Raw genomic sequence first — 65,000 nt, forward strand, 5'->3', positions numbered from 1 at the left:
ACACACCTATATAACCGTTATGGGGGGGGGGTAAATCACCACCAGCACACACCTGTATAACCGTCATAGGGGGGGGGGGGTAAATAACCACCAGCACACACCTATATAACCGTTATGGGGGGGGGGGGTAAATCACCACCAGCACACACCTGTATAACCGTCATACGGGGGGGGGGGGTAAATAACCACCAGCACACACCTATATAACCGTTATGGGGGGGGGGGTAAATCACCACCAGCACACACCTGTATAACCGTCATACGGGGGGGGGGGGTAAATAACCACCAGCACACACCTATATAACCGTTATGGGGGGGGGGGTAAATCACCACCAGCACACACCTGTATAACCGTCATACGGGGGGGGGGGTAAATCACCACCAGCACACACCTATATAACCGTTATGGGGGGGGTGGTAAATCACCACCAGCACACACCTATATAACCGTTATGGGGGGGGGGTGGTAAATCACCACCAGCACACACCTAGGGTCAGGGGTTAGGGTCAGGGTTGAACTGCCCACTTTACTCTGGGGGGGAGTCAGTTAAAGAGCACCCCCCCCCAGAGTAAAGAGGGTAGTTGAGCCAGCCGAGACACCGGTGGACAGCGGGAGACGCGTTCTGATGCTCATCTGCAGGAGAAGACATCCCATAATAATAACAATGGATCAGAGCATTCAGCTCAGAGACGCTTCACAGGAGGTCATTCACTGCTCACGCATCATTGTCATCATCACATCCGGGACAGACCGTAACCCCCCCCACCCCCCCACGAGGAACCAGCTGATCCACAGAGTTTCTGGGGGGGGCGGGGTCTGTTGGACCGTCACTGATCAACATGGAACGCAGATCTGGTCCAAGAGCAGATCCAACAGTCTGTGTGTGTGTGTGTGTGTGTCTGTGTGCGTGCGCGTGTGTGTGTGTGCGTCTGTGCGTCTGCGTCTGTGTGTGTGCGCGTGCGTCTGTGCGTGTGCGTCTGTGTGTGTGCGTCTGTGCGTGTGCGTCTGTGCGTGTGCGTCTGTGTGTGTGCGTCTGTGCGTGTGCGTCTGTGTGTGTGTGTCTGTGTGTGTGCGTCTGTGTGCGTGCGCGTGTCTGTGCGTGTGTGTGTGTGTGTCTGTGTGTGTGCGTCTGTGTGTGCGTGTGCGCGTCTGTGCGTGCGTCTGTGTGTGTGTGTGTCTGTGTGTCTGTGTGTGTGCGTCTGTGTGTGTGCGTCTGTGTGTGTGCGTCTGTGTGTGTGTGTGTGTGTGTCTGTGTGTGTGCGTCTGTGTGTGTGTGTGTGTGCGTCTGTGTGTGCGTGTGGGTGTGCGTGTGCGCGTCTGTGCGTGCGTCTGTGTGTGTGTGTGTCTGTGTGTCTGTGTGTGTGCGTCTCTGTGTGTGCGTCTGTGTGTGTGTGTCTGTGTGTGTGCGTCTGTGTGTGTGTGTGTGTGCGTCTGTGTGTGCGTGTGGGTGTGCGTGTGCGCGTCTGTGCGTGCGTCTGTGTGTGTGCGTGTCTGTGCGTCTGTGTGTGTGCGTCTGTGTGTGTGCGTCTGTGTGTGTGCGTCTGTGTGTGTGCGTCTGTGTGTGTGCGTCTGTGTGCGTGCGCATGTCTGTGCGTGCGTCTGTGTGTGTGTGTGTGTGCGTCTGTGTGTGCGTGTGGGTGTGCATGTGCGCGTGCGTCTGTGTGTGTGTGTGTGTCTGTGTGTGTGCGTCTGTGTGTGTGTGTGTGTGCGCGTGTGTGTGTGCGTCTGTGTGTGTGCGTCTGTGTGTGTGTGCGTCTGTGTGTGCGTGTGTGTGTGCGTCTGTGTGTGCGTCTGTGTGTGCGTCTGTGTGTGTGTGTCTGTGCGCGCGTCTGTGTGTGCGTCTGTGTGTGTGCGTCTGTGTGCGTGCGCGTGTCTGTGCGTGTGTCTGTGTGTGTGCGCGTGTGCGTCTGTGTGTCTGTGTGCGCGTCTGTGTGTGTCAAGTTTCACCATGAAAAGCTACTGCACACATACGGAAACACACACAGTTTAACAAACAGCAACAGACATGCGTTTCTCTGTGTGTGTGTGTGTGTGTGTGTGTGTGTGTGTGTGTGTGTGTGTGTGTGTGTGTGTGTGTGTGTGAAATCAAAGCCAGTTGAGTGGGGAGGAATAAATAAAGGTGTGTCTTGAGCAGTGGGGGTGTGGCCTGCTGCTGCCTACTTTGTCCTCAGATGACACGCATGACGCTGGCGTGTCATCTGAGGACAACCACAGCGCTCATGACAGACGCACCAGGACGCGCCCACATGTTTGTTTACCCCTTGTTTACCTGCTTTAACATTTGTTTACCTCTTGTTTACCTGCTTTAATGTTTGTTTACCCTTGTTTACCTGCTTTAACAACATGTCAGCTGACTGAAGCAGAGTTGTTTTGACCTTTGACCCCAGGTGCAAAGAGCGAGGAAGAGGAGGTTTAGGGTCTGACAGACTGTGCTGCGCTGACTGGTGGCGTGACGACTGACCAGCATCCATCGCAGGGGTTAACACACACACACACCACTCTGGTTTCTATGGGAACCCACACACGCTGACAAAACTGGTTCAACCCGGTAACCGGTTGAACCCCGTGACCACAACTGGTTCAGGACCCCCCCCCAAACGTTCAAGCAGGACCCCCCCCACAGGTGTGGGGGGTCTTGATGTGTGTGGTGTGTGTGTGTGTGTGTGTGCGGTGCGTGTGTGCAGTGTGTGTGTGTGTACCTCTAGACAACCGGTCGCTAACCGGTAGCTAACTGCATGTGTGTGTGCGTGTGTGTGTGAGCGGTGTGTGTGTGTGAGCGGTGCGTGTGTGCAGTGTGTGTGTGTGCGTGTTTGTGCGGTGTGTGTGTGTGTGTGTGTACAGTTTGTGTGTGTGTGTGTGTGAGCGGTGCGTGTTTGTGCGGTGTGTGTGTGTGTGCAGTGTGTGTGTGTGAGCAGTGTATGTGTGTGTGTGTGTGAGCGGTGTGTGTGTGTGTGTGTGAGCGGTGCGTGTTTGTGCGGTGTGTGTGTGTGAGCAGTGTATGTGTGTGCGTGTGTGAGCGGTGTGTGAGCGGTGTGTGTGTGTGTGAGTGGTGTGTGTGTGTGTGAGTGGTGTGTGTGTGTGTGTGTGAGCGGTGTGTGTGTGTGTGTGTGTGTGAGTGGTGTGTGTGTGTGTGTGCGCGGTGTGTGTGTGTGTGTGTGTGTGTGTGTGTGTGTGTGAGTGGTGTGTGTGTGTGTGAGTGGTGTGTGTGTGTGTGTGTGTGTGTGAGCGGTGCGTGTTTGTGCGGTGTGTGTGTGTGAGCAGTGTATGTGTGTGCGTGTGTGAGCGGTGTGTGTGTGTGAGTGGTGTGTGTGTGTGAGCGGTGCGTGTTTGTGCGGTGTGTGTGTGTGAGCAGTGTATGTGTGTGCGTGTGTGAGCGGTGTGTGTGTGTGAGTGGTGTGTGTGTGGTAGCGGTGCGTGTTTGTGCGGTGTGTGTGTGTGAGCGGTGTGTGTGTGTGTGAGTGGTGTGTGTGTGTGTGTGAGCGGTGTGTGTGTGTGTGTGAGTGGTGTGTGTGTGTGTGAGTGGTGTGTGTGTGTGTGAGTGGTGTGTGTGTGTGTGTGTGTGTGAGTGGTGTGTGTGTGTGTGTGTGAGCGGTGTGTGTGTGTGTGTGAGCGGTGTGTGTGTGTGAGTGGTGTGTGTGTGTGTGTGTGCGCGGTGTGTGTGTGTGAGTGGTGTGTGTGTGTGTGTGTGTGCGCGGTGTGTGTGTGTGTGTGTGTGTGAGTGGTGTGTGTGTGTGTGTGTGAGCGGTGTGTGTGTGTGTGAGTGGTGTGTGTGTGTGTGTGTGTGTGTGTGTGTGTGTGGTGTGTGTGTGTGTGTGTGTGTGTGTGTGTGTGTGAGCGGTGCGTGTTTGTGCGGTGTGTGTGTGTGAGCAGTGTATGTGTGTGCGTGTGTGAGCGGTGTGTGTGTGTGTGTGTGTGAGTGGTGTGTGTGTGTGTGTGAGCGGTGTGTGTGTGTGTGTGTGTGTGAGTGGTGTGTGTGTGTGTGTGTGAGTGGTGTGTGTGTGTGTGTGTGAGTGGTGTGTGTGTGTGTGTGAGCGGTGTGTGTGTGTGAGTGGTGTGTGTGTGTGTGTGTGCGCGGTGTGTGTGTGTGAGTGGTGTGTGTGTGTGTGTGTGTGCGCGGTGTGTGTGTGTGTGTGTGTGTGTGTGAGTGGTGTGTGTGTGTGTGTGTGAGCGGTGTGTGTGTGTGTGTGTGTGTGTGTGTGTGTGTGTGTGTGTGTGTGTGTGTGTGTGTGTGTGTGTGTGTGTGTGTGTGTGTGTGGAGCGAGTCGGTCCTCCGTGACGTGGAGCCTCAAGTCCCCGTGTGGAGGAAACCCCCCCCCCGTTAGAAAGTCAGCCGTTACCTCGGATGACCCGAGCAGCCAGACGGGCTGGCTGGCCCCGGTGAACCGATCCTCCCGGTGAACCGATCCTCCCGGTGAACCGATCCTCCCGGTGAACCGATCCTCCCGGTGAACCGAGCCCCCCCGCAGAAACACGCTCCGCCGCGCGGACTCCGGGGCCACGCGCCGCTGGATACACGGCGGAGCAGCGGCACCGAGGCGCCGGTTCTCCCGCCGCTCGGAGCGGGAGAGGCTGCGGCTAACGGGCTAACGGGCTAGCGGCTAGCTCCCGGCTAACTGTCACGGGGGGACAGAAGTTGTCTCCCCCGGACACGCGTGACATTCACCGGTCTGACCCCCCCCGACCTCTTGCTCCCCGAGCGGCCATCGCAGCGCCGGCACCGGGGTTGCAGAGCGGGGAGCGGGGCAGCTGCCGCCGGAGCCCATGGCGCGGGGACGGGTTAGCAGCCGCCCGGCTGAGGAGCGAGGCAGGCGGCCGGTCGCGCTGCGGAGAGCCGCTGACGGAACTTCGCTCCAGCGGAGACTCTGGAGGAACCGGACGGGACTTGGAGGAGAAGTTCCCGGCGACTCTTACCTGCGTGGAGCCGCGGGTTGAGCGCGGGGGGCGGCAGCCCGGAGGAGCTTTTCCCGAAGAGCCCGAGCGGAGCGGCGGGGCGCCGCAGACGGTGGAGCTCGGCGAACCGGCGGCGGCGGAGAACGAGGCTGCTCGCTGCTCACGGGGGGCACCGACGACAGAACCACATGACCCGGTACGTCAGCAGCTCTGCATTGGATGCCGACTCGACGCCGGCTGGATGCGGGTCGTCCGGGTGACGCGGGGGTGCTGAGAAAAGTTTGGTGCTGCTGACACGGACACGCGGACGCGGGATGGAGACGCGCCGCGTTCACACCCCCCTCCACCCCCCCGCAGCCGGGATCCGCAGCGCCGCGCGGCTTCAGGACGCGCGTGCGGCTGCTCCTGTACGCTCATTGGTTGATGGAGCTTTGACACTTTGACCTGCAACGGTCGCGCGTCTGCGCGTCCCACAGAGCGCCTCCGGTGACCGGCCCGGTGCACCCCCACCCCCCTCTGTCGGGGTGTGGTGGTGTGGGGTGGGGGTGTGGGGGTGTGGGGTGGGGGTGTGGTGATGTGGGGGTGTGGGGGTGGGGGGTTGTGGGGGTGGGGGTGTGGTGATGTGGGGGTGGGGGGTGGGGGTTGTGGGGGTGTCGATGCAGGCTCGTGCTCCGGTGACACCTGTTCAATCCACGAGCGGCTCAGGTGCAGCTGCGTCACGCGCGGCGTGGGTCCAGAAGGGGGGTTAGACTGTGTCGTGTCATCAGGCTGGTGGGTTTTGATCAGCGGACCTGCTGGGGGTGATCACCCGCGAGACACGCAGGAACGTCCCGAACGGTCGGCGAACAGGCGGCGGACAGCGACGCCGCCAGGAGGAGCGGAGAATTGCAGCCGGTACCGGAGACCTGCTCCGCTGACCGGAACTACCCACTTCAGTCTGGGGGGGTGAACTACCCACTTTAGTCTGGGGGGGGCAAACTACCCACTTTAGTCTGGGGGGGCAAACTACCCACTTTAGTCTGGGGGGGGTGAACTACCCACTTTAGTCTGGGGGGTAAACTACCCACTTTACTCTGGGGGGGGTGAACTACCCACCTTAGCCTGGGAGGTAAACTACCCACTTCCATCTGGGGGGGGTGAATCACCCACCTTACTCTGCGGGGAGTGAACCACCCACTTTACTCTGGGGGGGATGTTCATGAACTGACGCCATGGTGTCGGGGGCGTGCTGTGGAGAATCAGGGGCATTAACTTGGGGTGTTTGGAGCAGGTTTGGGGCGTTCAGGCGTTGATGTGGGGCGTTTGGGGCGTGGCGAGGGGCGTTCAGGCGTTGATATGGGGCGTTTGGGGCATGGTGTGGGACGTTCGGGAATTGATGGGCGTTAGGGGCGTGGCCGTGGGGCACCAGGTGTTGATATGGGGCATTTGGGGCGTGGCCGTGGGGCATTCAGTCGTTGATGTGGGGCGTTTGGGGCATGGTGTGGGACGTTCGGGAATTGATGGGCGTTAGGGGCATGGCCACGGGGCGTTCGGGGGCCAGCGGGGCGTTCGGGGGCCAGCGGGGCGTTCGGGGGCCAGCGGGGCGTTCGGGGGCCAGCGGGGCGTTCGGGGGCCAGCGGGGCGTTCGGGGGCCAGCTGACCACCGGCAGCGTCTGTGCGACGGGAGCTGCCGCTGGCCGCCGTCTCCAGAATACACAATCAGGTGATGTTGCCAGGCAAACACTTCGGTTCCAGCCAATAGGAGAGTTTGGCCAACATCGCTTAGCAACCAAAGTTAGACACCAAAGCCGAGACTGGGGGGGTCTTTAGAGGGCGATCAGAGCGGAGCGTCACTAACCAGACCCCCCCACCACCAATATACAATAACCCCACCTTCACCTACAATCAGCTGCTGATGACGGGACAAAGGCAGCAGCACCCCGACCCACGGTCGACCTGACCCCCCCACGGGAAAACAGATAAACAAGTAAATAAATAAACAAATAACAGATAAGGAAGACGTGACGAATACAAGTCTGGATCAACGGAAGAGTGTGTGTGTGTGTGTGTGTGTGTGTGTGTATTAGTATGTGTGTGTGTGTGTGTGTGTGTGTATGTGTGTGTATTAGTATGTGTGTGTGTGTGTGTGTGTGTGTATGTGTGTGTATTAGTATGTGTGTGTGTGTGTGTGTATTAGTATGTGTGTGTGTGTGTGTGTATTAGTATGTGTGTGTGTGTGTGTGTGTGTGTGTATTAGTGTGTGTGTGTATTAGTATGTGTGTGTGTGTGTGTGTGTGTGTGTGTGTGTGTATTAGTATGTGTGTGTGTGTGTGTATTAGTATGTGTGTGTGTGTGTATTAGTATGTGTGTGTGTGTGTATTAGTATGTGTGTGTGAGTGTATTAGTATGTGTGTGTGTGTGTATTAGTATGTGTGTGTGTATTAGTATGTGTGTGTGTGTGTATTAGTATGTGTGTGTGTGTATATGTGTGTGTGTGTATGTGTGTGTGTATTAGTATGTGTGTGTGTGTGTGTGTGTGTATTAGTATGTGTGTGTGTGTGTGTGTGTGTGTGTGTGTGTGTGTGTGCGCGCGTCTGGTCCAGTTTATTACCCCTGTGGGGTGTGGTCCAGTTTATTACCCCTGTTGGATCTGGTCCAGTTTATTAACCTTGTGGGGTGTGGTCAGTTTATTACCCCCCGTGGGATCTGGTCCAGTTTATTACCCCTGTGGGGTCTGGTCCAGTTTATTACCCCTGTTGGGCGTGATCCAGTTTATTACCCCCGTGGGGTCTGGTCCAGTTTATTACCCCTGTTGGGCGTGGTCCAGGTTATTACCCCTGTTGGATCTGGTCCACTTCATTACCCCTGTGGGGTGTGGTCCACTTTATTACCCCTGTGGGGTGTGGTCCACTTTATACCCCTGTTGGGTGTGATCCAGTTTATTACCCTTGTGGGGCGTGATCCAGTTTATTACCCCCGTGGGGTCTGGTCCACTTTATTACCCCTGTGGGGTCTGGTCCACTTTATTACCCCTGTGGGGTGTGGTCCAGTTTATTACCCCTGTTGGATCTGGTCCACTTTATTACCCCTGTGGGGTCTGGTCCACTTTATTACCCCTGTTGGGCGTGGTCCAGTTTATTACCCCTGTGGGGTCTGATCCAGTTTATTACCCCTGTGGGGTCTGATCCAGTTTATTACCCCTGTGGGGTCTGGTCCAGTTTATTAACCTTGTGGGGTGTGTTCAGTTTATTACCCCCGTGGGGTCTGGTCCAGTTTATTACCCCTGTTGGATCTGGTCCACTTTATTACCCCTGTTGGATCTGGTCCACTTTATTACCCCTGTGGGGTCTGGTCCACTTTATTACCCCTGTGGGGTGTGGTCCAGTTTATTACCCCTGTTGGATCTGGTCCAGTTTATTACCCCTGTGGGGTCTGGTCCAGTTTATTACCCCTGTGGGGTCTGGTCCAGTTTATTACCCCTGTTGGATCTGGTCCACTTTATTGCCCCTGTGGGGTGTGAACAGTGCTCTTCACGTTTCAACGACCATAGTTGAAACCCATATGGTTCCCCAACGATGGTCGATGGGGGCGCCAGTGGTTGTCAAAGGGGGGTCCTTGAAATGCCAGTTTCGGCTTTGCATACTAATGAGGGTCATTAGCATGAGACACACCCCCTGGTTCACCTGCTGAGTTTCTTTTAAGGAGTTTAGGAAGGACCTCATTGTAAATGTGCGAAAGGTGAATTCACAGACCCCCCCCTTCAGACCCCATGTAGTACCGCCACCTGACCACACGGGGCAGCATCTAACACACGTGACGTCACTCTCGTAGTACCACCTGACCACACGGGGCAGCAATCAAAAAGAGTTTTTTTTTTGAGTTTTTACAGAGATGTTTATCACACGTATTCTCTTGTGGTGTCTTTTCTGAAAATCTTAAACTCCTGGTTTCTTCCAGACCATGCCTTCCTGAGTTTTCGACCATCCCAGGTGGCTTCTGCATGTGTAGCAGCATCTCGTATTTGCCTTCAGATTTCTCCAAGCTGGACGGCTGCTCTTCATCTACTAACAGGCTACACGTGGGACCACCTCACACAATGCATCGAGCTCATGCTGCTGTAAGGGCTGCACTAACACAAGCATACAAGCTATACTGTACATGTTGTGATAGAATGCCTGAACAGAACAAGGCTCAAAAGAGGAAGAGAAACATCAAACAAAATGACCTTCAGGTGAGATTTGGAACTAGATGGACTGAGACAGGAAAACAAAGAGCATCATGGGATATTATTCTGTGATGTCATCACGCAGTGTCCAATCAGGACACTGGATATGGGTCGTGAAGACGAGGTTGATTCTTCCATCAAGTTCAGGTTAGATTGACAACCAACAGGAGACAAATGCAGGTTGGAGCGTCGCCATGGCGACCGCCTGGCGGCGATACTGTGAGGTGCCTTCCAGGCCACTAGATGGCAGCGCTCCAGACAAAGGCGCAGCTGCAGGAGCAGAACCGTTCTGTTTGGACTCTGTTGACGGAATAATGGGCCCAACGGAGCCTTCCAATGCGTTACTTACTGGGAGCTGGGGGCGGAGCCGGGGGCGGAGCCTGATGCTGCTGGTCTCCAGGTGGTTTAATGAGACCCAAGTTCACCTGAGGAGCAACACTTTCAAACACACAACAACAACTGGTGTACTTCAGTTTTATTGTTCTGAGGAAATTCACACCAAGTAATTAAAAATAAATTACTTTGATTTTATCCAATCAGACGAGTCGATGGAAACAAAAGTGTGTGTTCTCAGTTGAGGACTGAACTCCAGCAATGACACCGCCTGAAGGTTTGAGTCAGAGTCGTGGGCTGTTCTCACGTCAGACGGACAGACCACGTGGAGCTAACCCGATAGCGCCGGTGGGTCGTCACGGCGAAATGGGGGCGGATCTGTCCGAAGGGAAGTGACCCGGTAGGGAGCTGCGGCTCCAGCTTACGCTGTTACAGTAAACACAAAGTTATATGGAACGCTAACGTGTTGACAGCTAATGGAACGCTAATGTGTCGACAGCTAATGTAACGCTAACGTGTTGACGGCTAATGGAACGCTAATGTGTCGACAGCTAATGTAATGCTAACGTGTTGACGGCTAATTGAACCTTAACGTGTTGACGGCTAATGGAATGCTAACATGTCGACGGCTAATGGAACACTAACGTGTTGACGGCTAATGAAACCCTAACGTGTCGATAGCTAATGAAATGCTAACGTATCAATGGCTAATGGAACGCTAACATATCAATGGCTAATGGAATGCTAACATGTCAACAGCTAATGAAACGCTAACTTACCAATGGCTAATGGAACACTAACGTGTCGACGGCTAATGGAATGCTAACACGGCTACATTAGAAATAAAGGAACAGAAACATGCAAGCATAAATACCTGCCCCGCCTCTTTGGAGCTAGCTTGAAGAGGGGGCGGGGCAACGCTCACAGCTGGACGTAGCTCTGAGAGGACGCGGCTTATCCGACGTTAGCATCCGAGGCTGTGTGTGAGTCAACGGGAATGGAGGGGTCATTATCACCAGCATCACCATCATCATCATAATCATCATCACCACCATCATCATCATCACCATCTTCATCATCATCACCATCATCATCATAATCATCATCACCATCATCATCATAATCATCATCACCATCATCATCATAATCATCATGATGTGAATTCAGCCAATGAGGGCTCACGTTTGCTTTCATAAAAAATTAACTCTGAATTTTGACTGAGTTTTGTGGAGGGTTAGGGTCTCGAGTGATGGGTCTGAATTATGTGGAACTGGATCTGGATCCCGATCTGGCCCGACCTTGGAGGTTGTGGCTTTAAACTGAAGCGTGGACTAAGACTGACCGGGTGGCTTTGGACTGAGACTGACTGGGGCAGCCTTGGACTAAGAGTGACCGGGTGGCTTTGCACCAAGACTGACCAGGGCGGCTAACTTCTAGCGAGACCATCAGCAGGAAACGAGTGAAACCGAATGTTCAAACAGAGTAATGGTAGGTCACACGATGGGCGGAGCTGTCGGAGGTGATGGTTCTTAACCCATGAATGAATAGAAATCATGAGTGACACGAATGAAGCAGATCAGTCAACAAGGACATCTTTGGTGCTCAGGTAGTCCAAGCAGAAACCCCCACCCCGTCTCTACATCAGGCACTTATTGATTCGTCCACAGTGGCCCCAGACTGCCCAATGAGGAGCAGCGAGTGACCCTACGTCCCCCTGGGGCCTCCTCTCATTCCATTGGTCTCTTTAGCCTCCTCTTGGGACCTCCCTCCAGGCTCCGGGTGCCGCGGTAGACGCCGGGGGACCTCAGCTCCAGGTCGTCCAGGGCGAGTGCAGGGTCGTCAGGGGCCACAGGCCTCGGGGCCGGGTAGTTGGGCTGGTAGTAGCGGTAAGGATCGTCCTCTTCCACCTCACCGTAGTTCTGGAAGACGTTGGACGGCAGTTGGACTGGGGGGATAGCGCCGCCGTCAGTGACATCATCACCTTCTGCGTTGCCAACCAACCAACCAGCCAGCCAGCCAAGCCAGTACGCCATTCAGACAGGCACACAGTCAGTGACAGCCCAAAACAAAGATGGCCGACCCCTCCACCACAGGAAGCCAGGGTTTGGATTGGTTTGTTGGGTTCAATTAGTTAGGGAGGCAGAAGAGAAGGCGGGAGGAGAGGAAGCAGCAAGAGACACAGTGGAACAAGAGTTAGCAACGGAACAGGGTTAGCAACGGTACCAGGGGTGGCAACGGTACCAGGGTTAGCAGTGGTACCAGAGTTAGCAGTGGTACCAGGGTTAGCAGTGGTACCAGGGTTAGCAGTGGTACCAGGGTTAGCAGTGGTACCAGGGTTAGGGTATGGACTGAGCTTAGGGGGCAGGGACGTTTAAATGATGACTGCATGAGAAACGTTCCAACAGGAGCTCTGAAACAATTATCAGCATTGAAAAAGGCACAATTTTGGTAAACTTCAGTTTTCAAATGGGATTTTTGGAGTGAGGTTAAAAAAAAGTGTAGAACTGTTTCCTGTCGTTTATGGGGTTTTATGCGTGCAGGTGAAGCTTGTGGTTTAAAAAAAAGGGAGTGGATGATCGTAATCTAGAAGAATAAATCAGGAAAGGACGATCGTTCACAATCATGCTAGAAAACATTTACATTTACGTGTTGTCATTTAGCAGATGTCGGTGTTTGAGTTAACCCCACTCTCTGGTCTGGATTAGTTAGGTTTGAGTTAACCCCACTCTCTGGTCTGGATTAGTTAGGTTTGAGTTAACCCCACTGTGGTCTGGATTAGTAAAATTTGAGTTTACTAATCCAGACCAGAGAGTGGGGTTGTGTTAACCCCCCCTCTCTGGTCTGGATTAGTAAAGTTTGAGTTAACCCCGCTCTCTGGTCTGGATTAGTAAAATTTGAGTTAACCCCACTCTCTGGTCTGGATTAGTAAAATTTGATTTAATCCCACTCTCTGGTCTGGATTAGTAAAGTTTGAGTTTACCAATCCAGACCAGAGAGTGGGGTTGTGTTAACCCCCCTCTCTGGTCTGGATTAGTAAAGTTTGAGTTAACCCCCCTCTCTGGTCTGGATTAGTAAAATTGAGTTAACCCCACTCTCTGGTCTGGATTAGTAAAGTTTGAGTTAACCCCACTCTCTGGTCTGGATTAGTAAAGTTTGAGTTAACCCCACTCTCTGGTCTGGATTAGTTAGGTTTGAGTTAACCCCACTGTGGTCTGGATTAGTAAAGTTTGAGTTAACCCCACTCTCTGGTCTGGATTAGTAAAATTTGAGTTAACCCCACTCTCTTGTCTGGATTAGTAAAATTTGAGTTTACTAATCCAGACCAGAGAGTGGGGTTGTGTTAACCCCCCTCTCTGGTCTGGATTAGTAAAGTTTGAGTTAACCCCACTCTCTGGTCTGGATTAGTAAAATTTGATTTAATCCCACTCTCTGGTCTGGATTAGTAAAGTTTGAGTTAACCCCACTCTCTGGTCTGGATTAGTAAAGTTTGAGTTAACCCCACTCTCTGGTCTGGGTGAGTAAGGTTTGAGTTAACCCCACTCTCTGGTCTGGATTAGTAAACCAGCGGTGCCTCCATGTGGTGACGGCGAGCCTGCAGGCAGGAGTTGTTACGTGGTTAGCATGGACATGAACATCCCTTCACATTTAACACGATGGAGCTCATGCTGGCACCAGTGGTTCCATTGATCACTGTAAGACTATTCAGATAGAACCCCACTTTACAGGGGGGTTCACTGCTAGAGATCAATGTAGCATTTTGAGGAGTCAGGGTTAGGGTTACGGTTTAGAGTTAGGGTTAGGGATTAAGATTTAAGGTTAGGGGTTAGGAGTCAGGTTTAGGAGTTAGGGGTTAAGGTCAGGGATTAGGGTTAGGTATAGAGGTTAGGGTTTAGGGGTTACATATAGCGGTTAGGGTTAGGTATAGAGGTTAGGGTTTAGGGGTTAGGTATAGAGGTTAGGGTTTAGGGGTTACGTATAGGGGTTAGGGGTTTAGGGTTAGGGTTGACGTTCTCCCGTCTCAGAGGTTCTTTGTAGAGTTCTGCATCCTGACACATCTCATGAAGGTGATGGATACGTTGATCTCATGCAGCCTGTTTAACTCAAACAGCTCAAAGCAGACCAGCAAACAGCCACGGATGCTAACTGCAGGTTGTTGCTAAGCTAAAGATCCCACATCCAAGCAGCACTGAGGTCTGAGCAGCTGAGTCTACGTACCCCCAACGTTGTAGCCCACACAGGAGTTTTGGTCACAGTAACCCGGTGGCCCTGCAGACCCAACTGGTCCTGGTACCCCAGGTCGACCGGGTGGCCCAGGGTTTCCGGGTCTCCCCGATGCTCCTGGGCTGCCGGATCTGCCCTGCCCCTGGGCACCTGGGAGGAAAGACGAGAAAGTCAGGAAGACCCCATGGGGAACTAGTAGGGTGTGCTTCAGGGTGGTTCTGGTTACCAGGGGGTCCTGGAGGCCCTCGGGGGCCCTGGACTCCAACACCTTGAGATCCTTTGTCACCCTTTTCACCAGGTTGACCTGAACACACACACACACAGTCATGCGTTATTAGTCTTCAGGCGTCTGATTTGATGCTTGTCCTTCGTGGGGAACCTTCTGGACCCTGGGAGCCGTCAGCTGTCAAAAGATCCAATGGGTCATGACCAAGTGTTCACACTCTTCTTCACCTCTTTCTCCAGGCTGCCCATTCTGTCCATTCTGTCCCGGGAAGCCAGGTCTTCCTGAGGGTCCCTGCTCTCCCTGATTTCCTGGAGCCCCCGCTCTGCCAGGTTCTCCTGGGGGTCCTGGAACGGTGCGGATGGAGACTGGTGGACTGGGCTGGTGGTTCAGGATGGAGTTGTATCGTGCCATGTGGCCTGAAAGCAGGTGGTGATTAAGCTGACATAAATGCAGGGTTGGCTGAAAATATTAGCCTCTTTAACTGCTAACAGTCTATTAGCAACAGGTTAGAAAGAAGCAGCCTATCAGGACTCAGTCCAACTCACTCTGGATCAGCTGCTCACAGACCTGCCGGGCGATGGCCTGGACCGACGCTGTGGACTGGAGGTCACCCTGAAGGGCGCAGAGATGAACAGACTCAATGACCAGTCCAGGTTCACATAGTGAAACAGTCCAGGTTCACACAGTGAAACAGTCCAGGTTCACATGGTGAAACAGTCCAGGTTCACACAGTGAAACAGTCCAGGTTCACACAGTGAAACAGTCCAGGTTCACACAGTAAAAAAGTCCAGGGTCACGGGGTAGTTCCTTACCCGTTCACCTTTATCCCCTTTGCTTCCAGGTGGCCCCTGAAACAGAAACATCAGTCATGAAACGTGAACCGGTAGTACCGGTAGAACAGGCACAAACTGCTTTAAACCCCTAACCCCAGACCACTGTGAGGTCCTAGATCCTGGGGGGGTTGGGGGGACATGGGCCGTCAGGACGTACAGGAAGCTGCTCAGGTGATGGGGGACTGGAAACAAACTCAGACTGGGCAGCATCTGGACTCACCGGTGGTCCCAGTTCTCCCACTTTTCCTGACGGGCCAGTGTTTCCTGGGGCCCCTGGGGCCCCTGGCGTCCCCTGAGGAGTACAGAGAGGCGTGAGGTGATGTTGCTGCAGGAGACTCACACACGTGTAGAACTCATGACTTACAATTGTTCCTGGAGGACCCTGCCTGCCCGGCTCGCCGTCTTTACCTGGGAGCCCCTGGAGATCAGAGGGTTGGGGTCAGAGGTCACTGGTTGCCCCCACCGAGACAATGAGCACCAGTGGTGTGACTACTGGTGAATAGAACCTAGTCAATCAATTTACACCATGATTCAGAGAAAAGGCCTGACAGGATGTCCGTCATGTGGTGCCGGAGGTCCAGCAGACACCCCTCCATCTCTAGGTGGCGCCCCCTCTGGTAGGAGGACTTATGTTCAGGTCTTCAACCGTTACAAATCTATCCAGATGAATGGGAACCATTTTGACTCACCCTGCTACCCGTAGGACCGTCTCTGCCCTGAGCGCCAGCTCGGCCCACGACACCCTGCAACACAGAGGTCAGAGGTCACTGTAGGTCACCACTGTTGACAGTCATGTAGCAGCAAGCTAATGCTACGTTAGCGTGTTGCACCATCTGCTTCAACGTGTGTATGTATGTACAGGCCCTAGCACGCACACACACAGATGGTCCTGAGTCCGTCTGGTCAGACCCCCCCCATTCATTCACATCCAATTGATTGATTGATTATTGATGGTTTCGTTACCTGGGGTCCTTGCGGCCCCGCGTCTCCTTTCTGTCCTCTCTCTCCTGGAGGCCCCTGCAGGTTAGAGTCAGATTTTCAGGACGTTCTTTAGCGTGAAGAACCCACAACCAGTCTAGAAGCCAGAACCAGTCTAGAACCTACGTACAGGGGGTCCTATAATCGAGCGTCCACTGGGCCCCTGTGGGCCCTGGGGTCCCTGAGGACCGGGTACACCAATCTCCCCTTCTGGACCCGTCGCCCCCTGGAGAGAGAGAGTTGATGACGTCATTCTGTAAACCAGCTGTCATGGCAACGTGTTGTTTCTGTTGCTCCGCTGTTTTGATCTGAACTTCCTGATCAGAAACGACTGAAGACGTGGATCTGAGGACGACGTGGATCTGAGGACGACGTGGATCTGAAGAAGACGTGGATCTGAGGAAGACGTGGATCTGGGGGGGACGTGGATCTGAGGAAGACGTGGATCTGAGGAAGACGTGGATCTGAGGACGACGTGGATCTGAGGACGACGTGGATCTGAAGAGGACGTGGATCTGAGGAAGACGTGGATCTTCATGGTCTTCAGTCATGCAGTTCTCCGCTCCACCACATGGGGGCACCAACGTTTCTGATGTTGCGCTCCTCTCTGCTGCCAGACAGATTCTTTATGTCCATTCAAGAGGAGGAAGAGGAGGAGTATTTGATGCAGTAAACTTGGTGTCTTCCTCACAGACCAGGATCTCAGGTTGTTGAAGGTCTGAAGATCCTGTTGCCACCTTGTCCTGCTTTGCTCGACTCATCAGAGACCAGGTGAAACCCCCAGTAACCCAGGTTTTGGTCCTGGACCGGATCTGTAACACCAGTCCTTCTCTTCTTGTAGCACCAAACAGAACGTAGAGGTCCTGCTGAGCTCCGGTATCTGTCGGCGAACACGCTCACGTTTGATTTGTTCGGTTCCTCAACAGTCCAGTGGCTGATAGTGACATGATGAGGTCATCATGACCTGGACCTGAACCCAGTGTCCCGAACCCAGTGACCTGGACCTGAACCCAGTGTCCTGAACCCAGTGACCTGAACCTGAACCCAATGACCTGAACCTGAACCCTGTGACACGAACCCAGTGACCTGAACCTGAACCCAGTGACCTGAACGTGGACCCAGTGACCTGAACCCAGTGACCTGGACCTGAACCCAGTGTCCTGAACCCAATGACCTGAACCTGAAACCCATGACCTCAAACCCAGTGACCTGAACCTGAACCCAGTGACCTGAACGTGGACCCAGTGACCTGAACCCAGTGACCTAAACCTGAACTCAGTGACCTTAACCTGAACCCAGTGACCTGAACGTGGACCCAGTCACCTGAACCTGGACCCAGTGACCTGAACCCAGTGACCTGAACCTGGACCCAGTCACCTGAACCTGGACCCAGTGACCTGAACTTGGACCCAGTGACCTGAATGTGGACCCAGTGATTTCTGCACTGAACATGATGAAACCTGGAGCAGGAAGCCCCAGCGACACTGAACCCTGACCTGAAGAGTTGTGTGTTGATGGATCTACCTCTCATGTTGCAGCCACACAGTTTGGATCCATGTCTGTTACAGCGGGGGTCGCGACCCCACGCTGAACATTTTTAATGTGACTGTTTTGAGCTGCAGAGGACGGCGAGAGCCCACACCCCCTCACATCATTGTATAGCATTTCCATGCAGATGACACACAAACGTGATGCTGACACCTGGTGATGCTTTTATTTTTTAGATATCGTCTCCGGTTCTTCAGGAGACATTTTAGCAGAAGCTAAATGATGACATGAATCATAATAGTTGTGAACCGACAGAACTTACCACTGGACCCGGCTCCCCACGATCCCCACGGGCCCCTCTGATCCCTGGACCTCCCTGTTTAGACAAACGAGGTACACGGTCAACATCCAACCACAACAATGTGAGGCAACAAACACGAGCTGGAAGCATGAAGGTGCTTCAGGGAACATGTGAAGTCTGTGTGATGTCACATGTTCAGATCACATGAGAAGAATCAGTGAATTAAAAAGTGATCTGTGTCAGGGGCCTCACAGGTGGTCCAGCCGGGCCGGGGGGGCCCTTGCTGTCCTGGGTGCAGGTGCAGGCTTTGGGCATGGCGGGGCAGTCTGCCTCCTTCCTCTGGACGATGACGGCATGGCGGAGGTGACAGGAAGATAAGAACAGAATGAAAGCATGTGATGACGTCACTAACTACTAGAACACGCCAAGTAGGAAGAGACGGACTCCTCCAACACTGAAAGGGTTAAAAAATAGTGCTTCCTGCTTGAAATGCCAATTAAGAACAAAGAACCAACTGGTTTCACAGTTCTCTGCCGACAGTTGAGTGTTAGCATCTCCTGCGTGGAGGAACACACTGGAGGAAGACACTAAAGTTATGTTCAGGTTTCCAGCCAGTAACCATAGCAACTCAGAAAGTCTGATTGACAGCGCAGTCCTTTCAAGAAAATGAACTTTGACCTCACCAGACCAGGAAGTTCACAGCACTTGTCTCTGCTGGCCCACGAGGTGCTGCAGATGATGTCGAAGAGCTGGAGGTGGAACTGTAGTAGAGACAGAGAACACAGTTTAAGATTGTGACCAGTAACGCACCGCTGTAACGCACCACTGTAACGCACCACTGTAACGCACCACTGTAACGCACCACTGTAACGCTCCACTGTAACGCTCCACTGTAACGCTCCACTGTAACGCACCACTATAACACAACACTGTAACACAACACTGTAACGCACCACTGTAACGCACCACTGTAACGCACCACTGTAACGCACCACTGTAACGCACCACTGTAACACACCGCTGTAACACACCACTGTAACGCACCACTGTAACATAACACTGTAACGTACCACTGTAACACACCACTGTAACACAACACTGTAACGCGCCACTGTAACGCACTACTGTAACACACCGCTGTAACACACCGCTGTAACGCACCACTGTAACGCACCACGGTAACGCACCACTGTAACACAACACTAACACGCCACTGTAACGCACTACTATAAAACAGCACTGTAACACACCACTGTAACACAACCCTGTAATGCACCACTGTAACACAACACTGTACTGCACCATTTTAAAACAACACTAACGCACCACTGTAAAAAAAAACTGTAACCCATCACTGTAACACAACACTGTAACGCACCACTGTAATGCACCACTGTAAAAAAACACTAACGCACCACTGTAACACAACACTAACTCACCACTGTCACACACCACTGTAATGCACCACTGTAAAACAACACTGTAACCCACCACTGTAATGCGCCACTGTAATGCACCACTGTAATGCAGCAATGTTACGCACCACTGTAACCCGCCACTGCAACGCACTACTGTAACACCACACTGTAACACACCACTGTAACGCACCGCTGCAATGCACCACTGTAACACAACACTGTAAAGCAACACTGTAACGCACCACAGTTAAACACCACTGTAACGCAACACTATTACACAACACTGTAGCACAACACTAACACACCACTGTAACGCACCACTGTAACACAACACTGTAACGCACCACTGTAAAAAAAACTGTATTGCACCACTGTTACGCACCACTGCAACACAACACTGTTACGCACCACTGTAACGTGCCACTGTAAAACAACACTAACGCACCACTGTAACACAACACTAACTCACCACTGTCACACACCACTGTAATGCACCACTGTAAAACAACACTGTAACCCACCACTGTAATGCGCCACTGTAATGCACCACTGTAACGCACCAATGTTACGCACCACTGTAACCCGCCACTGCAACACACTACTGTAACACACCACTGTAACGCACCGCTGCAATGCACCACTGTAACACAACACTGTAAAGCAACACTGTAACGCACCACAGTTAAACACACTGTAACGCAACACTATTACACAACACTGTAACACAACACTGTAACGCACCTCTATAAAAACACTAACACACCACTGTAAAACAACACTAACGCACCACGGTAACACACCATTGTAATGCAACACTATTACACAACACTGTAGCACAACACTAACACACCACTGTAATGCACCACTGTAACACAACACTGTAATGCACCACTGTAAACATTGTAAAAAACTGTATCGCACCACTGTAACGCACCACTGCAACACAACACTGTTACGCACCACTGTAACGTGCCACTGCAATGCACCACAGTAACGCACCACTGTAACACAACATTGTTACGCACCACTGTAACGTGCCACTGCAACGCACTACCGTAACATAACACTGTACCACACTACTGTAATGCACCACTGTAACACAACACTGTAACGCACCGCTTTAACGCACCACTGTAACGCAACACTGTAACGCAACACTATTACACAACACTGTAACACAACACTGTAACGCACTACTGTAACGCAACACTATTACACAACACTGTAACACAACACTGTAACGCACCACTGTAACGCAACACTATTACACAACACTGTAACACACCACTGTAAAACAACACTGTAACGCACCACTGTAACGCGCCACTGTAATGCACCACTAACACGCCACTATAATGCACCACTGTAACGCACCACTGTATCACAACACTTTTACACACCATTTCAACGCAACACTGTTACACAACACTGTAACGCACCACTGTAACGCACCACTGTAACAAGTGTAAGAGTGGAACACACCAGTGGAACACACAGTAATGCATCCATAACACACTAGTGTTATGCACCAGGAATGTAATTGGGTAATGCGCAGGTGTAACAGTGTGAATCCAGTGTGACCACCACACGCAGGTGTAACAGTGTGAATCCAGTGTGACCACCACACGCAGGTGTAACAGTGTGAATCCAGTGTGACCACCACACGCAGGTGTAACAGTGTGAATCCAGAGGGACCACCACACGCTGGTGTAACAGTGTGAATCCAGAGGGACCACCACACGCTGGTGTAACAGTGTGAATCACGCCGTCTCAGGTTGTCTGATCGCAGCCCCTGAGGAGGAGCGTTGGTGCACCACCAATGATTCCTCTCTGATCCAAGGAGACGTTCAGAAGCAACACACTCCTTGTGTGTGTGTGTGTGTGTGTGTGTGTATGTGTGTGTGTGTGTGTGTGTGTGTGTGTGTGTGTGTGTCTGTGTGTGTGTGTGTGTGTGTGTGTGTGTGCTGCGTTACTGGGGCGGTCTGCTCCTGCCCCCCCCTGGACCGGACCATCCTCCCCAGGACTTCCTGTCCGTCGGTGCTTATGTTCCCGGCGGCGTTGATGTTCTTCTCGGCGGCCGTCTTGCAGTCGATGGACACCTTGGCGCTGGTCTTGCTGATCGCTACGTGGAGCTGGAAACAGGAAATGTGGATCAATCAATGACGCAAGCTGATCGATCAGAGTCCAGGGTTTGTTACCCCGCTTACAAACCAACCAACCAACCAACAAACAAACACACAAACAAACATCAGCACGGAACTGTAGCCCCATGTAAGACCCAAAGTTTCCATTGAGACGGTGGATGGAATGAAAAGTTAAAGTTGTAGAAGAGGAGGAACAGCTCCTCACCCAGAGGAGAACCAGGAGGAGAACCAGGAGGAGAACCAGGAGGAGAACCAGGAGAACCAGGAGGAGAACCAGGTGGAGAACCAGGGGAACTCAGACTGGCTCCTGTGGGTCTCTGGTTACTCATACAGGAAGTTGCGTGACCGTAAGGACGAAGGGACGAAGCTCCGCCTGTGAGCTATGAGTGGCTACTGCTGTCAGCCTCGCCTTTGGGGGTCTATCTTAGGCGTCTGCGTGTAACTCTCACATTCTGGAGGCTGTAATTATGACAGGGCCGCGAACCAACAAACGCTCTCAGATGTGTCTGGTGACGCCAAACATCAAACCAACAGCTGGAGGACGACGGGTCGGAAACCCGGCCAGGCCGTGTAAAGGTGTCCGGGAATAGAACCCAGCTGTATTTATCGTGTTTAAAGAGGAACAGCGGTGTATTCTGGGCTGTGGGTTCACATCCGAAGTTCAACCGCCGCCTGCGGCACGCCACGAGCATCAGAACACAGTTCCTGACCAAAGCAGCACAAACCAAAGGGCCTCAAACCGTTTCTGACGAGACTCAGAGGTCATCTGAGTCCTGGTACCTGAACCTAACAACACCCCGGTGTCGTAAGGTTCAAGTACCAGGTGTCATTGCTAAAATCAGGCATATTTTAAAATGGAATGAAGCAGAGAAATTAATCCACGCTTTCATCACTTCCAGACTAGATCACTGTAACGCACTTTTTTCAGGCTGCCCCAAACAGTCGCTGATGACTCTTCAACTAATCCAGAATGCTGCTGTCCGTGTTCTGACCAGGACCAGTACCAGAGACCATGTTCTGACCAGGACCAGTACCAGAGACCAGGTTCTGACCACTACCATAGACCAGGTTCTGACCAGGACCAGTACCAGAGACCAGGTTCTGACCACTACCAGAGACCAGGTTCTGACCAGGACCAGTACCAGAGACCAGGTTCTGACCAGGACCAGCACGACCAGCACCAGAGACCAGGTTCTGACTAGGACCAGTACCATAGACCAGGTTCTGACCAGGACCAGTACCAGAGACCAGGTTCTGACCAGGACCAGCACCAGAGACCAGGTTCTGACCACTACCAGAGACCAGGTTCTGACCAGGACCAGTACCAGAGATCAGGTTCTGACCAAGACCAGTATCAGAGACCAGGTTCTGACCAGGACCAGTACCAGAGACCAGGTTCTGACCAGGACCAGTACCAGGGACCATATTTCTCCTGTGTTGCTTCTCTGTACTGGCTTCCAGTGAAAGCTAGGATAGATTTTAAAATACTCCTCCTCACTTCCAAAGCCCTTCGTGGCACCAACCTATCTGAAGGAACTTTAGTCCCACATAATCCATCTAGAGCATTACGCTCTCAACATACTGGCCTACTGCTGGTTCGTACAAAATACGAATATATATAAGTAGGACAGGTGCTAGTAGGACAGGGGCTAGGGGCGGCACAGTGGCGCAGTGGTTAGCGCTGCTGCCTCACAACACGGCGGACCCGGGTTCGAGTCCGTCTCTGTGCGGAGTTCGCATGCACTCCCTGTGTCTGCGTGGGTTCTCTCCGGGTTCTCCGGCTTCCTCCCCCCTCCAGAAAAATGTGCTTCAGGTTGATTGGCCGTTCCAAATTGCCCGTAGGAAGGAGTGTGTGTGAGTGGTTGTATGTCTTTGTGTGTGGCTCCACGGTGCACTGGCGTCGTGCCGGAGTGTCCCCCGCCTCACGCCCTATGCTGCCAAGATAGGCTCCCCCTGACCCGCCACGGCGGATATAGCGGTAGTAATATGAAGATGATGAGGACAGGGGCTAGAACCTTCTGCTATCAAGCCTCTCTATTGTGGAACCACCCCCCTCCCTCAGTTCGGGGGGCAGACACCCTCTCACTATTTAAGACTAGACTTAAAACTTTTCTTTTTCATAAATTTTACAATTAATGGCAACTTAGGTTACTACGTTTATTTTCATATAGACCTACACTGGTGGAGACTCAACATCCAGACTCACTGAGTTCCTCTCTCCTCCCCCTTCTCTCCAACCATCTCTGTTACTCCTCCTCCTCTCTGACCTCACTCTCCAAGTCTCCAATCACACCGTACTAACTAAACTTCTTCCCTGGAGTCTCTGTGCTCTATGTCCTCACGGGTTTTTCTCAGGTTCACCCTTAATTCCACCCATCTGCTATGGACCATCTGCTGTGGACCTACACCTCCCATCCACCAGTATCACCCCTCACCTAACCATCGACTGGGGTCCTGCTTCCTTTCCTCCTCCTTCCTCCATACAGTCATCCACACAGCTGTAATTGTGCCTTGACTTTATCAACCTGAACCATATTGATACTGTCTCTATCTGTCTCTCTCTCTCTGTCTCTCTCTGTCTCTCTCTCTCTCTCTGTCTCTCTCTCTCTCTGTCTCTCTCTGTCTCTCTCTCTCTCTGGCCTGTCTCTCTCTCTCTGTCTCTCTCTCTCTCTCTCTCTGTCTCTCTCTCTCTGTCTCTCTCTCTCTCTGTCTCTCTCTCTGTCTCACTCTCTCTCTGTCTCTCTCTCTCTGACCCTGTTCTTATCTTCCTTTGATTTCTTTTCCACCCAACCGGTCGAGGCGGATGGCCGCCCAAGAGAGTCTGGGTCCTGTCCAGAGTTTCTTCCTCAATGAGGGAGTTTTTCCCTCCACTGTCTCTGATGCTCTGGAGGGTTCAGTTGGGTTTCTGTCTGTTAAAGCGCTTTGAAATGTCTGTTGCTATGCTTAAGTGCTATATAAATAAAACTTGATTGATTGATCATCTGTTCAGGACTTCAGGAGACCAGCAGAGACATTCTCCCCACGGGGTCGTGGGCATCGTCTGCCTTACAACATGGATCTCAAACGGTGGCTCCTGGTCCTCCAGGGTTCTCAAGTCCACCATGTATGCAGGGTCACAGCTCAGCCAGCCGAGACGACCGCGCTGACACGGCACCCAAACGCCACACGGCTGACCTGACTGGGTCTGGGTTCTAGTCTCTGCTATGTCTGGAGGATGTAAGGTCCAGATATATAAATCTGGTCACAATGCCACACAGTTGACCTGGTTAAGGCTCAGGGTGCCACAGGCTCATGTCAGAGCTCCACCCAGGGTGTAGTTGGTTTCAGGTACCAGGGTGTCATTGGGTTCAGGTACCGTGTGTTGTTGGGCTCAGGTACCAGAGTGTCATTAGGTTCAGGAACTGGTATGTCATTGGGTTCAAGTACGGGGTGTCATTGGCTTCAGGAACTAGGGTGTCATTGGGTTCAGGTAACGGGGTGTCATTGGGTTCAGGTAACGGGGTGTCATTGGGTTCAGGTAACGGGGTGTCATTGGGTTCAGGTACCGGGGTGTCATAGGGTTCAGGTACCGGGGTGTCATAGGGTTCAGGTACCGGGGTGTCATAGGGTTCAGGTACAGGGGTGTCGTTGGGTTCAGGTACCGGGGTGTCATTGGGTTCAGGTACCGGGGTGTCATTGGGTTCAGCTACCGGGGTGTCGTTGGGTTCAGGTACCGGGGTGTCGTTGGGTTCAGGTACCGGGGTGTCGTTGGGTTCAGGTACCGGGGTGTCGTTGGGTTCAGGTACCGGGGTGTCGTTGGGTTCAGGTACCGGGGTGTCATTGGGTTCAAGTACCGGGGTGTCGTTGGGTTCAGGTACCGGGTTTTCGCTGGGTTCAGGTACCGGGGTGTCGTTGGGTTCAGGTACCGGGGTGTTATTGGGTTCAGCTACCAGGTGTCTTTGGGTTTGAGTACCGGGATGTCGTTATATTCAGGTACCAGGATGTCATTGGGTTCTGGACCCGGGTAACACTAACCCTAACCCATCAGATGCAGTATTCATGCCAATGTTGGCTGCAGCTGCTAAAAGCTCCTTTCTACCTGAAATCAATGCTTCGTGTAACAAAACATCACCGATCGATCAACTGATCGTCAGGCCGACACCCAGCTGGCGCTGACCTTATGGAAGCTGCCGTAGAACAGTTTGGAGATCTCCGGCCCGTCAAAGGTCACCGTCTGGAACTGCCCTTGGTAGTCCTGGTTGAAGAATGTCAGCGTCTTTCCTCCGCCTGCAGGAAGTCACAAAGCACAGGTCAGCACCAGAGGCTGGACCGACCAGACTGGTCCATACTGGTCCAAACCGGTCAGCACCAGGGACAGGACCATCCAAACTGGTTCAAACCGGTCATCACCAGGGACAGGACCAACCAAACAGGTCCATACCTGTCCAAACTGGTCAGCACCAGGGACAGGACCCTCCAAACTGGTCCAAACGAGTCCAAACCGGTTCATACCGGTCCAAACTGGTCAGCACCTGGGACCGGACCTCTGCTCATGCCAACCAGTGTTAGACCAGTGCTGATCTGTCAGTGCTCCACTCTGATTGGTTCACAGCTGTGGGAAGAACAACATGTGACTCACTGTCCAGGATGAGGCCCACCAGCGGCTCGTGGTTCTGGTTCAGGATCTCCCAGAGGGCAAAGGGTTCCTCTGGGGTGTCGGGCAGCAGCCTTAACAGCAGGGTGACGGTGTAGTCCGAGGGCAGGCCTTCAGGGTGGACGAACCTGCAACACCAGACGCCATCAGTTCACCGCCCGCCATGACATCACAGCCCGCCGTGAAATTACCACCCGCCATGACATTACAGCCCGCCATGACATCACAGTCCGCCATCAGTCCACAGCCCGCCATTACATCACCTCCTACCATGACATCACAGCCTGCCGTGACATCACAGCCTGCCATGACATCACAGCGTACCATGACATCACAGCCTGCCGTGACATTACAGCCTGCCATGACATCACCACCCACCATGACATCACCGCCCGCCATGACATCACAGCCCGCCATCAGTTCACAGCCCACCATCACTAACCCACTTCCTGAGCTGCCAACCAAAACATCATGTCATCACCAGCTGGGGGGTTAGAGACACAATTGTGTCAATGTGGCCCCACCCACTCTGACGATGACATTACCCACTCTGACAATGGTGTCCACCCACCTGGTCGGCTGTGACAGGTTAGCATCCCTGTGCAGGTGGAAGCAGGGGAAGGTGTTGAAGGTGCCCGTTACCATGGAGACACCAGACACGCTGCTGTAGCGGTCCTCCTCTAGCCCGAACAGCTCCATCATGCGAAACCCTGACGCGGACACAGGAGAACATGAAGAAACGTGTTGGTGCTCATCGTCACATGACAAAGGGCTAGCGTGGTTAGCATCTACATGCTAGCGTCGCACACGTCACTGCTGTGACCAGGTGAACGAGGTGTGGCGGTTTGTCTACCTGGTGTCATGCTGTCGCTCATCAGGACGGACGGACAAGCTGCAACCGAACCATAGCGTTGGATTAAAACACGTCACCAGGTAACCACGCCCCGCCCACATGTTGGTTCTGGCTACTCACTGGCCGTCGCCGCCTCGCAGACAAAGGTCACCAGCTTCTCCTCGATCTTCTTGAAGGCGTCCAGGTCGTCCACAAAGAAGACGTGTCTGTCGCTGGGTTTGCTGGCGATGCTCACCAGCTCGCCGTAGTCAGCATCCGCAAAGCCGATGGCGAACACGATGTAGCCTAACAGGAAGTAGACGGGAAGAGAGGGCTTCAACAGGAAGAAGGGCTTCAACAGGAAGAAGGGCTTCAACAGGAAGAAGGGCTTCAACAGGAAGAAGGGCTTCAACAGGAAGAAGGGCTTCAACAGGAAGTAGGGCTTCAACAGGAAGAAGGGCTTCAACAGGAAGAAGGGCTTCAACAGGAAGAAGGGCTTCAACAGGAAGAAGGGCTTCAACAGGAAGAAGGGCTTCAACAGGAAGAAGGGCTTCAGGCCACACAGAGACCCGTCCTTCTGTGGCTTTGGATGAATGTTGTGATGTGGGGGGCCAGGGGGTCTGGATCAGCTCCAGACTGACCCCCAATGCAATGGTCATTGGGTGTCCCACAGGGAGAAACGCGCTTCAGGCCCCATGAGGAGTTCAGTGGCCCCCAAACGATACGACAGGAACTTCCTGTTTACATGTCATCAACATGCCTTAGAACACGCTAGCACGTGTTGGCACGTGTGTGTGTAGAGTCAGACGGCTGTCAGATCCGATACGACCAGGACTACCGCACCTGACGCGGCGTCACGCCGCCGCTGAGCTCACCTTCCATCTGCAGCTCCTTGGAGACCCTGGTGACGTCGTCCTGGGAGCGGCCGTCGGTCAGGACCACCAGGACCTTGGGGACGCCCCTCCTGACTCCGCCCTCCACCGTGAAGATGTTCTCCTTCACGTGCTGGATGGCTCGACCTGATTGGACAGATACATCAGAACCGTCATCCAACCAGCATCAGAGGCAAACAGGAAGTCCTACAGCTCCTCTACGCTTCGTTTCACGTGATCCTGAAGACGTGTTGCAAGGAGACCATTGATGACCTTGCGCCGCTGCCTCCTGATAGACGATTGATGACCCTGCGCCGCTGCTTCCTGATAGACGATTGATGACCCTGCGCCGCTGCCTCCTGATAGACGATTGATGACCCTGCGCCGCTGCCTCCTGATAGACGATTGATGACCCTGCGCCGCTGCTTCCTGATAGACGATTGATGACCCTGCGCCGCTGCCTCCTGATAGCAGGAGCTGCTGTTTCAAGCAGCAGGGGGTTCCTCTTGGACCAGAACAACCTGTGACCTGCTGCTGACTGAACATCAGTCCTCAACGTGCTTCACAGGTTCAGATGGTTGGAGGCGGGTTCAGATGGTTGGAGGCGGGTTCAGATGGTTGGAGGCGGGTTCAGATGGTTGGAGGCAGAGCTTCCTCAGTTCTGCTCAAACTCACCTGTCTTGGTGTTGCCCCCCTTGTAGGCGATGCGGTTGATGGCGTCCAGCAGTCGCTCCTTGTCGTCGTGCGAGTTGAGCGTGAACTCGGTCCGGGCGTCATCACTGAACTGGACAATGGCCACCTGACGGACAGGAAACACACGTCACCATGGCAACAGTACCTCAGGTGGACGGACGAGCCCCCCCAGGCACCTGGGTGCCGTCCGGACCGATCCGGTCCAGGGCGCCGCTGGTGCTGTACAGGAAACGGACGATCTTCAGGAAGTTGTCGTCGCCAATGCTCCAGGAGCCGTCCACCAGGAAGACCAGGTCGGCTCGGGCCGCCCTGCAGACTGGAGGGGGAGGAGTCACTAAACCAGGTGCACCCGTGTGGGCGGGGCCGAAGAGCGCCTCTCACCTTCTTTAGCAGGGGGGATTGTGGGTAAAGGCGTGGTTGTCGGGGGTCTGGTCGGTGCGGGGGTTGGAACGGGGACTGGACACAAACACAGAAACACCCGTCAAACACCTGACCTCCACCCGTCACACACTCAACCTCCACCCGTCTCATGCCCCACCTCCGCCCGTCACACGCTCCACCTCCACCCGTCACACGCTCCACCTCCACCCGTCTCAAGCCCCACCTCCACCCGTCACACGCTCCACCTCCACCCGTCTCAAGCCCCACCTCCACCTGTCACACATAACCTGCACCTGTCACAAACTCCACCCCCACCCGTCACACACCCCACCTCCACCCATCACAACCCCACCTCCACCGGTCACACGCTCCACCTCCACCCGTCACACACCTAACCTCCACCCGTCTCAAGCCCCACCTCCACCCGTCACACATAACCTGCACCTGTCACAAACTCCACCCCCACCCGTCACACACCCCACCTCCACCCATCACATGCCCCACCTCCACCCGTCACACACCTGACCTCCATCCATCTCATGCCCCACCTCCAGCTGTCACACACAACCCCCACCCGTCACACCCCCAGCTCCACCTGTCACACACCCAACCTCCATCCGTCACACACACAACATCCGCCTGTCACACACTGCACCTCCACCTGTTATACCACCCCCACCCGTCACACACATCACCTCCACCCGTGACAACCCCAGCTCCACCTGTAACACAAATGACATCCGCCTGTCACACACCCCACCTCCACCCGTCACACACCCCACCTCCACCCGTCACACACCCCACCTCCACCCGTCACACACCCCACCTCCACCCGTCACACCCCCACCCGTCACACACCCCACCTCCACCCGTCACACCCCCACCTCCACCCGTCACACCCCCAGCTCCACCTGTCACACAAATGACATCCGCCTGTCACACCCCCACCTCCACCCGTCACATCCCCAGCTCCACCCATCACACACCCCACCTCCACCTGTCACACACTGCACCTCCATCCGTCACACAGTCTCGCCCGTCACACATAACCTTCACCCGTCACACACCCCACCTCCACCTCTGTTCTTGTGGTCAGAGTTCCTGCCACTGAAGTGTGACATCATCATGTCAGGTGTGCTGGGGCGGGGCTTACGTGTCGTCTCGGTGACGGTGACGGCAGGACCTTCGGTCCCGTCCTGCAGCTGGGCGTAAACACTGATCTTGAAGTGGGTGTCGGGCTTCAGGGAGGTGAAGCAGTGTCTGCTGGTTCCTCCACTCAGCTTCACCTCCTGCTTCTGCCCGTCTGCAGGAGAAACACAAACGTGACGCCGTTATCTCCTGTCGCTACTGCAGCAGGAGAACATGTGTAGAACACCAGGAGAGCACCAGGAGAACACCTGTTGAACACCTGGAGAACACCTGGAAAACACCTGGAGAACACCTGGAAAACACCAGGAGAACACCAGGAGAACACCAGGAGAACACCTGGAAAACACCAGGAGAACACCAGGAGAACACCTGTTGAACACCTGGAGAACACCTGGAAAACACCAGGAGAACACCTGGAGAACACCCGGAGAACACCTGGAGACACCTCTTGAACACCTGGAGAACACCTGGAAAACACCTGGAGAACACCTGGAAAACACCTGGAGAACACCTGGAAAACACCTGGAGAACACCTGGAAAACACCTGGAAAACACCTGGAGAACACCTGGAGAACACCCGGAGAACACCTGGAGAACACCTCTTGAACACCTGGAGAACACCTGGAAAACACCTGGAGAACACCTGGAAAACACCAGGAGAACACCAGGAGAACACCTGGAAAACACCTGGAGAACACCTGGAAAACACCTGGTAAACACCAGGAGAACATCAGGAGAACACCAGGAGAACACCAGGAGAACACCTGGAGAACACCTGGAGAACACCAGGAGAACACCAGGAGAACACCAGGAGAACACCTGGAGAACACCTGGAGAACACCTGGAAAACGCCAGGAGAACACCAGGAGAACACCTGGAGAACACCTGGAGAACACCTGGAGAACACCTGGAAAACGCCAGGAGAACACCAGGAGAACACCTGGAGAACGCCAGGAGAACACCAGGAGAACACCCAGAAAACACACCTTCTGGCCAGGGCTAACCAGAACTGGAGAGGAATTTCAGGCTCCTGGCAGCTGGAGGAAGAAGATGGAAACACCCCAACACGTCCCATCAAGCTGTTACCACGGGAGATGGCGGTGAAGAGTCTCCAGAAGAACATGTTTGTGGGAGTTAGGGTTCTCCTGGAGGTTCTAGAGTCAGAATGAGTCCAGAGACTCTGTACCAGCATCAGCAGAACACCAACACCAGCCAATAGCGACTGAGCGTGAGCTGTGGGCGGGGCCTACGCGACACAGACCAGTGTGTTTACTCACTGAGCAGCGACTCGATGACCACCCGGTAGGCGCTGGCGTGTCGCAGAGGTTGCCACTGGGCACACAGACCGGTCATCCTCACCTGGTAGGCGCTCACCTTGGTCACGGCCAGCGACACTGCAGACAGAGAGGGGGACCCGGTTCATGTTCAGGTTCCATTTCAGGACTTCCTCTGACAGCGACCATGATCATCACAAAAAAGGCTCGGGTAAAGGCAGAGCTCCGTCCTCTGACCGCCGTACAGAGTCTCAGAGTCGGAGTCTCCAAACAATCGCACAGCATTTACAGATGGGTCTTTGGAACCCATGTCCTACTGACGGCGGACCAGAACCACTTCCATCGGGTTAGACCGTCCTCCAGCAGGTGTGACCCTGAGGCACCGGTCCAGGTGTGTGACCCTGAGGCACCGGTCCAGGTGTGTGACCCTGAGTTTAGGTTTAGGTTTAGGGTGGGGGTTAGGGGTTAGGGTCAGGGTAGGGTTGGGTTTAGGGGTCAGGGATGGAACTGGATTTAGGACTTAGGGTTAGGGTAGGGTTAGGGTTTAGGGGTTAGGGTTGGGTTTAGGGGTTCAGGACCCGAACTTACAGGTCTTGGCCCTCCCTGAAAGAGCCTCGCTGGACCCGGTGGTGTAGGAGGCGATGACCTTGACGCTGTACTCCGTCCCGCTCAGCAGGTTGACGATCAGCATGGTGTTCACATCCTCTCCCACAAAGGTCTCCAGAGCTGCTCCAGGAGCTGCAGAGGGGGGGTCACGAAGATACACGGTCAGAGAGTTCCTGCCAGTCCGAATGAACGGCGATGGAAGGAAATATACAGGCAGGAAAGAAGAGGGGAACTGGAGGTCTGTCTGGGGTGGTTTCTACTGGTTCCATTCCCGGACAACAGGACATCTGAAACCGGTCCGGGATCTGATGCATGGCCACAAGGTGGAGGAGTCATCTCAGACCTTCATCATCAGGAAACCACCCCCTAGCTGTGGTCTGAGGCTGCGTGGACACAGATCATTCTAAAGGTCCTTCACAGGTGGGTCCAGTGAAGGACCTCCTGGAGCCACAGACCTCTTGCTCGTGTCCTCTGCTGGACTAGAGACCACTGGTCTGAACCCTCTGGTGGGTTCTGAACCCTCCGATGGGTTCTGGACCCTCCGATGGGTTCTGGACCTTCTAATGGTTTCTGGACCCTCCGATGGGTTCTGAACCCTTTGACTGGTTTTGAACCCTCTGATGGTATCTGGACCCTGTGATGGATTCTGACCCTCTGACGGGTTCTGACCCTCTGACGGGTTCTGACCCTCTGACGGGTTCTGAGTCTCTGACGGGTTCTGACCCTCTGACAGGTTCCGGGTTCCAGCCCAGGCTGAGAGTCTATGAGTGCTGGTTACCCGACACGGGCTGGTAGACGACCCTGTAGCCCATGATGGGCGTCGGGGGGACGTCCCAGCTGATCCTGAAGCGGTTGTACCATTCCTCCGACACCCGCAGGTTCCTCGGTCCTGACAGAGGAACTGAGGAAGAAGCGGAGAAGACATTTCATCACGTTTTGCTCTGCAGAGGAGGAGGAAGGTGAAGAAGGGTTAGGGTTGTTCCACAGGGGGGGTGTTCGTTCACAGCGCCCCCCCAATGGAACAAAATGTGTTCACAACCCACTTACAGCGGCCCCCAGTGGACCGACGAGCAGGAGCCACTTACGCGTTCGTCCCGTGAGGGCCGAGGTCGGCCCGTCTCCGTCGGGGTAAACAGGAGTGATGGCGATCTTGTACTCGGTGTCCGACAGCAGTGGCTGCAGGACGAGGCTGTTCTGACCCGCCGGCGCCATCGTCTGCAGGACCGGACCAGAACCAACAGTCAGAGTCACATTACCAGTCAGTCAAACACATCACCAGTCAGTCAAACACATCACCAGTCAGTCAAAATCATCACCAGTCAGTCAAACACACGTCTGGGGTCCATACCCCACGCCCCTCCCACACGAGGGATGATACACGACTGCGGACGTCAGACGCTTCAGCCACTACCTGTCAGGAACGTTCAGACTCTACATGATGTGTGCTGACCCAGTAGAACCCTGACAGTAGAACCTGTAGCCATCACCCCAATCCACACCCCTCCAGTGGTGTAGAACCACTGGAATAGAACCTATAGCTATAGCGCTAGCTGCTCTCTGTAGTGCTAGCCGCTCATCGTAGCGCCACCATCAGGAACACGGGACAACACCAGGAAGGGGGGGCAAGGGTGGGACAAGGGGGGGACAAAGTTGGGGTAAGAGGGGACAAGGGGGCAAAAGGTGGCGCTGGTCTCACCGTCTCCTCTGCCCGGTCCCCCCTGGTGCTGACGTAGTTCAGCCGGTAGTGCTGGACGTTCAGGGCGACTGGCTGCCAGGACACCCGCAGGCTGAAGGGGGTCTCCTCCCCCACCCACAGGGTCCCCAGGGCCAACCGGGGAGCTGCAGGGTCACAAGATCACAGGGCGAGGTCACAGGGTGAGGTCATAGGTTGAGGTCATAGGGCAAGGTCACAGGGAGAGGTCACAGGATCAGGTCACAGGGTGAGGTCACAGGGTGAGGTCACAGGATGAGGTCACAGGGTGAGGTCACAGGGTGAGGTCACAGGGAGAGGTCACAGGATGAGGTCACAGGGAGAGGTCACTAGACGAGGTCACAGGATGAGGTTACAGGGAGAGGTCACTGGGCGAGGTCAGAGTCCACCTGTGGTCCACTAACCCTGTCTGTTTCTCTAAGACACTCCTGACAACCGGCCGACAGGTCGCGACCCGCCAACAGGTCGCGACCCGCGACGGGTCACCACTGGTGATGGGTGGGGTTAGGACTGATTAGCATGTTTACCTTCGGTGGCGGTGGTTGTCGTGGCAACGGTAGTCAATATTTCTGCTGGAGGACAAGGGGACAGACATTAGTGACAGAGCCCCGCCCACTGGGCGTGTCCCGTCAGAGGGCGTCTTTACCAGTGGTCTCCACGGCAATGACCTCGTCACTCTCCACGCCGCCGCTGTAGACGGCGGTCAGGAGGACCTCATGCTCGGCGCTGGGCTTCAGGCCCGTGATCAGGAAGGTGTCGGTGTCCCCGTCCAGAACCACCTGGAACAGACGGACGGTTTTCAGACCCCCAGTTCAGCACGCCCACCGGGCACCGCCGCGACCCAAACCCTGACACCGCAGGAGAAGACCCCAGTCTGGGTGACCGCCTCAGACCCGGACGGACCCCGAAGGACCACCCACCTCCTCGCCGTCGCCCCAGTCGGTGGGCGTCCAGGTGAGCCGGTACAGGACCACGTCAGAGGCCGGGTGTCGCCAGGACACCCGGAAGCTGTCGGTAGAAACATCACTGGTCCTCAGGTCCAGTGGGTCCGGGACGGGGGCTGAACAAAGACCAGAGGGAGGAGGGGAAGAACCAGTGAGACCCAAAGAGACGGGGGAGAACACAGCAGAGGAGGAGCCCCTCCATGTTGTTCCGTCTTCAACATTTGTTCAGACCACCGGGGGGTTATGGGTTCAACTCCCAACCATGGAGCGAACCAGTCAGGAGGGAACAGAACCAGTGGGTGTGGGGGCGACGCCCACCTGTGGTGAAGCTGGCCACGCCCACCTGTGGTGAAGCTGGCCACGCCCACCTGTGGTGAAGCTGGCCACGCCCACCTGTGGTGAAGCTGGCCACGCCCAACTGTGGTAAAGCTGGCCACGCCCACCTGTGGTGAAGCTGGCGGTGGCGGGGTCGGCCTGGCCCTCGTCGTACAGGGCGAACACCCCCACCGTGTACTCCGTCAGGGACGTCAGGTTCTGGAGCCACCAGCGGGTCACGGGTCCCACCTCCACCTGCGGGCAGGGAGAAGAACGTCTGAGTCCGGCCCCCAGAGCCCATTGGCCGGGGCCGGAGCTGCTCTCACCTCATTGGTCTGGACGCCGTTGGTCTGGACGTACATGAGCCGGTAGCCCCGGATCATCCTGGAGCTGGAGGCCCAGGAGACACGAGCAGAGCTGTGGTCCACATCGGAGAACCGCAGGTCCGACGCCGGCGTCAGGGGCACTGGGGGGAGATTTGGAGGACCACGGGGTGAGAGAGAGGGTGAGAGATGGGGGAGGAAGAACCTGCTCCTTAAACCGTCATCATCACTCACCAGGACGTCATCATCCTTTCACTGCAGGGCAGTGAAAGGATGAAATAGGATAACCCTAACCCAACCCAAACTCCTAACCCCTAACCTCAAACCCCCAACCCCTAACCCCTAACCCTAACCCAACCCCAAACTCCTAACCCCCAACCCCAAACCCCTAACCCCCAACCCCAAACCCCCAACCCCTAACCCTAACCCTAACCCACAACCCCTAACCCCAAAGCCCTAACCCAACCCCTAACCCCAAACCCCAAACCCCCAACTCCTAACCCTAACCCCCAACCCCTAACCCCCAACCCCTAAACCCTAACCCTAACCCTAATCCTAACCCCTGACCCCTAACCCCTAACCCTAAACGTCGACATCACCACGACTGGACCTCAGGAACCCTCAGACGGGTTCAGGTTTCAGTCCAACAAGCGGTCCAGAACAAACAGAACCCAGACCAGGTCCAGAAAAACAGGACCCAGATGGAGTCCAGAACAAACTGAACCCAGACCGGGGTCCAGGTGGCGCCACTGCCCCACAAAGCAAGCAGCTGAAACCTGATGGAGCTCATCCACCACCGGACGTCTTCCTGGTCCTCCACTCGGATCTTTAGAACCCAGACCCCCCCAGGTAAGGGTCTGTGTCTTTAGGGAGCCGGGACATTTCTGAGAACAGCTGAAGGGGATGACGCTAGCTACATGGCAAAGCCGCTGAGGAGGAGCTAAGGGGCGTGGCTCCGTGACTCACGTGTGGTCTGCTGGCCGGTCATGGGGTCGCTGGCCTCCTCTCCATACATGGCGTACACCGTCACCGTGTACTCAGTGGACGGGGTCAGGCCCTCCAGCTCCACCTCGTCCACCGAGGCCTCCACCTTCACCTGCAGGCACAGGCGCAAACAGCACACAGGTGCAGTCAGGACACAGGTGCAAACAGCACACAGGTGCAGTCAGGACACAGGTGCAGTCAGGACACAGGTGCAGTCAGGACACAGGTGCAGTCTGGACACAGGCGCAAACAGCACACAGGTGCAGTCAGGACACAGGTGCAGTCAGGACACAGGTGCAGTCAGGACACAGGTGCAGTCAGGACGCAGGCCAAGCACACATCATTGACATCATCACCCCTCCATCATGAGAGATCTCTGAAGGAGGATTTCCTCTCACTATCAGCTGGTAGAGAACTAAACCCCCCCACACACCTGAAGGCAACCAGCAGGAAACAGGAAGTAGTTAAGATATTTAAACAACTGTAAAACAAGCAGGAAGTGATATCAGCACACTGTCCTCACCTCCTTCTCGTCGGCGGGGTCTCCGTCGGTCAGGGGGGCGTAGAGGATCATGTACCCAGAGGACCCGGCGGCGGCGTTCCAGTGAACTCTCATGGTGCTGTGGGTGATGTCCAACAGCTGCAGGTCGTCCACCATCGGCAGCGCCACTGCAAACAGGTCAGCTGGGTCACCCCTCAGGGTCTGACCCCAACCCAAATCCAGAGTCTTCCTCTTTTACCCCGGTGTCTTCCTCTTCTACCCCGGTGTCTTCCTCATCTACCCCTCACCCTCTTGCTGCCCCGTTCCCCGAGGCTGAAGCTAATTCTGCCCACTGGTGACGTTTCAGAGCGACCTGTGGTTCCAGGAATCGGACCTGAGCTGCTGGAACCCTTTTCATTTGCCCCAGGAGAGACGGGTAATGGTGGGGGGTGACGGTGTGGCTTTAACTCACGGGTGGTGGCGCTTCCTCTCAGGGCCTCACTGGCGGAGCTGTGGTAGATGGCAAAAACTGCCACCTGGTACTCGGTCAGGGAGTTGAGGTAGTTCAGCTCCACGCTGTTCTCCGTCCCCTGGAGCACCTTGGAGACGGATCACACAGATCAGTCAGGCTGAGCTGGACACAGAACCTTCACACCTTGGAGACCCTCAACACAGGAAAAGAACCTCGTCCTGCCTGAGTGTCACCTGGAAACGTCACCTGGCTGGACCACCGTGGTGACGTTACCAGCATGGGGGTCTACTCCCACCTGGCGGGACCGGTGACATTTGGCGGCAACGGCTGTCACATGACTTCATCGTGTGGTAGCTGCACACCAAAAGCTAAAACCAGGATGTAAAGGATGGGCGTAGGCCTCAGGTGACCCGTGTTCGGGTGGGGGGCGCCAGGGAGACCAAACCGACCTCCAGGAGCAAAGAACGACCTCCATTAAAACTGGTCCCTCATGACTGGAGGAGGCGACAGAGACCCCGCCCACAGAGTCCCCTTCTCCGGTTCCACGAGGACCAACAGGAAATGTGATGTGGTCACACTTCCTGTGTCCCCCCCAGGACGCTACCTTTTCCTCCGGCTGTCCCCCGCTGGCGGGGTAGTACACCACCCGGTACTTCTCCACCAGGCCCGGCGCGTGGGTCCACGTCACCCGGAAGCTGCGAGCCGTGACCTCGGATGTTTGGAGTTCTGTGGGCGGCGCCATAGAGGCGGGATGGGGGGCCGGACCTCCTCCTCCTGGAGCAAAGGCAGGAAGAAGAACACGGCTCTGAAGCAAGCAAAGGCTAAGCTAGCAGCATGTGTGAAGCATTCTGAAGCCTTAATTACACCATCAGTGGAGTAATCACACTACTTCCTGTGGGAGCAGGAATGTGTCGAAGGCCCTCATTACTGAAAACCAATCCAGAAGAAAGAATGTCTCGTAAAAGCAGCTAACCGACCAACATGGAAAATAGAACGTCCAGAGCAAGACGTGTGTCTGCTGCTAACACGCCTACAGTTCACGGACCGGTTTCATCTCACACAGTATTTTCAGGGACCGTCTTCATTTACTGGACAACCGTTAACACTCCAGACAGCTGTAGTCTGATAATACATCAGTGGTTCATGTCAAACCCAGACATCCACAGACAGTAAACAACCTTTTTTTCATAAATTGATAATCAATATCTCTGTAAACAAAATAATTGTGACAAATTAGTATATTAAAAACTGGATTGAAGTGACTGAACTGATGAGGTTTATTTTAAATAAAGCGACTTACAATCAGTTCATTCAACGTAGGACAAATACTGATCATTTCAATCAAAGGTTGATCAATCAATAGTAATAATTACAATACTGAATCAGTGGTGGGGGACCTCTGATCTCGGGGTAACGGAGACAATGACACCTGAAGTGTGTTCAGACGTCCGGTCTACTCCAGTTTGGTTTTCTTGACGGCTGGACTTGCTCTAGCCTTTCGCCACATAGGCCAAGTAAATTCCAGATTGGCTACAAGGTTTTTAGACTGTGTAGAACAGGGACACCTTAGAACAGCACCAGAACAACCTAGATCAGAACCAGAACACCCGGCAAGGTAAATGGGATGTAACGACACCCCCTAGTGGGTGGAGGTCACGTGACCTGGAAGCGTTCAGACCTTGCAGCTGCTTGTCAAGCGCCTCAACGCGGTCACACATGTTCCTGGTGAGATCATCCACGATGTCACTCATCACGTTGAAGTCTGCCACGTTGTAGACGTGAGTCTCCTTGGGAGGAGAGCCGATAGCCTGAAGCTCGTTCTCATCGGCGTTCTTCACACCTGAGGAGTAGGAAGAACATAAAGGAGTCAAGATGGAGCCAACAGCAGGTGGTCACATGAAGCATTAGGGTCAGGTACAGGTGTGAGAGTTAGGGTTAGGGTCAGGTACAGTTCTGAGGGTTAGGGTTAGGGTCAGGTACAGGTGTGAGGGTTAGGGTCAGGTACAGGTGTGAGGGTTAGGGTTAAGGTCAGGTCTGAGGGTTAGGGTCAGGGTCAGGTACAGGTGTGAGGGTTAGGGTCAGGTCTGAAGATTAGGGTTAGGGTCAGGTACAGGTGTCAGGGTTAGGGTCAGGTACAGGTCTGAGGGTTAGGGTTAGGGTCAGGTACAGGTCTGAGAGTTAGGGTTAGGGTCAGGTACAGGTGTGAGGGTTAGGATTAGGGTCAGGTACAGGTGTGAGGGTTAGGGTCAGGTCTGAGGGTTAGGGTTAGGGTCAGGTACAGGTCTGAGGGTTAGGGTCAGGTACAGTTCTGAGGGTTAGGGTCAGGTGTGAGGGTTAGGGTTAGGGTCAGGTACAGGTGTCAGGGTTAGGGTTAGGGTCAGGTACAGGTGTGAGGGTTAGGGTTAAGGTCAGGTCTGAGGGTTAGGGTTAGGGTCAGGTACAGGTGTGAAGGTTAGGGTTAGGGTCAGGTACAGGTCTGAGGGTTAGGTTTAGGGTCAGGTACAGGCCTGAGGGTTAGGGTTAGGGTCAGGTCTGAGGGTTAGGGTTAGGGTCAGGTACAGGTCTGAGGGTTAGGGTTAGGGTCAGGTCTGAGGGTTAGGGTTAGGGTCAGGTACAGGTCTGAGGGTTAGGGTTAGGGTCAGGTACAGGTCTGAGGGTTAGGGTTAGGGTCAGGTCTGAGGGTTAGGGTTAGGGTCAGGTACAGGTGTGAGGGTTAGGGTCAGGGTCAGTTCTGAGGGTTAGGGTCAGGTGTGAGGGTTAGGGTTAGGGTCAGGTACAGGTGTCAGGGTTAGGGTCAGGTACAGGTCTGAGGGTTAGGGTTAGGGTCAGGTACAGGTCTGAGGGTTAGGGTTAGGGTCAGGTACAGGCCTGAGGGTTAGGGTTAGGGTCAGGTCTGAGGGTTAGGGTTAGGGTCAGGTACAGGTCTGAGGGTTAGGGTTAGGGTCAGGTACAGGTCTGAGGGTTAGGGTTAGGGTCAGGTCTGAGGGTTAGGGTCAGGGTCAGGTACAGGTGTGAGGGTTAGGGTCAGGGTCAGTTCTGAGGGTTAGGGTCAGGTGTGAGGGTTAGGGTTAGGGTCAGGTACAGGTGTCAGGGTTAGGGTCAGGTACAGGTCTGAGGGTTAGGGTCAGGTGTGAGGGTTAGGGTTAGGGTCAGGTACAGGTGTGAGGGTTAGGGTTAGGGTCAGGTACAGGTGTGAGGGTTAGGGTTAGGGTCAGGTACAGGTGTGAGGGTTAGGGTTAAGGTCAGGTCTGAGGGTTAGGGTTAGGGTCAGGTACAGGTGTGAAGGTTAGGGTTAGGGTCAGGTACAGGTCTGAGGGTTAGGGTTAGGGTTAGGGTTAGGGTTAGGGTCAGGTACAGGTGTGAAGGTTAGGGTTAGGGTCAGGTACAGGTCTGAGGGTTAGGTTTAGGGTCAGGTCTGAGGGTTAGGGTCAGGGTCAGGTACAGGTGTGAGGGTTAGGGTCAGGTACAGGTCTGAGGGTTAGGGTCAGGTGTGAGGGTTAGGGTCAGGGTCAGGTACAGGTGTGAGGGTTAGGGTCAGGGTCAGGTACAGGTGTGAGGGTTAGGGTCAGGGTCAGGTACAGGTGTGAGGGTTAGGGTTAGGGTCAGGTACAGGTGTGAGGGTTAGGATTAGGGTCAGGTACAGGTGTGAGGGTTAGGGTTAGGGTCAGGTACAGGTGTGAGGGTTAGGGTTAGGGTCAGGTACAGGTCTGAGGGTTAGGGTTAGGGTCAGGTACAGGTCTGAGGGTTAGGGTCAGGTAAAGGTCTGAGGGTTAGGGTTAGGGTCAGGTACAGGTGTGAGGGTTAGGGTCAGGTGTGAGGGTTAGGGTCAGGGTCAGGTACAGGTGTGAGGGTTAGGGTTAGGGTCAGGTACAGGTGTGAGGGTTCTGGTTAGGGTCAGGTCTGAGGGTTAGGGTCAGGTTAGGGTTAGGTCTTAGGGTTAAGGTCAGATCTGGGGGTTAAGGTTAGGTCTGAGGGTTAGGGTTGGGGTTAGGGTTAGGGTCAGGTCTGAGGGTTAGGGTTAGGTCTGGGGATTAGGGTCAGGGTCAGGTCTTTGGGCTAGATTTAAGGGTCAGGGTTAAGGGTTAGGGTCAGGATGGAAAACACAACGTTCGGCCTCCAAACATTTTCTTACTTTGTATCACAAAAATTTGTCAGCAGGATGTTTATGATTTAAATATTCTAATAATTATTTAAGAATGAAACATTTACTGCATGTGATGTCGCGTGTTGTTCCGTGTGATGTCGCGTGTTGCAGTGTTGCATGTTATGTGTTGTATTTTGTTGTTGTTGTTGCGTGTTGTTGCGTGTTATTGCGTGTTATTGCTTGTTGAGGTGTCCACTTTTGTAGTGTGTTGTTGTATGTTGTGTTTTGTTTTGTGTGTTTGTTCTTCCGTGTGAGTTGCGTGTTTGCACACCAATGGCAAACAGTTCTATCCCAGCATCCCTCAGGCTCTGCGCTGGGAGAACCACGTCGTCCTGGGACTTCCCGTCGGTGATGAACACTCCGATCTTGGGGACGTTGGGTCTGGAGCCGGATTCCGGTTTGAAGCTGTTCTCCTGGATGAAGTTCAGAGCTAGACCTGAAGGACAGCGAGACACAGGAAGTCAACGTGGCCCCACCCACAAAGATGCCTCGTCATCCCACAGGAAGCCAACATGGCCCCACCCCCTATGGGACACCTGGCCTTCATTGTGTCTTCCTCCAGGCGTTCACCTGTCAGGTGTTCACAGGAGGGTCAGCTGCTGCACCAGATGCTGAACCTGTTAGCTTGGAGGCTAACATAAGGTGTTCTTTTGGTTTTGGGTGAACCGTCTCCTTAATGGCGGGTGAGGCGTGGGAGTGTCTTCTTTCCTGTTGTCTTACCAAACCCAGCCACTGGCGGTGCTCTGAACACGGAGGAAGGCGGGGCAACCCTCCGTAAACACTGAGCTCGGAAAAACGGGGGCTGAGATCATGACTGACATAACTAACGAGTCCAGACCTGCTAGCGCCGAAAGCACCGACCGACCGCAGGCGGAGGCATTTGTCCGAGGCGCCGAGTCGTCAGCAGGAAACGATGGTACTCCAATCAGCTTCACCTCTGCTGAGTGACATCATTCAGCTACAGCCAATCATCTGCCAGCACTAGAAGAAGTCACAGCGGCGGCACATCTGACCCAGGATCCCACTCCAGGTCTCATCCCGAGTCCTGCCCGGAGTCGGACCTGGTATGGGACCGAGGGCTTTACCTGGGGTGGGACCCAGGTTTGAATTCAGGGTGGAGCCTGGGTTGGAATCTGGTGTGGGACCTGGTGTCAGGCCTGGGATGGGACCTGGGGTGGGACCCAGGATCAGATCTGGGATGGGATTGAGGGCTGGACCTGGAGTGGGACCTGGGGTGGGATCTGGGGTGGGACCCGAAGTGGGACCTGGGGTGGGATCTGGAGTGCGACCCGGAGTGGTACCTGGGTTTGAATCTGGGGTGGGAACCACGGTGGCACCTGGGGTGGGACCCGGGTTGGAATCCAGGGTGGGACCTGGAGTCAGACCTGGGATGGGACCTGGGGTGGAATCTGGGACAGGACCCAGGGTGGGACATGGGATGGGTTTTGTTCTGCGTGTGCTGAATTAAATTAACAGTCTTGGTGTCGGTCCAGTCGGTAGAAGCGACGTTGTCCTCTGTAGCCTGAAGACACAACCGTGCCCCCCCTAACTGGATGGGACTGGCTGCGATCCCAGTCCACCTCCGAGTGCTACCAGCGATACACCTGACAGACTTTAACCAGAGTGTTGTACCAGTTAGAGTGTTTCCTCCTTTGTAGGGCAGGTTCCTGGCGGCCTCCATCACGGCCTCTTTGGTGGCGTGGGTGTTCAGGTGCCACTCGATTCTGGGGTCTCCACTGTACTGAGCCAGGCCTGAAAGCACAGGAGGAGCACAAGATCCAGTCCAGGAACTGACCCAGCTGTCACCTAGAAGCTAGCTTAGCTCCATTAGCGGCACCAGATCCTCACCAATCCTGATCTTGTCAAACTCCACGAAGAAGGCACCGACGATGCTTTCCAGGAACGCCCTGACCAGCCTGAAGTTGACCCGGCCGATGCTCCAGGACCCGTCCACCAGGATGACAACGTCAGCGATGGACGTCGTCTTACAGAAAAACTTCTCCTCACCTGCAGATAGAACATCAAGAAGGTTGGTTTGAGAAGGTTCATCACCTGAAATCAAATTGGATGTTTCGAACATGAGTGGATGGAAAGGAGCCTGAACCATGAAGGTGGGACCACCTGATCCGCCCCTCCTGGGTTCTGATCCAGTTCAGCAACGTCTGATGGAACCCTGGAGGAACAGGTTAGGGTTCTACAATTTAGGTTGGGTTCTGCAGTCTAGGTTAGGGTTCTACAGTCTGGGTTATGGTTCTACAGTCTAGGTTAGGGTTCTACAGTCTGGGTTATGGTTCTACAGTCTAGGTTAGGGTTCTACAGTCTGGGTTAGGGTTCTACAGTCTGGGTTAGGGTTCTACAGTCTGGGTTATGGTTCTACAGTCTGGGTTAGGGTTCTACAGTCTAGGTTAGGGTTCTACAGTCTGGGTTAGGGTTTCTGTAGCCGGTCTGAGGGACCAGGTGAGAACCCAGCCTCTAAGAGCCAGATCCATCACGATGGTTTGAATCCAGAAATAATGAAGAGAACCGGATCGACAAGCTTTGAAGACAATCGAACCAGAATGTGATACCCATCAACATGAATACAACCCCCCCAAAGGACCACTGCCCCCCCCCCCCAAATACAACCACTACACTTCAACTCCAGATCCTCCGTCTGAATAACAGAATGTGTTTCAGGTCGCAGCATGTTTAATATATCAGAATTTGTGTGTGTGTGTGTGTGTGTGTGTGTGTGTGTGTGTGTGTGTGTGTGTGTGTGTGTGTGTGTGTGTGTGTGTGTGTGTGTGTGTGTGTGTGTGTGTGTGTGGACATTCTTCATTCATCACTCCTTACAAGTCTCTACAGTGTTGGAATGTAACCCTGCCTGCCGCCGTCCAATTGGTTGATGAGTGTTGGTCTCACTTTGATGATTCTTGAGCTGATTGGTTCTAACTGTTGGGTTCTTGGTTCTACTTCTTCGGTTCTTGGTTCTTGTTCTTGGTTCTAGTTCTTGGGCTCTTGTTTATGTTCTTGGGTTCTTGGTTCCAGTTCTTGGGTTCTAGTTTTAGTTCTTGGGTTCTTGGTTCTATTTCTTGGGTTTGTGGTTCTTGGTTCCAGTTCTTCGGTTCTTGGTTGTAGCGGTGGGCTTGTCTCCACAGGCAGCTGTCAGCCAATCAACACAAGCCCAGCGCTCGCTGACTGACGGCCTCTGGGCGGCGGTCTGAAAACAGCTGCAGGGCGTTGCATGATGGGACCACCACATCAGGCAGGAGGCAACAGCAGTCGCCGTGACGACCAGTGAGAGCAACACTGCTGATGTACCCGATGACACTGCTGCAGTGTCTAGAACCATGAGTCACCAGCAGGGTGCGCTATTAGCGCTGACTCACCAGGAAATCACACCTGAAACACAACTGACATTTGTTTCCACGCCTCCAGTGAAAGTCCCAGGAAACAAAGACAAGTTTCAGCTGAAGCAAAGAAACAGGAAGGGGAAACGATGAATGAAGCAGAAGCATGATGAAGCTGAAGCGTGATGGACGAAGCTGAAGCGTGATGGATGAAGCTGAAGCATGATGGACGAAGCTGAAGCGTGATGGATGAAGCTGAAGCGTGATGGACGAAGCTGAAGCGTGATGAAGCTGAAGTGTGATGGATGAAGCTGAAGCGTGATGGATGAAGCTGAAGCGTGATGGATGAAGCTGAAGCGTGATGAAGCTGAAGCGTGATGGATGAAGCTGAAGCGTGATGGACGAAGCTGAAGCGTGATGGACGAAGCTGAAGCGTGATGAAACTGAAGCATGGTGGATGAAGCTGAAGCGTGATGAAGCTGAAGCGTGATGACGCTGAAGCGTGACGGATGAAGCTGAAGCGTGGTGGATGAAGCTGAAGCGTGATGGATGAAGCTGAAGCGTGATGAAGCTGAAGCGTGATGAAGCTGAAGCGTGATGGATGAAGCTGAAGCGTGATGGATGAAGCTGAAGTGTGATGGATGAAGCTGAAGCGTGATGAAGCTGAAGCATGATGGACGAAGCTGAAGCGTGATGGACGAAGCTGAAGCGTGGTAGACGAAGCTGAAGCGTGGTGGATGAAGCTGAAGCGTGATGAAGCTGAAGCGTGATGAAGCTGAAGCGTGATGAAGCTGAAGCGTGATGGATGAAGCTGAACCGTGATGGACGAAGCTGAAGCGTGATGGACGAAGCTGAAGCGTGGTAGACGAAGCTGAAGCGTGGTGGATGAAGCTGAAGCGTGATGAAGCTGAAGCGTGATGAAGCTGAAGCGTGATGAAGCTGAAGCGTGGTGGATGAAGCTGAAGCGTGATGAAGCTGAAGCGTGGTGGATGAAGCTGAAGCGTGATGGATGAAGCTGAAGCGTGATGGATGAAGCTGAAGCGTGATGAAGCTGAAGCCTGGTGGATGAAGCTGAAGCGTGATGGATGAAGCTGAAGCGTGGTGGATGAAGCTGAAGCGTGATGAAGCTGAAGCCTGGTGGATGAAGCTGAAGCGTGATGAAGCTGAAGCCTGGTGGATGAAGCTGAAGCGTGATGGATGAAGCTGAAGCGTGATGAAGCTGAAGCGTGATGAAGCTGAAGCGTGATGAAGCTGAAGCGTGATGGATGAAGCTGAAGCGTGATGAAGCTGAATCGTGATGAAGCTGAAGCGTGATGGATGAAGCTGAAGCGTGATGAAGCTGAAGCCTGGTGGATGAAGCTGAAGCGTGATGAAGCTGAAGCCTGGTGGATGAAGCTGAAGCGTGATGGATGAAGCTGAAGCGTGATGAAGCTGAAGCGTGATGAAGCTGAAGCGTGATGGATGAAGCTGAAGCGTGATGAAGCTACATACAGGAAGTGACTGCTAGCTTCCCGCTCCAACGACCACACAGTTCAGACGTCCAGTTTCATCTGGACAGACATTCAGCCACACCCCTCCAGCTGCTAGCTTAGCCCGCCAGGTCAAAGGTCAAAGGTCAGCAGAGACCCCCAGGCCTCACGTTTGAATAGTTTTCAAAAACCAGAAGAAGATCCAGCAAACTGGAACAAACTGGAACAACAATCTGGAACACACCCCCGATGCTGCTCCACTCACGAGACGTGGAACCCCCCCACACACGTGTCCCTGGTCCCTGTCTGGTCCCTATGGGGTCCCTGTCTGGTCTCTGGAACACCCCAGCTTCAGGTGATCCAGACCAGCTGCTCCACCAATGCCTGGAGAGCGGCGCAGGTGAACACCCATGGCGTCTCTCGACCCCCCCGACCCCCGGCCAACCCCCCACCTATCGCTGCTGAGGCGTGGCTCCACACGCGTGATGGTCAGGAATGCAGGTGGAGACGCGGCGACGCCTCGCAGACTGACGATCCACTGGACGGCTGACCCCGCCCCACATGATGGGATGGATCCCAGCGGTCTGCGATCGGGGGGGTGGGGTTGGGGTGAAAACACGCCTGCTGTGTTTTCTTAGCTGTCAAATCATGCCAGTCCAGACCTGCCTGATGCCGTCGCCATGGTGATAGCCTGACAGACGAGTCTTCACACCTTGATGGAGGCAGCTGCAGAGTCTGCTGGGTCATTACCAATAAGCAATCAATCAATCAATCAATCCACAGGTCAGAGTACGGCCAATCAATCCTCACTCGGTTTGTTCATTCAATGTAACTCAGTTTAAAACAAGTTTGTCCAAAGTGTGTCAGTTAGCCTCGTTAGCCTCGTTAGCCTCATAAACCTCGTCGTCCAATCAACAATGAACTTCTACTTCCAACAGAAAGCAACAGAGTCGTTGTAGAAACAAGCCTCCAACCAATCAATCAATCAATCAATCAATCAACCACCAAATCAATTTAATCAACAGACACATCAATGGAAACCGACGCAGATTAAAATCCAGAAAAGAACTTTTACCAGAGGCGTGGCTAATACTACGTCTCTGGATTCCATTGGCCTGAATGCTGGACTCCGCCCTCCCCTAACCCCTAACCCTTAACCCCTAACCCCTCACCCTTAACCCTAACCCTTAACCCTAACTCCTAACCGTAACCCCTAACCCTAACCCTAACCCTAACCCTTGACCCCTAACCCTTAACCCCAATCCCTGACCCCTAACCCTTAACCCTTAACCCTTAACCCCTAACCTTAGGTCACTTCTTTCCTGTTGAGAACCAATGACCTGAGGAATGTTGGTCCCAAACTGGAACCATTCTGGGACCAACAGAATCTCAGGATCTCCTGACGTTGGTCTCGTTGGTCAGATCCAGATCCCTGAAGTCTGAGCTCCAGAGACCAGACACCAAGACCGTCTCTGCGTCTGCAGAACATCTGGGACACAGTGGAGACCACCAGAGCTCCAATCACACGCCAGCTGCCTCCTCTGACGGACCCCACCGTCAGAGCATCAAAGAGGACCACGCCCAATCACCGTGGAAACAGGAAGGGACTCATCTCTGGTGGGGGGTGCAGCTTCCTGTTCAGGTGCAGCTTCCTGTTCAGGTGCAGCTTCCTGTTCAGGTGCTGCTTCCTGTTCAGGTGCTGCTTCCTGTTCAGGTGCTGCTTCCTGTTCAGGTGCAGCTTCCTGTTCAGGTGCTGCTTCCTGTTCAGGTGCTGCTTCCTGTTCAGGTGCTGCTTCCTGTTCAGGTGCTGCTTCCTGTTCAGGTGCGTTCCTGCCGTCTCACCCTCTGAGATGTGGTTGTGGTCCGTGGCCCCCCCCGCCTGGGTCCTCTGGGACTGGAGCAGCTCCACGTCTGACTGGGCTGGAGGAGACACCAGGTGAAGAACTGTTAGAGAAAGGAGGGAGGAGGACAGGAAGTCCAGGAACAGGAAGTGAGACGGGGGGGGGGCAGGTCTCACCTTCATGCGTGGCCTGGAGGGCTTTGCTCTGCTGCCCCCCGCTGACCGCCGTGACCCGGAAGCGGTACTCCTTGGAGGGGTCGTAGTCGTCAATCAGCAGCTTGGCCTCCTGCTTCGACACCTGGAGCTCCACCTCCTGCCCCCCTGGGGGTGAGACGGGGACAGAAGAACTTTATTGATCCCATTTTAAACAGAAATGACCATTTTCACTCTTCTTACATGATTGTGTGTCCCATGCAGGACCTGTTCAGTGTGTTCCTGTGGGCCCCTGGAGCACAGGGGGCCGTGTGCATGCAGTTAGTATCACAACACACCACATGGGGGGGCAGAGTGAAGGACAGCCACTTCGGGTAGCGCCCCAACTGAGCAACTTGTAGGGGGACGGCGCCTCGCTCAAGGGCGCCTCAGCAGTGGGCGGGAGGTGAGCCGACACCCCCCGCCGTCAGCTCACAGTCCAGGAGCGGGAATGGAACCCCCCACGTCTGGACGGAGGACGCTGCTCTACCGCCGGGACACTACTGCCCCAAGACGGGGTGACACGGGGTGACAAGGGGCTGAGACGGGGGACACGGGGGTGACACGGGGTGACACGGGGTGAGACTACCATAAATCAAACATCATTAAGTCGCCGTGGCGACCACAAACAGACCAGGTGAGACGGATCAGATCCCGTCTCCCCCAGAACTTCCTCCCTCAGATGATTGACGACGCCTCCTGTCGCCACAGGTCTATTCCCTCTGACGGGGGGGCCGCCCCCCCTTACAGAGACTCACTTCCTTTAGAAGGAATTCTGGTCGGAACAAAGCTGCAGAGCTGTGTGGGCATGTTCCCTGAACCCCCCCACGGGAAACTAACAGGAAGTCCACTGAGACGGCGACCTTTAACCCCTACAAATAGGAAGTCCACTGAGATGGCGACCTCTAACCCCGGAGTGTTTGCAGAACTGTAACCATAGCAACAGCAGCACCTGTCCAGTATCCGTCACACTCATCCTCTAGCCCCCCCCCCATCAGACCAGTTCAATGGAGGTCCGGGTCCCACCCGGTTCCATCGGTCCAGGTTCTGGGTGATATTTACACCCTGCAGCACCGGGGGGGTTCCCTGCCAGCTGTAATTACACGTCCCGGATCGGAAACATTCCTGGAGCTCGTCGTCATGACGACTGGAGGGAACGTTTAGAGACGTCAGTAAAATGCAGGTTGGAACAGGAAGTGGAGCCACAACTCCCATCAGCCATCAGGGCCACGCCTCCAGCATCAGGGCCACGCCTCCAGCGTCAGGGCCACGCCTCCAGCGTCAGGGCCACGCCTCCAGCGTCAGGGCCACGCCTCCAGCATCAGGGCCACGCCTCCAGCATCAGGGCCACGCCTCCAGCATCAGGGCCACGCCTCCAGCATCAGGGCCACGCCTCCAGCGTCAGGGCCACGCCTCCAGCATCAGGGCCACGCCTCCAGCATCAAGGCCACGGTGTTTGGAACACTGCCCCCTGGAGGCTGGAGGTACCACTACAACCAGAACCACAGCCGCCCCACCCCCGCACTGTGGACACGCCCCCTCCTCGACCTCACAGACAGATCACAGGCGTCCTCTGGCGCCTGACGGGTGGGGTCCCGCCCCCCCAGCCTGTGTGGTCGGGTGAGTTATGACCCGGTGTGCAGGTGAGGACCACATCAAGGGGGCGTATTCCCCCCTGGGGCGACGCCCGACCGCTGAGCCAGTCTGTGCATTACTGGAATAACTGCCCCCCCGGTGGGAAGCGGGGGGTAGGAAGCAGACGGGTGGGGGCGGGGCCTCACCTGGCAGCGAGGTGTACACCACTCTGTAGAAGTCGAACTCCCCCTTGGGCTCCTTCCAGGACGCGTGCAGCCGGGAGGGGCTCAGCATCCGGGCGCGGAAACGCCGTGGCGACGAGACTGGAGGGGGGAAAAGAACGTCATCAGTAACCATCACTGAGGCCCCACCCACCCCCACCTGTCAGCCGTGACGGGGGGCGGAGCTCAGCCGCTGAGCGCTCACCCATGCTAGCAGTTTAGTGACAGGTAGCGAAGCTACACCCCCTGGAGCTGGGAGTTACCACCCCTGTTACCCATGGGGGTAACAGGAGGGGGGGTAACGGGACAAATAACAGGAGGAGGGGTAACAGGACAGGTAACAGGAGGGCGGGGCTACTCACCTTGGCCCCCTGAAGGCTGAAGGAGCAGACAGACCAGGGCGACGCCCAGCAGGCAGCGACCAATCAGGAACCACATCCTGGAGAACACCACACACCTGGGGGGGGCAGAGGAGCAGTGAGGAGACACACCTGGGGGGGGCAGAGGATGGGAGGAGAAAACAAAGAGTCTCCAAGAACGACTGCAAAACATCTGGACCCCCCTCCCCTCATGTGACCTCTGACCTCCAGCCCCCCATTAGGACTACAGGTAGGGACCTTCCAGAAGAACCTGGACCTGACCCAGGAGGTCAGGCTGTGGAACCGGTCTGGGGGGGCGGTAACGATGAAGACGTTCCAACAGGAGGATCAGGTTCAGCTGCATCAGGATGAGCTGGAGGCTCTCAGGGGAACCCTAACCCCCCCACGGCCCCCCTACGCCCCCCCTCAGTGACACAATTACCAGAAAGGGTTTTACTGTCTAGAGACCATTAAGTTTACATTTGCCCCCCCCCCCCCCCCCCCAGATCGTCACAGTGTCTGTTACTGACCCCCCACCCTAACCCTAACCCCCCAGCAGGGAGGGGTCCCTCCAGGAACTAGTCTGGGGGCCCCTGAGTTAAAGTTTAAATCAAGTTTTAAATGTGACTCCAGAAACTGGTCCCCCCGGTCCGGTACTGGTCCGGTACTGGTCCGGTACTGGTCCGGTACTGGTCCGGTACTGGTCCGGTACTGGTCCGGTACTGGTCCGGTACTGGTCCGTCTCTGCCGGTGACGGTGATCCGGGGACTTCCCCCTCGTCCGGTTCGCGGTGATCGGACCCGGTTCGGTTCACCGGTGGCGCGTGGCTTCTACCGGACGCGCGCGCCACCGGTCCGGATGCGGAGCGTCGCTCCCGGTCGGTTCCGGTAGAAGTCAATCAGCTCACCTGATTGGACACAGGTGAGACCCGCGCGCGTCCACAAGCGAGATTCTAACAACAACACGTGACGTCACGGCGGTGTGACCGGCCCGTACCTCCCGTTCCGCGGCTCCACCGGCGGGTCGAGCAGCTCCGGTCCCTCAGAGAGGCTCCGATCATCTGAGCCGCGGCTCCCGCTCACACCGGAGCACCGGAGCGGAGGGGAGGGCACATCCGGTCCAACCCTCCACAATAAAAGCACACACACCCGCTTCCGGAAGAAAACAGAACGGTTCCGTTAACGGCTGTTAACGGGAGGGATGATGGATGATGGATGATGGATGATGGATGATGGATGATGATGGATGAGGATGATGATGGATGATGGATGATGTTGGATGATGATGGATTATGTTGGTTGATGATGGATGATGATGGTTGATGATGATGGATGATGATGGATGATGTTGGATGATGATGGATGATGATGGATGAGGAGGAGGATGGATGATGTTGGATGATGATGGATGATGTTGGTTGATGATCGATGAGGAGGAGGATGGAGGATGTTGGATGATGTTGGATGATGATGGATTATGTTGGTTGATGATGGATGATGATGGTTGATGATGATGGATGATGATGGATGATGTTGGATGATGATGGATGATGATGGATGATGATGGATGATGATGGATTATGTTGGTTGATGATGGATGATGATGGTTGATGATGATGGATGATGATGGATGATGTTGGATGATGATGGATGATGATGGTTGATGATGGATGATGATGGATTATGTTGGCTGATGATGGATGATGATGGTTGATGATGATGGATGATGATGGATGATGTTGGATGATGATGGATGATGATGGATGATGATGGATGATGATGGATTATGTTGGTTGATGATGGTTGATGATGATGGATGATGATGGATGATGTTGGATGATGATGGATGATGATGGATGATGATGGTTGATGATGGATGATGATGGATTATGTTGGTTGATGATGGATGATGATGGTTGATGATGATGGTTGATGATGGATGATGATGGATTATGTTGGCTGATGATGGATGATGATGGTTGATGATGATGGATGATGATGGATGATGTTGGATGATGATAGATGATGATGGATGCAGTAACAATAAACAGTCTTCTGCGTGTCCTTTACTTTGGAGACAGCCGGTTCTTCCGGTGCGTGTGTGCGGTGGGGGTCTTGACGCCCCCCGGCGGAGGTCTCCGTTGGGACTTGCCGGGACTGAAGGTGTTTCCCGGTGATTCACCGCCCCACCCGGAGCAATTCATTCCTGCTGCCCGTTTAACGCGAGGAGAGGCAGCAGGAATGCGGGGGGTTGGGGGGGGGGCAGTGTGGCCCTTGGCTGCCTGAGGGACCGTGACCCCCGGGGGGGGGGGGTTAACCGCAGGCCCCTCTCCGTACCGAGCAGGTGGCCCGTAGTAAAAGGGGAGCCCCCACGGGGGTCAGTCAGGGCCGAGCAGCTCTAAATCACCCCGACAGACCATAATAGTCCTGATGCTGCAGTGCGAGACACTACTTCAGGTGAGAACAGGAGGAGGAGCCTCAGGTGAGACAGTTCACAACCACCACCACTAGAGGGCAGTGACAACACCCCCCCAGGAGGAGGAGGGTATGATTTAGATCAGGGGTATTCAATGAAGTCAAGAGGTCCGGTTATGAAAGTGTCCTCTTGGTAAACGGTCCGAACCCAAGTCCAGCTGGTGTCTCACAGCCGGTCCCTGTGTCCACATGATCCTTCATCACGTGTTCAGCTCTGTGGCCTCACCATAGGTGAAGGTAGACCCGGGAAAATACCTTTATGTTAGACTGAAGAACAAGAACACCTCAGGATTAAAAATGAAGAGCAAGAAGAGCTGAATAATCCTTCATCTCGTAGATTAAAGACGTCCAGCCTGAAGACCTGAAGGACCACAAGTAAAACAACAGGAACATGTTCAGAGAGCATGAAGGAAACTCTCTTCTGGGGGGAAATGTAAACAGAACTTTCTTCATGAGAGGAAGGGGCATGTGGCCTGACAGTCATCTACCTGTTCACAAGGTGTACCTGTGCACACCTGGTGGTGGTCACCTGGTGGTGGTCTCTGTAATGTTGGTGAAAGAGACCACCGGACTTGATCCATCCATCCATCCATCCATCCATCCATCCATCCATCCATCTTCCACCACTTATCCGTAGTCGGGTCGCGGGGGCAGCAGCTTCAACAGGGAGCCCCAAACTTCCCTTTTCCCCCACATCCACCGGAGGCATCCGCACCAGATGCCCAAACCACCTCAACTGACTCCTTTCCACATGAAGGAGCAGCGTCTCTACTCTGAGCCCCTCGTGAACAGCAGTGTTTCTGCCTTATCTCTAAGGGAGACACCAGCTATCCGCCTGAGAAAGACCATTTCAGCCGCTTGTATCCGCGATCTGGTTCTTTGGGTCATGACCCATCGCTCATGACCATAGGTGAGGGTAGGAACGAAGATTGAACGGTAGATGGAGAGCTTTGCCTCTCGGCTTAGCTCCCTCTTTGTGACAACAGTGCGGTAAAGCGACTGCAATACCGCTCCTGCTGCCCCAATTCTCCGTCCAATCTCACGCTCCATTGTTCCCTCACTCGTGAACAGGACCCCAAGATACTTAAACTCCTTCACTTGTGGAAGGTCATTTTGCCCTCAGCTCAGACTTCAGGGGATAGTTCTGCTCAAAGCTCTGAGCTTTGTTCCGTAGTGGAGCTTCATGTCACCACTTTTAATTCACGCTACGTGTTCAGACCACATGAGGTCAGGTGGTCTGAACACGTGAGGTCAGGTGGTCTGAACCGTCTGACGGAGGAATAAACATACACTGGGTCCACTCACTGTTAACCAGAGGTTTTCCTCGTTCACCTCCTTCGTTTGGAGCTCTGCTGTCTCCCTTCTTCTGGGCTCCTGTAGGTAGACCCACAGCGGTAGAGAGCTGTCTCACTTCCTGGTGCACTGACAGCAGGTAGACAAACGATCTGATTGGCTGAACTGAGTGGCGCTATTACTGTATTAACTGGAGGAGCAGCGCCCCCCCCGTCTGTAGCCGCAAACTGCAAGTAAAAATGTACCAAGAAAATGTACTCTGATGAATTTATCATGGAGTGGTCACGGGTCCGGACAGAACCACCACGCGGTCTGGATCTGGACCGCGGTCTGCCATTTGGTGACCCCTGCTCTAGGGTAATCTAAACGTTTCTGACCCCCCCATCCTGTCCCCCCACACTTTCTCTCTGTTTTACCTTTAAAACGCTCTACGTGTTCCTTTAACAAACAGGAAGTGCTTTGTGTTCCGTGAGTCACACTTCCTGATGCCCTCAGCCAATAGAATGTGAGTACGGGGTCACGTGACTACCTACCAACAATCAGTGATGAGGTGAAGACGTGAGTGTTGATGCGGGGGGGTTACTGTGTTACTAATGATAGGCTCTATCAGAGGGGGGTTGTTATTCTACTCCTGAATAATCTTAGGGTGTCTTCCGCCCCCCCAGAACCTCCCCCAGACCGGGGCCAGGACATTGTTCCAGACTGAAGGATCCAGATCACTGAAGCTTCTGCTGACGGGACAGAAATCCTGCACCCTTAGATCAAATGGCCCTGGGGGGGGGCACCCTTATCTTACTTTGCAGTACACTCAACCCCCCCTCTTTGATAGAGCCTACAATTCACTGAGGGCCTCAGTGCAGAGCTCTGAACGTCATGATAACAGGATCCGGGGGGGGGGCAGCAGACCTTTGGTTTGCAGCCGTCTGAACCCCGTCCCCCCCAACACAGGTGGTGCAGACAGGGGGCACTGAAGTGCACCAGAGGAACCTGGACCTCCAGGCTACAGCTGGTCCCTGAACATCACTGTGACCCCTGACCTCTGACCTCTGACCCCTGAAGTGTTTTTATGAACACAGTGAAGACGATCAATCACCAGGAGGGAATGTCAGGACCCAACAGCCAATGAGATCACAGCTCACCCACTGCACCGCCCCCTGATGGGCGGGCTGAGGTCTAGACAGGGTACCAAAAAGACACACACACACACACACACACACACACACACACATGCATGTAAAATTTTAAAAAAATGTAAAACACACTTTAATGAAAACATAAATCTGTTGATTTTACAGAGAAATATTTACATGTCCACTGTCTGTGGAGATGTCACAGTTCATAACGCCTTCATAACGCCTTCATAATGCGTCATGACATCATGATGACATCATGATGTCATGTTGAGGACATGCTTGTGATTGAACAAAAAAACACGTCCAGCCGATTGATCAGGTGATTACAAGCAGTTAACTGAGGAGCAGGACGTCACTGATATGAGCATATTACCTATCCACCATCAGATTATGAATGCACCACCAGATTACTATTCCATCTTCAGATTATTAATCCACCATCTGATTACTATTCCGCCTTCAGATTATTAATCCACCATCAGATTATTAATCCACCATCAGATTACTATTCCGCCTTCAGATTATTAATCCACCATCAGATTATGAATCCACCACCAGATTACTATTCCATCTTCAGATTATTAATCCACCATCAGATTACTATTCCACCATCAGATTATGAATCCACCACCAGATTACTATTCCATCTTCAGATTATTAATCCACCGTCTGATTACTATTCCGCCTTCAGATTATTAATCCACCATCAGATTATTAATCCACCATCAGATTACTATTCCGCCTTCAGATTACTATTCCACCATCAGATTATCAATCCACCACCAGATTACTATTCCATCTTCAGATTATTAACCCACCATCAGATTACTATTCCACCTTCAGATTATTAATCTACCATCAGATTATTAACCCAATATCAGATTACTATTCCACCTTCAGATTATTAATCCACCATCAGATTACAAATACACCATCAGATTATTAATCCACCATCATATTATTAACCCAATATCAGATTACTATTCCACCTTCAGATTATTAATCCACCATCAGATTACAAATACACCATTAGATTATTAATCCACCATCAGATTATTAACCAACCATCAGATTACTAATCCACTACCAGATTAATCTGCTGCTCTCTGGGTTGATGGGAGTTAAAGTTTTAAACGGTTCTCAGAAAAGAAGACTACACTTCCCAGAATCATCCCAGAATCCTTTGCTCAGATGGCAGCCACTGGGTTCCAGACTCTCGTCAGAACTGGTCTTCGCGGTGGACATGCAATTGCCGCTGAAGGTTTGGGCCGCCAGTACCCCGTGTTTGTGGAGGGCGGGGTCTCCCTGATCGTGGGGGGCAGGGTCTCCCTGACCGTGGAGGGCAGGGTCTTCCTGTCTTTGGGGGGCGGGGTCCTCCTGTCTTTGGGGGGTGGGGTCCTCCTGTCTTTGGGGGGCGGGGTCCTCCTGTCTTTGGGGGTCAGGGTCCTCCTGTCTTTGAAGGGCGGGGTCCTCCTGTCTTTGGTGGGTAAGGTCTTCCTGTCTTTGGGGGGCGGTGTCCTCCTGTCCTCAGGGGGCGTGGTCTTCCTGTCTTTGGGGGGCGGGTCCCTCCTGTCCTCGGGGGGCGGAGCCTCCTCCATCACCTCCATCACCAGGATGCGGGGGCCGGTGAGGATGAGGCGGCTGATGGTCCTGAAGTCCAGGTGGAGGACGTTTGTGCCGTTGACAGAAACGACCAGCTGACAGATCTGCAGAGAAGAGGCGGAGTCAAACCCTATCCACACCCCCTGACTACATTTCCCATGATGCCTACCTTCATGCCAGCAACAGCAGCTGGTCCGTGGGGCTCCACTGCCTGGATGTGACACGGCCGGGCCCCCCTCACCACGAACCCCCACCCCACCTCGTCGCCGAAGACCTGGAAACAGGAGAGGTCAGCAGGGGGCGGAGCCAGCAGCTTTGGCTCCTCCTCCTCTACGCACCCTGAACATCTTCTTAATGAAAGGAGCTCCTGGCGCTCCCAGCTCCTCCACACTGACTGGCCTCCTCAGCACTACACAGGAAGGAGAGGCATGAGCCGGAGAACCTCAGGAGAACCTGAGGAGAACCTCAGGAGAACCTGAGGAGAACCTGAGGAGAACCTGAGGAGAACCTGAGGAGAACCTGAGGAGAACCTCAGGAGAACCTGAGGAGAACCTCAGGAGTACCTGAAGTTGCTGCTCTCACCTGATCGGGGGCTAGTGAGCACAGGCGGGGGGGACAGAGAGGATGAGGAGGAAGATGGGGACCATGAGGAGGAGGACGAGGAGTTCTGGGGAAGACCTGCTCCCATGCTGGATCCACTGCTGCTCCTCAGCTGGAAAACTTGACAAAGACCTGGGTCCAGCCCCGCCCCCTGTGCAGGAGAGACTGATGGGAGAGGAGGAGGAGGAGGAGGAGGAGGAGGAGGAGGAGGAGGAGGAGGAGGAGAAGGAGGAGAAGGAGGAAGAGGAGGAGGAGGAGATGAGGTTTCATGTTGACTTCTGTTCAAACATGGCCATTGCCGTGGCAACGGTTGCTAATGGACAGATCAGTCGGTCTGGGAGGAGGACAGACAGCTGACCCGACCCGTCTGACAGGTGGGCGGGTCCAGCACCACCGCCGCGTCGCCGTGTCGCGCCCTGACCCACTTTGAGGGTCGGTCAGGGGGCCTGGAGGTACCTGACTAGTGCAGATGGAGAAGGTCAGTGTCACGCTGGCCCTCCCCCTCCTCTTCCCATCTTACCCGGTTCCTGAGTGTAACAAAAGTTAAAATTTGACCTTGACCTACTTTTCTCAAGGTCAAGGTCATCCTCTCATCTCCGCCCCCTCTGCTGCCTGAGTCATGTGTTTTTGTTTCATCTTTCTGAACGGTTGTGGAGACGTCGGTGGACTGATGGACGGACGCTGACGTTACATCACCGCTTTGAGGGGGAGGGAACAACAACAGCCTGTACAGTCAACACGCTGCTGATCGCCCCCTCCTGTCCTGACTGATCGGCTCAGCTTACCGCTGATCAATCAGGTTCCTGATCAGCGGTCCTGCTGGTGACAATCTCCTCTGGTCACTGACCCCCCATGATCAGTGAAGAAGCTTCAAGAACAAAGCTGAGTCAGGCATTCCACACCAACCCCCCCTCGCCCCCAATCAGGTCATCCCTCACTAATCAATCACCCTCGCTAATCACATCATCCTCGCTAATCAATCAACCCACCTGGTGGGTCTGACAGCTTTTCTGTTCTGGATTGATCAATCACGATCAATCCAGAACAGAAATAACAGAAACTGATTCAAAACATGAACAGAAAGAATTTAATCCAGTAATCTATCGATCATCAATCAATCAGGACCAATCAGGACCAATCAGGACCAATAAGGATCAATAAGGACCACTCAGGACCAATCAGGACCAATCAGGATCAATCAGGGTCAATCAGGATCTGTCTACTTCAGTCTGAACTCAGTGAAGAACACACTAGCGGGTCTGGTCCTAAGCGGGTCTGGATCCAGCGGGTCTGGTTCCAGCGGGTCTGGTTCCAATGGGTCTGGTCCTAAGTGGGTCTGGTCCTAAGCGGGTCTGGTCCTAAGCGGGTCTGGTTCCAGCGGGTCTGGTTCTAAGCGGGTCTGGTTCCAGTGGGTCTGGTCCTAAGCAGGTCTGGTTCCAGCGGGTCTGGTTCTAAGGGGGTCTGGTTCCAGCGGGTCTGGTTCTAAGCGGGTCTGGTTCCAGCGGGTCTGGTCCTAAGCAGGTCTGGTTCCAGCGGGTCTGGTTCTAAGCGGGTCTGGTTCCAGCGGGTCTGGTCCTAAGCAGGTCTGGTTCCAGCGGGTCTGGTTCTAAGCGGGTCTGGTCCTCACCTGGGTCTCTGTGGGTCCGGTGGTGGATCATGTCCTGAGTCTGAGCGTCTGCTGGAGAATGATCGGAGAGTGTACAGGCGGTCCTTAAATACACCGGGGGGGGGGGTACTGGGGGAGGCAATACGGGGGGCAGGACGGGGGGCAGGACTGGGGGCAGGACGGGGGGCAGGACGGGGGGCAGGACGGCTACAGAAACAGTGGTTAAGAAAACACGCTAACAGCTAACAGCCTCTAGAGGGTTAACATTTACCAACATATTTACACAACAAGCAGAAGATGTTTGTCAACATCAACAAACCAAACAGCCTGAAGGAACCTGAAGGAACCTGAAGGAACCTGAAGGAACCTAAAGGAACCTGAAGGAACCTAAAGGAACCTGAAGGAACCTAAAGGAACCTGAAGGAACCTGAAGGAACCTAAAGGAACCTGAAGGAACCTGAAGGAACCTAAAGGAACCTGAAGGAACCTGAAGGAACCTGAAGGAACCTAAAGGAACCTGGAGGAACCTGAAGGAACCTAAAGGAACCTGAAGGAACCTAAAGGAACCTGAAGGAACCTGAAGGAACCTGAAGGAACCTAAAGGAACCTGAAGGAACCTGAAGGAACCTGAAGGAACCTAAAGGAACCTGAAGGAACCTAAAGGAACCTGAAGGAACCTGAAGGAACCTAAAGGAACCTGAAGGAACCTAAAGGAACCTAAAGGAACCTGAAGGAACCTGAAGGAACCTGAAGGAACCTAAAGGAACCTGAAGGAACCTAAAGGAACCTGAAGGAACCTAAAGGAACCTGAAGGAACCTGAAGGAACCTAAAGGAACCTGAAGGAACCTGAAGGAACCTGAAGGAACCTAAAGGAACCTGAAGGAACCTAAAGGAACCTGAAGGAACCTGAAGGAACCTGAAGGAACCTGAAGGAACCTAAAGGAACCTGAAGGAACCTGAAGGAACCTGAAGGAACCTAAAGGAACCTGAAGGAACCTAAAGGAACCTGAAGGAACCTAAAGGAACCTGAAGGAACCTAAAGGAACCTAAAGGAACCTGAAGGAACCTGAAGGAACCTGAAGGAACCTGAAGGAACCTGAAGGAACCTAAAGGAACCTGAAGGAACCTAAAGGAACCTGAAGGAACCTAAAGGAACCTGAAGGAACCTCACAGAACCTAAAGGAATCTGCGGAACCTGAAGGAACCTAAAGGAACCTGAGGACCCTGAAGGAACCTGAAGGAACCTGAGAAACCTGAAGGAACCTGAAGGAACCTGAGGACCCTGAAGGAACCTGAGGACCCTTAAGGAACCTGAAGGAACCTGAAGGTCCCTCCTGTGCTGTATCTGATCCGTGAGCTGATAACGGGTCCAGAGCAAACATGTGACGACATGAGGAACACGCAGACAAAAGAAGCACACACTTGTCCGGAGACCACAGGGTCACATGGGAGTAATCTGATTACATTCAAAGCAATCTGGTGGAAGTAATCTGATTACATTCACATCTGATCACTCGACAGAAACCAGAGAACAATGACCCAGAATCCCCGGCTGCACCTGGACAGGTTCACCCCCGCTGACAAGTCGCCCCCCCCCTTCCAGACCAGACCCCCCCTCCAGACCGGTCCTGTCCATCGACCGGTCGTCACTCTGCTGTCAGAGGTCAGAGGTCACCACTGCTGACTGGTCCAATCAGAACAAACAACCTCCAGCTGCCAATCAGACACAGACAGGAACAGACGTCCAGCCAATCAGAAGCAGGGAAGCGGAACCAATCACAGCGCTGCACACCTCTTTACTTGATGTCTTCTCTGGGTGCCACCGGGGGCTGAGACCCCCCCTGCTTGCAGCAGCAGAGGTAGTGCTGCCCCCTTCTGGACAGGCGCTGCTAACGCCGCTGTGGACAGTCCATTCACTTCCTGTCACGTGATCAGTTTCCTGCTACGCCTCACGCGGCTTCCTGTTTGACGGCACGCCTTTACTTCCCATGTCTCTGGTTCGCTCCGCCTGCAGACGCCGCCCAGATGAGAGGCGGGACTCTGGTTGCTAGACAGCCAATCACAACAGACTGAAGGAGGAAGTGTGGAGGCGGAGCAAAAGTAGACAGGAAGAAAAAAAATATTAAAAATATTAAATATAAAAATACAGGAGTGGTCACCACGCCTCAGCCGATGATGTCATCATAACAACAATAACCCCAAACACAAATAAACACGCAAATAACAACAAACACAAATAACAATAAAGCCATAAACAGACCACAATAAACACAAACACAAACACTCAAAAAACAATGAACAAAAATAAACAAAAAAAATAAACACACAAAAATAAACACACTTCTATTTAACAATGGAAACACAACACTAACACTAACCCCAACAACACAACACTAACACTAACCCCAACAACACAACACTAACACTGAGCCCAACAACACAACACTAACACTGACCCCAACAACACAACACTAACCCCAACAACACAACACTAACACTAACCCCAACAACACAACACTAACACTAACCCCAACAACACAACACTAACACTGACCCCAACAACACAACACTAACCCCAACAACGCAACACTAACCCCAACAACACAACACTGACCCCAACAACACAACACTAACACTAACCCCAACAACACAACACTAACACTAACCCCAACAACACAACACTAACACTAACCCCAACAACACAACACTAACACTAACCCCAACAACACAACACTAACACTAACCCCAACAACACAACACTAACACTGACCCCAACAACACAACACTAACCCCAACAACGCAACACTAACCCCAACAACACAACACTAACACTAACCCCAACAACACAACACTAACACTGATTCCAACAACACAACACTAACACTGAGCCCAACAACACAACACTAACCCCAACAACACAACACTAACCCCAACAACACAACACTAACACTAACCCCAACAACACAACACTAACCCCAACAACACAACACTAACACTAACCCCAACAACACAACACTAACCCCAACAACACAACACACACAACTACAACTGAAACAGGCTGAGTCAGCAGCTGGTGAACTACAGTCCAACACACACACTGTCCGTTCTAGGCTCTTCTCCAGTGGTTAGGGTTAGGGTGTTGGTTAGGGTGTTGGGTTAGGGTGTTGGGTTAGGGTTTTGGGTTAGGGTGTTGGTTAGTGCGTTGGTTAGGGTTTTGGGTTAGGGCGTTGGGTTAGGGTGTTGGGTTAGGGTGTTGGGTTAGGGTTAGGGTGTTGGGTTAGGGTGTTGGGTTAGGGTTAGGGTGTTGGGTTAGGGTGTTGGGTTAGGGTTAGGGTGTTGGGTTAGGGTGTTGGGTTAGGGTTAGGGTGTTGGGTTAGGGTTAGGGTGTTGGGTTAGGGTGTTGGGTTATGGTGTTGGGTTAGGGTTAGGGTGTTGGGTTAGGGTTAGGGTGTTGGGTTAGGGTGTTGGGTTAGGATGTTGGGTTAGGGTGTTGGGTTAGGGTTAGGGTGTTGGGTTAGGGTGTTGGGTTAGGGTTAGGGTGTTGGGTTAGGGTTAGGGTGTTGGGTTAGGGTTAGGGTGTTGGGTTAGGGTTAGGGTGTTGGGTTAGGGTGTTGGGTTATGGTTAGGGTGTTGGGTTAGGATGTTGGGTTAGGGTGTTGGGTTAGGGTTAGGGTGTTGGGTTAGGGTGTTGGGTTAGGGTGTTGGGTTAGGGTTAGGGTGTTGGGTTAGGGTTAGGGTGTTGGGTTAGGGTTAGGGTGTTGGGTTAGGGTTAGGGTGTTGGGTTAGGGTTAGGGTGTTGGGGACCTCAGCCCTAGATTCTCACTAACAAACTGCTGAACTGTCTCTTCATTGCAGACACACCTCTCGACCGAGCTAAAGAACCAATGAAGGCTGAGTTCAGAGCAAAACCTAACCCCCCCAGGTGGTGCTAGAGAGAGATGGATAGACAGTGAGGGACAAGGGGAGGGATACGGGGGGGAGATACAGAGGGGGGGGGGACGTGGGTGTGTGTTTGAGGTAAATATTAACTCTAGTCTGAAGTCCATCGTCTCCTGGCGCTCTAGTGGGGGTTACCACAGTCCCTGTCGTGACCTCATGACCTCCCGGTCGTCTCCTCTGGTCCAGAAGCTCAAATACAAGCAGTGATGCCCCTTGTCAGAAGCCCCGCCCCCACCACAGGTGTGTGTGTCTATTGTGGGTGTGGTCTCTGGCGGGTGACGATGGGCCATGAGGTACCAAACCAGAGACCGCCGGACGTCCAGAAGCCCCCCAGGGGTCATTGTCTCCTCAGCCCTAGATGGACCAGCTAGTGCAGAGAAACCAGTTCAGGCTCCACTGGTTCATTAATATTATTGATTGTTCAGCCTTTGATAGAGAAATGATCAGGATTTCTCCTGCGATGATCAACGGATTGGAAGTCAATAGATTTCCGAATAAACCTGATCAATCACTGGAATCAGGTTTTACTATTTCTTCATTCTAAAATAATTTAGTTCACAGACATGTTGATTATTGATTAATGACTAAAGGTTGTTTATTGTCTGTAGTGATTGATTATTATTATTAGAGGCTAGGGTTAGGGTTAGAATTGGAGTTAGGCTAATCCTAACTCTAATCCTAACTCTAATCCTAACTCTAATCCTAACTCTAAGCCTAACTCTAATCCTAACTCTAATCCTAACTCTAATCCTAACTCTAAGGCTAACTCTAATCCTAACTCTAATCCTAACTCTAAGCCTAACTCTAATCCTAACTCTAATCCTAACTCTAATCCTAACTCTAATCCTAACTCTAATCCTAACTCTAATCCTAACTCTAAGGCTAACTCTAATCCTAACTCTAATCCTAACTCTAACCGCTGCTCCAGAGTGCTGCTGTGTGGGTGGAGCTATGAAACATTACATTCCTTTATCCACAGAGCTCTACTGGAGGCGTTTACCTGTTGGCACCTGGTGACACATCACTGCCTTTGTTTATTACTGTTTGTTTGTTTGTTTGTTTGTTTGTTTGTTCAGAGGGGTGAATTCTACAGGATGAGTGTCCATGAAACCTGGACGGGTTGGTGCACCTGTGGGCGGGTCTGGGGTCAGGTATCGGTGGGCGGGTCTGGGGTCAGGTGGCGGTGGGCAGGTCTGGGGTCAGGTATCGGTGGGCGGGTCTGGGGTCAGGTATCAGTGGGCGGGTCTGGGGTCAGGTATCAGTGGGCGGGTCTGGGGTCAGGTGGCGGTGGGCGGGTCTGGGGTCAGGTGATGGTGGGCGGGTCTGGGGTCAGATATCAGTGGGCGGGTCTGGGGTCAGGTGGCGGTGGGCGGGTCTGGGGTCAGGTATCGATTGGCGGGTCTGGGGTCAGGTATCAGTGGGAGGGTCTGGGGTCAGGTATCAGTGGGCGGGTCTGGGGTCAGGTATCGGTGGGCGGGTCTGGGGTCAGGTGGCGGTGGGCGGGTCTGGGGTCAGGTGATGGTGGCCGGGTCTGGGGTCAGATATCAGTGGGCGGGTCTGGGGTCAGGTGGCGGTGGGCGGGTCTGGGGTCAGGTATCAGTGGGCGGGTCTGGGGTCAGGTATCAGTGGGCGGGTCTGGGGTCAGGTATCGGTGGGCGGGTCTGGGGTCAGGTATCAGTGGGCGGGTCTGGGGTCAGGTATCAGTGGGCGGGTCTGGGGTCAGGTGATGGTGGGCGGGTCTGGGGTCAGGTATCAGTGGGCGGGTCTGGGGTCAGGTGGCGGTGGGCGGGTCTGGGGTCAGGTGATGGTGGGCGGGTCTGGGGTCAGATATCAGTGGGCGGGTCTGGGGTCAGGTGGCGGTGGGTGGGTCTGGGGTCAGCCGGTGGGCGGGGCCGGTTCTCATGAGGGCCCTTCTCCTGGGCTCTTGAGTCTTGAGGACTCTAGAGCCTCGGGGCGTTTCTGGTCGGGTTGGGGGGTTTGTGATGTCACGACCCGTCAGAACAGAACCTCCTTTGTGTCTGTGGCTCCGCCCCCGCTCAGCGGACTCCGGAGCGTCACCCCGACCCCACGGCCTCTGTACCAGAACACAGCTGTCACCGTTACCTCATGAGGGGGTGGCGCAAGAGGCAGGCAAACAACCGGGGGGGGGGAGAGAGACAGAGAGACAGAGAGAGAGAGACCGGAGGGGGAGGCAGGGGGAGGGAGACCGGCGGGGGGGTGGACTCCTGCTCCATCGATCCACAGACTCACCGGCCGTCGGTCTGGGATCAGTCGGTGTTTCGGTACCGGAGGGACCGTCGGTGTGAAGATGCTACCGGACTGTTTGGTACGGTAAGACCGTGACGGTCGGGTGTCGTTGGGGTTAGAGTTCATGGGGGTCCCCGCTGCCCCTCCCCCGAGAAAAGAGCTCGTGCCGATAGACTCATCGACCCGCGAGGGACGAGGCGCACTTTGACTCGCGCGGAACGAAAACAAGAACGAGAAAAACCGAACCGTTCGACCGGGTGTTCGGTCCG

At 54.0% G+C, this 65,000-nt stretch overlaps 3 protein-coding genes across 10 annotated transcripts in view; 1 reads left to right on the plus strand and 2 right to left on the minus strand.

Annotated features, from left to right (window-relative positions):
- LOC137607269 (zinc fingers and homeoboxes protein 2) overlaps nt 1-5,215 on the minus strand; it is a 63,238-nt gene extending 58,023 nt beyond the window's left edge. For all 3 annotated transcript variants that reach the window (XM_068332916.1, XM_068332914.1, XM_068332915.1), the window contains exon 1: nt 4,913-5,215. The gene's annotated coding sequence lies outside the window, so the exon portion shown is untranslated. The remainder of the gene's footprint in view (nt 1-4,912) is intronic.
- Nucleotides 5,216-9,555: 4,340 nt separating this feature from the next.
- LOC137607240 (collagen alpha-1(XIV) chain-like) lies at nt 9,556-50,910 on the minus strand. 5 transcript variants are annotated; one of them, XM_068332857.1, is made up of 48 exons: nt 50,833-50,910; nt 49,840-49,934; nt 49,463-49,579; nt 47,667-47,810; nt 47,492-47,569; nt 42,700-42,858; nt 42,484-42,603; nt 41,123-41,287; nt 38,386-38,547; nt 37,312-37,481; nt 36,708-36,834; nt 36,278-36,423; nt 35,737-35,866; nt 34,774-34,913; nt 34,576-34,702; nt 34,109-34,248; nt 33,835-33,967; nt 33,716-33,757; nt 33,174-33,316; nt 32,563-32,692; nt 32,256-32,378; nt 31,460-31,609; nt 30,875-30,991; nt 29,602-29,751; nt 28,449-28,523; nt 28,244-28,383; nt 28,050-28,173; nt 27,378-27,521; nt 26,644-26,808; nt 26,524-26,562; nt 26,242-26,380; nt 25,656-25,798; nt 25,194-25,303; nt 20,867-21,025; nt 18,159-18,236; nt 17,728-17,814; nt 17,497-17,550; nt 15,817-15,912; nt 15,672-15,725; nt 15,398-15,451; nt 15,073-15,126; nt 14,929-15,000; nt 14,688-14,723; nt 14,421-14,487; nt 14,103-14,291; nt 13,876-13,953; nt 13,644-13,799; nt 9,556-11,412 (listed from the first exon to the last, which is right to left on the minus strand). In XM_068332857.1, exons 2-48 carry the CDS (start codon nt 49,913-49,915, stop codon nt 11,156-11,158), a joined length of 5,559 nt encoding a protein of 1,852 aa, XP_068188958.1. In that variant the 5' UTR covers nt 49,916-49,934; nt 50,833-50,910; the 3' UTR covers nt 9,556-11,155. The 5 variants fall into 5 exon arrangements, with proteins under 5 accessions (XP_068188958.1, XP_068188959.1, XP_068188957.1 ...); XM_068332858.1 differs by having other exon boundaries at nt 9,556-11,373; nt 33,716-33,760; XM_068332856.1 differs by having other exon boundaries at nt 33,716-33,760.
- Nucleotides 50,911-64,696: 13,786 nt separating this feature from the next.
- enpp2l (ectonucleotide pyrophosphatase/phosphodiesterase 2-like) overlaps nt 64,697-65,000 on the plus strand; it is a 16,345-nt gene continuing 16,041 nt past the window's right edge. For both annotated transcript variants that reach the window (XM_068332867.1, XM_068332868.1), the window contains exon 1: nt 64,697-64,810. In XM_068332867.1, the coding sequence (XP_068188968.1) occupies nt 64,793-64,810 (18 nt within the window). In that variant the 5' untranslated portion in view covers nt 64,697-64,792. The remainder of the gene's footprint in view (nt 64,811-65,000) is intronic.

This window comes from Antennarius striatus, chromosome 14 (assembly GCF_040054535.1).
Source record: "Antennarius striatus isolate MH-2024 chromosome 14, ASM4005453v1, whole genome shotgun sequence".
Taxonomy (NCBI): Eukaryota; Metazoa; Chordata; class Actinopteri; order Lophiiformes; family Antennariidae; genus Antennarius; species Antennarius striatus.

Excerpts from the sequence above, each read along its gene's own strand:
- LOC137607240 (XM_068332856.1), bottom strand. The coding sequence starts at position 49,915 with ATGTGGTTCCTGATTGGTCGCTGCCTGCTGGGCGTCGCCCTGGTCTGT. Across the intron at positions 26,381-26,523 it reads GAGCGACAGCATGACACCAG|GGTTTCGCATGATGGAGCTG; the intron begins GTAGACAAACCG and ends TGTCCGCGTCAG. Across the intron at positions 21,026-25,193 it reads TCTACGGCAGCTTCCATAAG|CTCCACGTAGCGATCAGCAA; the intron begins GTCAGCGCCAGC and ends TCCTGTTTCCAG.